The following is a 72,089-nucleotide window of genomic DNA, read 5'->3' as shown; positions in this document are numbered from 1 at the left end:
TCCAATATTTTCAAAATTTGCTACAATCTGCTATAATATTAGAGTAATAATTAAAGCTTAATTAGTCCTCAGAATTACATCAATAATACAGAGATTCTCCAGAAGTCAAGAGAAGTCTAGTTTTTCTATAAGAACATTTTTTTAAATGAAGAACTGTCAAAAAATACTCCAAAACTGTAATTTATCTTAAAAAGTTATATAGCAAAAACTAAAACTTTAGCACAAAAGAATATAATGCAATATTGCTTATATAGTCAAAAGATAACTACAGGTTTTATTACTAAAATAGGGATTTATAATACCTTACCCGTACCCTAAGATTCAGTGGCAAATTCAATCTTTAAAGATAGAAAATTTCTATCATAGTGAATTACATTTGGAGACAACACTAAAATAATAAGCGTGAGGCCCTTTATAAATATAAGTCTTGGACCAAGAGGTCTCTCTGATGGCCCTTCTAATCAGGATCTTAAAAGTCAGTGGTCCTCAACACAATCCAATACAATATCCAATATAATACCTGCCGGGAGTCATTATGGGAGATCCCACCCATGACAAGGTCATGAGGAGAAGACCTGAAACGCAAGGCTGTTCAGGCTACAAGGGACCCTCCAGGTTGACCCCGGCCTCTACCCAACCCTGTAGCCTCCTCCTCTTGCTGTTGTCCCTGTTCGTCCTGTTGAGGATCTTTGCATTGCCTGCTGAGAGCTCTCCTGCTACTCTTTCACTAAATAAAGGCCAACATAGAACCCTAATTAATAAATCTCCTGGACGCTGGTTCCCTATGAAGGGGCCAGAGATGAAGGAAATGTTTCAAGTAAAACCCTTTTGCTGGCACTCTGGCTTGTTTGGCAAATGCGTACTAATGCACATGACTGCTCACAACACCTTAATCATAAACAGAATAAAGAGCCTGATCACAAAAGTCCCTGATAGGCACAGAGCCCTTCAGGGGGTGAGAAAGCCCTATTGGAGAACACAAAAAATATTATTCTTAAAGTGGTTATTGGATCAATGTTTGATTGCTGTTATTGTGCTGAGGTTTTTACAACAGTAAAAACTATTGTTAATATAGTTAAGGATTTAGAAAAATAAGAGTTTAGCCCTAGTGTGGAAACAATAAGATAATTGTTAATTTTAACCAAGAGTGCTAAAACAGAGGCTGCCTCACCAGAGCCACAGAGTCTTTGTGTGGCAAACTTTTTTAGATAAATTTAGCTGAAAACTTCTGCAAAAAGGCTGACCTTTGTGTTAACAGGATTGTATTTCTACTATGTTGCAATCTGCTGTACCATGAGACTGCAACTTTTCTGTTTTCTGCTAAACTCAAGACAAAATAGAACAATAAAGAATAGACTATGGAAAACAGTTTTGTCTTCTCCTAGGTCATAGAATGTTAATAGGCCCCAAGGCCAGAAGATAATGTACAAAGATCCACTATGAAAGAAGACTCTCATGAACAAAGAAGTATGCAGAAAACACCCTGGTTTTGTGAAGGACAAAACTGACGTAATGTTAAACTAAACTTTGTATGCTTATCTTTCACCTCCCCTTAGAAATGTACTAATTTAGGGTATAAAAGCTATGGTGAAAAATAAAATGCTGCCAGACTCTGCTGCACACCCCGGTCTGGTCTCTCTTTTTCTCTCGCTCCCTCACTCACTGACACCATTCATCCTGAGGGTACCCCTGGATCCTGCTGGGGCTGGACCCTGGCAAATACCCACTTAATAGTAAGTGTTTTTCAATGCTCTATCTACAGTCCTGAAATGACACTTAATAGAAAATATAACCTATCTACACACATTAAAAAAATATGTCAATTACTGTAGCCTCAGTTGTAGTGTATAGGATCTCTTTGGTTTTTTCACCTACAAATACATACACTGGGTTTCAAAAGTTGTTTGAAATATTGGAAAAATCATTGAACAGGATTTTAAATGGTTTCTAATATCTGAAAAGAAGTGAGAAAAAGGGCCTCCCTGGTGGACCAGATGGTAGAGAAACTGGTAGAGAACCTGCTCGCAATGCAGGAGACCTGGGTTCAGTCTCTGGGTTCGCAGATCCCCTAGAAAAGGGAATGGCTACCCACTCAAATATTCTTGTCTCATCCTAAATGAAGCAAAATCACCCCTAATAAGAATCAGTATATAATTATTGAAAAAAAAATCTGAGCCAAAGATTACAATCCAGGATTATACACTCATCCAGAAAGAGCACAGTTCAAATCCAAAGTCACATCATATGACATCTAACCCAGTACATTGTTTAAGCATGTCACAATTGCCTCCTTATTTGGAATGGTTTTTCAGGATGACATCTGACCTTTTTGTGTCTTGTTCAAGATCTATTTATCTTTGCAGACACAGAAATCATACAGCACATATTTCTCAATACAAATAATATACAAATCATAGTCCAACTTTTTGACATGGATAAATGATATTAGCTATGTATAACCAGCTCTTTGTATTGACATTCAGAGGCTACAGGGAGTGGCTGGACTCTCTGTTATTTGAAGTACTTATATAAACATTTATAAACTGTGTGTGTTTATACATAACATTGCCTATGTGATGTATTATCTGGCACATAGATAGACATCTCAAACGTAAAACTACTAAATTCCACTCTTCATTTTCCTCATCACTAACACACATATATACCCCAAACTTGTTCCTCCCTCAGCCTTATTCACCCTGGTAATAAGATGTCTAAATATTCAGTTTCTCAAGTCAAAATCTAAAGCATGATCCTTGATTCTTTTCTTTGCCTCCTGTATTAGTTTGCTAAAACTGCCATAACAAAATACATGAGACTGGCTGCCTTAAACAACAGGAAGGTATTTTCTCACCATTCTGGAAGCTAGAAGTCTGAGAAAAAGTTGTCAGCAGGGTTGGTTTCTTCTGAAGCCTTTCTCCTATGCTTGTAGACAACCATCCCTCCTCCCTCTGTTATCACATGGTCTCTCCACTTTGTGTGCTTGTATTCAAATCTCCTTTCCTTATAGACACACAGATCATCCTGGACTTGGCCCATACCCAAACCTCATTTTAAATTAGTTACCTCTTTAAAGACCCTGTCTCCAAATACAGTCACAATCTGAGGTACTGGGGCTTAGAACCTCAATACAGAAATTTGAGAGGGGACACAATTCAGCCCTTAGCACCTCACTACCTTCCTACCTACCACCTATATCATCAGGAGATGTTTGCTCTTCTCTCTACCTCCACAGCCTCTGCCTTGGTCCAAACCACTATTAACCCTTAACCATCACTCTAAGAGCCTCCCAAGTAGTCTCTTTGCTTCCAGTCTTGCATACTAACATTCCAATTTCTATGCAGCAGCAAAGGTGATCTTTCTCAAACACATATAGGATCTTATCACCCCCAAGATTAAATCCCCACAATAGTGAGCCATTGTATTTAGAATACAACACAAAATCCACTAAAGCCTTTGACTGTGTGGATCACAACAAACTGTGGAAAATTCTTAAGGGGATGGGAATACCAGACCATCTTACCTACCTCCTGTGAAACCTGCATGCAGGTCAAGAAGCAACAGTTAGAACCATACATGGAACAATGAACTGGTTCAAAATTGGGAAAGGAGTACGTCAAGGCTGTATATTATCATCCTGCTTATTTAACTGATATGCAGACTACATCATAAGAAATGTTGGGCTGCAGGACATGGAAGCAACCCAGATGCCCATCAGCAGACGAATGGATGAGGAAGCTGTGGTACATATACACCATGGAATATTACTCAGCCATTAAAAAGAATTCATTTGAATCAGTTCTAATGAGATGGATGAAACTGGAGCCCATTATACAGAGCGAAGTAAGCCAGAAAGATAAAGACCATTACAGTATACTAACACATATATATGGACTTTAGAAAGATGGTAATGATAACCCTATATGCAAAACAGAAAAGGAGACTCAGATGTACAGAACAGACTTGTGGACTCTGAGAGAAGGCAAGGGTGGGATGTTTCAAGAGAACAGCATTGAAACATGTATATTATCTAGGGTGAAACAGATCACCAGCCCAGGTTGGGTGCATGAGACAAGTGCTCGGGCCTGGTGCACTGGGAAGACCCAGAGGGATTGGGTGGAGAGGGAGGTGGGAGGGGGGACTGAGATGGGGAATACATGTAAATCCATGGCTAATTCATTTCAGTGTATGACAAAAACTACTGTAATGATGTAAAGTAATTAGCCTCCAACTAATAAAAATAAATGGGAAAAAAAAAAAAGAAAAAGAAAAAAAAAAAGAAAGAAATACTGGGCTGGATGAATCACAAACTGGATTCAAGATTGCCAGGAGAAATATCAACAATCTCAGATATGCAGATGATACCACTTTAATGGCAGAAAGTGAAGAGGAACTAAAGAGCCTCTTGATGAGGGTGAAAGAGGAGAGTGAAAAAGCTGGCTTAAAACTCAACATTCAGAAAACTAAGATCATGGCATCTGGTCCCATCACTTCATGGTAAATAGATCAGGGGGGGGGGAAGGAAAACAGTGACAGACTTTTTTCTTGGTCTCCAAAATCACAATAGATGGTGATTGCAGCCATAAAACTAAAAGATGGTTGCTCCTTGGAAGAAAAGCTATGACAAACCTAGGCAGCATATTAAAAAGCATAGACATCATTTGGCTGACAAAGGTCCCTATAGTCAAAGCTATGGCTTTTCCAGTAGTCATATACAGATGTGAAAACTGGGCCATAAAGCTGAATGCTGAAAAATTGATGTTTTCAAACTGTGGTATTGTAGAGGACTCTTGAGAGCCCTTTGGACAGCAAGAAGATGAAATCAGTCAATCCTAAGGAAAATCAACCCTGAATACTCATTGGAAGGACTGATGCTGAAGCTGAAGCTCCAATGCTTTTGCCACCTGATGCAAAGAGCTGAGTCATTGGAAAAGATCCTGATTCTGGAAAAGATTACAGGCATGAGAAGAAGTGGACGACTGAGGATGGGATGGTTCGATGGCATCATGTCAATGGACATGAGTTTGAGCAAACTTCAGGAGATGGTGAAGGACAGGGAAACCTAGCATGCTATAGTCCATGGAGTTGCAAAGAGTCAGATATGACAGTGGCTGAACAATAAACAACAAAAAATGGAAAGAAACCTATGTTACTAATTTATGAGGCTAATCAACTTGTTATATAAACTACAGAAGTACATGGTTGCCCTTGTTCTTTATTATTACCATTCTCATCCAGATAGCATTCCCTGTATTTTTAGGACATCACACTGTTCTCCAAGGGCTTTCAAATTTACTTTATCATCCTCTTTTCATGAACACACAAGCAGTATGTAAGCTTACCAGGATAGTCTCCACATCTATATTGCAGATGAGGAAATAAATATGCAAAGAGCTAGTGGCTGAGCCAAGAATCTTTCAATCCCCTGGCAAGGTAAAGGTTAATTCTTTGACAAAAATAGAAGGAAAGCAACTATATTCTACAAGCCCAGTTCTCTGTTGACCATTTTTCTAGGGTTAAGATAACACTATTAAACAAAGGAAATTCTGACTACTCTTTCCAATCTTAAGATGTTTCCTACAACACTCAAACCTTTTCTTATAGACTTTGTATCTACTGTATTCACAACTGCTGTTCACAAACTCAGTTATTAGATTTAGTTATGAAGGAAGCCCTGAAAATAAACAGCTTACTGAATTGGAAACATAAGTTGGTCAGAATAATTGCCCATTTCTTCTTGCCAAAAGGATTAAGTTGTAATAGTATACCCCACATGAAAATGTATAGCACCTTGCTTGTTGTGTAACTATGTGGGAATCTGGTAAATAAAGGTTTCAACTTTGTGTTGAGTCCATGCCACAGATATGTAGAAAGTCCAAGGCACTCCCTGACACTGGGAGAAACTATGGAGGCAATGGGGTTTGCTTTGGAGTTACAAGATTTCTCTTTATGCTTTTTTGCTCCTTGGCATATTTGCCATGTTATCCCAATACCCACTGCTTTCATACTTCTCCTGCTTTCACACTAACCTCAACAAAGAATCTGTAATTCACTCTCATTAAGGATTTCTGAAAACAGCTGACAATGTCATCTCTCCTGAGGTGTATATTTCAACATCTTATTTACACAATTAGTACTTTAATTCTTTTCTGTACATTTTTATTGGAGTATAGTTGATTTCCATATAGTCAAGGATATATATGGTCTTCCCAGTGATCATGTACAGTTGTAAGAGATGGACTGGAAAAAGGGCAGAATGCAAAACAATTGATGTCTTTGAACTGTGGTGCTGGAAAAGACTTCTGAAAGCCCTTGGACAGCAAGGAGATCAAACCAGTCAATCTTAGTGGAAATCAACCCTGAATACTCATTGGAAGGACTGATGCTGAAGCTGAAACTCCAATATTTTGATCATCTGATATGAAGAGTTGACTCAGTGAAAAAGTCCCTGATGCTGGGAAAGATTGAGGGCAGAAGGAGAAGAGGGTGTCAGAGGATGTGATGACTGGAAGACATCACTGATGCAATGGAAGTGAACTTGGGCAAACCCCAGGAGATGGTGAGGGACAGGGAGACCTGGCATGCTGCAGTCCATGGGGTCACAAAAAGCTAGACATGACTGGGCAACTGAACTACAACAACTGATTTACATTATTGTGCTAGTTTCAAGTGTACAACAAAGTGAATCAGTTGATATTCAAGAGGAGGGCAAGGTGGTGATTTCATTCTCGTAGCAATAATGAAGACAAGACAGTGAGTTTCCAGGTGGTAGCAATAGTCAAAGTCTTACTAATGATTCCAAAAAACACTGTGATTCAATATGGTCTACCCATTTAAGTAAGACTCCAGCCATAAGTAGATGGTATGAAAAAAATCCGGCTCCTGAATGGAAAGAAGGGATTATAGATAAGAAACAGACAGGATCTCAGAGTCCCACCCAAGTGGCCTGGAGACCAGATTAGGGCTTCCGTTCTGATTTTAAAAACAAAGAGGGTAAAAGTCCAGTCATAAGAGAAAGAATTAGTCCAGGGTACTCCAAGAAGCATATACCAAGACAGGACTAAAGGAACAACTTTGTTCTAAACTAACTAGAAAATTTACAGTTCGCTCTCTGAATGAACCCATCTTCATGCCTATGTGTGTTCTAAGTCACTTCAGTCATGTCTGACTCTTTACAACCCTATGGACTATAGCTCACCAGATTCCTCTGTTCATGGGGATTCTCCAGGCAAGAACACTGGAGTGTGTTGCCATGCCTTCCTCCAGGGGATCTTCCCAACCCAGGGATCAAACTCACATTGCTTATGTCTCCTGCATTCATAGGCAAGTTCTTTAACACTAATGCCACCTGGGAAGCCCCGTTCATGCCTACAGATACAGTTATCTTCCTTCTTGTAGTCTAAGCATCTTTCAAACCAATCTTAAATCTAAACTCTTTCCTCCTGAGTCAGACTTTTTACCTGTTCCCCTGGAACATGCTGAGGTCTAACTCTGATTATGAATCTAAAGGCAACAAAGGATAGATAGGGGTAGATCTTGAGGATACTAGCCATCCTTTCACAGTTGTTACAGGACCTTTAAGCATCTTCAAGCATCTTCAGATACGGAAGGTAGGCTGCTTCCAGGATTAGAGTGACTCACAAGTTCAAGATTCTCAACTTCATTGAAAGACTTGATGAGGCTGGGGGTTCAGCTTATGTTAGATTCTGAAACCTATAAAAGTAAAATTTGCTCTGATTTCCAGCAAGATTACCACTGAAGCTAGAAAAAATAAGATGTTCTTTTAGGTCCACCACAGAAGCTCTGCCTCTCTGACCATTCATTGAGTCCGGAGTCTAAAGACCTAAGCCTGTCCTTTTCCTCCTTAAGCACTTCAGTTTGCTCAGAAGTAGCCATCCCTCCACTTGACCTTTTGGGTATCTTTGTTGCCACACGGGTAAGCATAAGAGCCACTTGTTCCTACAAGGCACTTGCTTTAGCACACAATTTCCCACAATCAAACATAGGTGATAATATGGTCAGTTGTGATATCACCATTTTCCATGGATTACTGCATCCTAATTCATAGTTGTCAAAGGACTCAGCACTACATTCAGATCTAAGGACATGACCAAGCCAGCTCCCAAATATCATTTTTAAATGTTTGTTTTATTGGACCATTCCTGACAGCAACTTTTGTATTAGTCAGTACCCAGTCACCATTTATTTTAACATAGAGAATATAATATTAAAAATTGTTGGTGAGATACTGGAAACCCTAAAGAACAAAAGGAGGATACAGAATATCATAGAGTTAGTAACTGCAGAAAGGGCTACCACTTCCAGGCCTAAGAGACAAAAGGAAGAGACTGGGATGATTAGAACTTAGAAGCTTAAAGGAAACTTGCAGAGCGAGATTGCACCTCTGAGGAGGGTGCCAGTTGGCTAGTGCTGGCTCTTTGAAGCAGCATGTGGGAACTGGCTCTATGAGTATTGGAACAACTGTAACCTGAAACTAGCTATGGAACCAGGGTATTGCTGCAGTAGTGCTAATAGGAACAGGAAGCAAATACAGAGGAGTAAGTCCCTTCTTTTCTAGGTTCTAAACTCCCCCAGACAAGGAGCCAGCTGGCAAAGAAGAATGAGGTTTGCAGAGTCCCAGGCCCAGAAAGTAGAGGAGAAAACAACAGGTTTGATGAAAAGACAACCTACTGAATGGGAGAAAATATTTACCAATGATATGAACAATAGGGGATTAATATCCAAAGTATATAAACAGTTGATACAATTCAGTATTAAATACAACCTGATTAAAAAATGGGCAGAAGAGCTGAATAGGCATTTTCTCAATGGGGAAATACAGATGGCCAGTAGGCACATTAAAATATACTCAACTGATTCACACTGTTGTGTAACAGAAACCAACAGAGCATTGTAAAGCAATGAAAAAATTTTTTTAAGATACTCAGTATCAGGGGAGGAGCCAAGATGGCGGAGGAATAGGACGGGGAGACCACTTTCTCCCCTACAAATTCATCGAAAGAACATTTGAACGCTGAGCAAATTTCACAAAACAACTTCTGATCGCTAGGAGAGGACATCAGGCACCCAGAAAAGCAGCTCATTGTCTTCGAAGGGAGGTAGGACAAAATATAAAAGATAAAAAGGGAGACAAAAGAGCTACGGACGGAGACCCATCCCGGGAAGGGAGTCTTAATAGAGGAAGTTTGCAATCACCAGGAAACCCTCGCACTGGCGGGACTGGGGGAAGTTTTCAGCAATCTAACTGGGAGGAAAAATTAAATAAGGCCCACAGGTGACGTGCCTAAAAGCAACTCCCAGCAGAAAAGTACCACAGACGCCCGCACCCACCAGCAACAAACGGGGGCGGAACAGAGAGGAGGGGCGGCATTGCTTAGGGTAAGGACCGACCCGAAGACCCTGAGAGCAATCGGAGGGAACTTTTTTAAACTGTGGGAGAGCAAGGGACAAAATTAACCGGCCGGAACACACTGCCGGTGGTTCGCAAAAAAAAGGGACTGAGAAACTCCAGAGAAGAGCCAGCCCATCCCCGCTGGAGGTAGGAGGCAGGGGGGAGGGGAAAAGGGCAAACTCAGCCCCTGAGAAGCCACCCCCCTCCCACACTGCAAACAGGCCCCCGGTTCCTATCTAAAGACTTCCTGAGACCCGACTGGCGGCGCGCGCTGGGGCCATGGAGAGAAAAAGCGCGCCATACCCCGGGAGAGTGCACCCAAGCCTCTGGCTGCCTCTAATACTCCTCTATTATTCCTTAATTTTCATTTTCATTTCACTATAACCTTGCCAAAAAAAAGAGAGAGAGAGAGAGAAAAACCCTATTTTTAAACCAAACTTCATATACATTTCTAAATTTTTTTTGTGTTTTTGTTTTTGTTTTCAAGTATTGCATTTCAAAGAGTCTAACCTCTACACTAGATTTGTTGTTGTTGTTGTTGTTGTTGTTGTTGTTTACACTAGATTTTTAATCTTTCTTTTTCAGTATGTGATATAAATTTTGGACATTTAAAAATCCAATATTCAGGTCCCATTTCTATTCAGGAGTGTGGTGATTACTCTCCCACTTTTGACTCTCTGTTTTCTACCTCAGAACATCTCTATTTCCTCCTTTCCCCTTCTCTTCCCAATCCAATTCTGTGAATCTTTGTGGGTGTCTGGGCTACGCAGAACACTTTGGGAATGGATAACGCAGTAGATCTGTCTCTCTCCTCTTGACTCCCCTTTTTCTCCTCCTGCTCACCTTTATATCCTTCCTCAATCTCCTATTCTTCATGTAACTCTGTGAACCTCTCTGGTTGTCTCTCACGGGGGAGAATCTTTTCACCATTAACCTAGAAGTTTTATTATCAGTGCTGTATAGTTGGAGAAGTCTTGAGACTATTGGAAGAATGAAATCCAGAGGCAGGAGACTTGAGCCCAAATCCTGAGAAAACCAGAAAACTCCTGACTACACAGAACATTAAGGAATAAGAGACCATCCAAAAGCTTCCATACCTACACCAAAACCAACCACCACCCAAGAGCCAATAAGCTCCAGTACAAGACATACCATGCAAATTCTTTAGCAACGCAGGAACATAGACCTGAGTGTCAACATACAGGCTCTCCAAAGTCACACCTAACACATAGACCCATCATAAAACTCATTAATGGACACTCCATTGCACTCCAGAGAGAAGAAATTCAATTCCACGCACCAGAACGCTGACACAAGCTTCCCTAACCAGAAGACCTTGACATACCAACCGTCCAACCCCACCCACTGGGTGAAACCTCCACAATAAAAAGGAACCACAGACCACAAGAATACAGAAAGCCCACTCCAGACACAGCAATCTAAACAAGATGAAAAGGCAGAGAAATACCCAACAGCTAAAGGAACATGAAAAAAGCCCACCAAGTCAAACAAAAGAGGAGGAAATAGGGAATCTAACTGAAAAAGAATTTAGAATAATGATAATAAAAATGATCCAAAATCTTGAAAACAAAATGGAGTTACAAATAAATAGCCTGGAGACAAAGATTGAGAAGATGCAAGAAATGTTTAACAAGGACCTAGAAGAAATTAAAAAAAAGTTAATTAAAAATTAATAATGAAATAAATGAGATCAAAAACACTCTGGAGGGAACCATGAGTAGAATAACAGAGACAGAAAATAGGATAAGTGAGTTAGAATATAAAATGGTGGAAATAAATGAAGCAGAGAGGAAAAAAGAAAAAAGAATCAAAAGAAATGAGGACAACCTCAGGGACATCTGGGACAATGTCAAACGCCCCAACATTCGAATCATAGGAGTCCCAGAAGAAGAAGACAAAAAGAAAGGCCATGAGAAGTTACTCGAGGAGATAATAGCTGAAAACTTCCCTAAAATGGGGAAGGAAATAGCCACCCAAGTCCAAGAAACCCAGAGAGTTCCAAACAGGATACACCCAAGGCGAAACACCCCAAGACACATATTAATCAAATTAACAAAGATCAAACACAAAGAACAAATATTAAAAGCAGCAAGGGAGAAACAACAAATAACACACAAAGGGATTCCCATAAGGATAACAGCTGATCTATCAATAGAAACCCTTCAGGCCAGAAGGGAATGGCAGGACATACTTAGAGTAATGAAAGAGAATAACCTACAACCTAGATTACTCTACCCAGCAAGGATCTCATTCAGATATGAAGGAGAACTCAAAAGCTTTACAGACAAGCAAAAGCTGAGAGAATTCAGCACCACCAAACCAGCTCTTCAACAAATACTAAAGGATCTTCTCTAGACAGGAAACACAGAAAGGTGGTATAAACGCGAACCACAAACAACAAAATAAATGGCAATGGGACCATACCTATCAATAATTACCTTAAATGTAAATGGGTTGAATGCCCCAACCAAAAGACAAAGGCTGGCTGAATGGATACAAAAGCAAGACCCCTATATATGCTGTCTACAAGAGACCCACCTCAAAACAAGGGACACATACAGACTAAAAGTGAAGGGCTGGAAAAAAATATTCCACTTAAATGGAGACCAAAAGAAAGCAGGAGTCGCAATACTCATATCAGATAAAATAGACTTTCAAATAAAGGCTGTGAAAAGAGACAAAGATAGACACTACATAATGATCAAAGGATCAATCAAAGAACAAGATATAACAATTATAAATATATATGCACCCAACATAGGAGCACCGCAATATGTAAGGCAAACACTAACGAGTATGTAAAGATGAAATTAATAGTAACACAATAATAGTAGGAGACTTTAATACCCCACTAACAACTATGGATAGATTAATTAAACAGAAAATTAACAAGGAAATACAAACTTTAAAGGACACAATGGACCAGCTAGACCTAATTGACGTCTATAGGACGATTCACCCCAAACAGTCAACTTCACCTTTTTCTCAAGTGCACACGGAACCTTCTCCAGAATAGATCACATCCTGGGCCATAAATCTAGTCTTGGTAAATTCAAAAAAATTGAAATCATTCCAGTCATCTTTTCTGACCAGAGTGCAGTAAAATTAGATCTCAATTACAGGAAAAAAATTATTAAAAATTCAAACATATGAAGGCTAAACAACACACTTCTGAATAACCAACAAATCATAGAAGAAATCAAAAAAGAAATCAAAATATGCATAGAAATGAATGAAAATGAAGACAACAACAACCCAAAACCTATGGGACACTGTAAAAACAGTGCTAAGGGGAAGATTCATAGCATTACAGGCCTACCTCAAGAAACAAGAAAAAAGTCAAATAAATAACCTAACTCTACACCTAAAGCAACTAGAGAAGGAATAAATGAAGAACCCCAGGGTTAGTAGAAGGAAAGAAATCTTAAAAATTAGGGCAGAAATAAATGCAAAAGAAACTAAAGAGACCATAGCAAAAATCAACAAAGCTAAAAGCTGTTTTTTTGAAAAAATAAACAAAATTGACAAACCATTAGCAAGACTCATTAAGAAACAAAGGGAGAAGAACCAAATTAACAAAATTAGAAACGAAAATGGAGAGATCACAACAGACAACACTGAAATACAAAGGATCATAAGAGACTACTACCAGCAGCTCTATGCCAATAAAATGGACAACTTGGAAGAAATGGACAAGTTCTTAGAGAAGTATAACTTTCCAAAACTGAATCAGGAAGAAATAGAAGATCTTAACAGACCCATCACAAGCAAGGAAATCGAAACTGTAATCAGAAATCTTCCAGCAAACAAAAGCCCAGGACCAGATGGCTTCACAGCTGAATTCTACCAAAAATTTAGAGAAGAGCTAACACCTATCTTACTCAAGTTATTCCAGAAAATTGCAGAAGAAGGTAAACTTCCAAACTCATTCTATGAGGCCACCATCACCCTAATTCCAAAACCAGACAAAGATGCCACAAAAAAAGAAAACTACAGGCCAATATCACTGATGAACATAGATGCAAAAATCCTTAACAAAATTCTAGCAAACAGAATCCAACAACATATTAAAAAAATCATACACCATGACCAAGTGGGCTTTATCCCAGGAATGCAAGGATTCTTTAATATCCACAAGTCAATCAATGTAATACACCACATTAACAAATTGAAAGATAAAAACCATATGATTATCTCAATAGATGCAGAGAAAGCCTTTGACAAATTCAACATCCATTTATGATTAAAACTCTCCAGTAAGCAGGAATAGAGGGAACATACCTAAACATAATAAAAGCTATATATGACAAACCCACAGCAAGCATCACCCTCAATGGTGAAAGATTGAAAGCATTTCCCCTGAAATCAGGAACAAGACAAGGGTGCCCACTCTCACCACTACTATTCAACATAGTTTTAGAAATGTTGGCCGCAGCAATCAGGGCAGAAAAAGAAGTAAAAGGAATCCAGATAGGAAAAGAAGAAGTGAAACTCTCTCTGTTTGCAGATGACATGATCCTCTACATAGAAAACCATAAAGACTCTACCAGAAAATTACTAGAGCTAATCAACAAATACAGTAAAGTTGCAGGATATAAAATTAGCACACAGAAATCTCTTGCATTCCTATACACTAACAATGAGAAAACAGAAAGAGAAATTAAGGAAACAACATCATTCACCATTGCAACAAAAAGAATAAAATACTTAGGAGTATATCTACCTAAAGAAACAAAAGACCTATACATAGAAAACTATAAAACACTGATGAAAGAAATCAAAGAGGACACAAACAGATGGAGAAATATACCGTGTTCATGGATTGGAAGAATCAATATTGTCAAAATGGCTATACTACCCAAAGCAATCCATAGATTCAATGCAATCCCTATCAAGCTACCAATGGTATTTTTCACAGAACTAGAGCAAATAATTTCACAATTTGTATGGAAATACAAAAAATCTCGAATAGCCAAAGTAATCTTGAGAAAGAAGAATGGAACTGGTGGAATCAACCTGCCTGACTTCAGACTCTACTACAAAGCCACAGTCATCAAGACAGTATGGTAGTGGCACAAAGACAGAAATATAGATCAATGGAACAGAATAGAAAGCCCAGCAATAAATCCACGAACCTATGGTCACCTTATCTTCGACAAAGGAGGCAAGGATATACAATGGAAAAAAGACAACCTCTTTAACAAGTGGTGCTGGGAAAACTGGTCAACCACCTGTAAAAGAATGAAACTAGAACACTTTCTAACACCATACACAAAAATAAACTCAAAATGGATTAAAGATCTAAATATAAGACCAGAAACTATAAAACTCCTAGAGGAGAACATAGGCAAAACACTCTCCGACATAAATCACAGCAGGATCCTCTATGACCCACATCCCAGAATTTCAGAAATAAAAGCAAAAATAAACAAATGGGACCTAATGAAACTTAAAAGCTTTTGCACAACAAAGGAAACTATAAGCAAGGTGAAAAGACAGCCCTCAGATTGGGAGAAAATAATAGCAAACGAAGCAACAGACAAAGGATTAATCTCAAAAATATACAAGCAACTCCTCCAGCTCAACTCCAGAAAAATAAATGACCCAATCAAAAAATGGGCCAAAGAACTCAACAGACATTTCTCCAAGGAAGACATACAGATGGCTAACAAACACATGAAAAGATGATCAACATCACTCATTATCAGAGAAATGCAAATCAAAACCACAATGAGGTACCATTACACGTCAGTCAGGATGGCTGCTATCCAAAAGTCTACAAGCAATAAATGCTGAAGAGGGTGTGGAGAAAGGGGAACCCTCTTACACTGTTGGTGGGAATGCAAACTAGTACAGCCGCTATGGAAAACAGTGTGGAGATTTCTTAAAAAGCTGGAAATAGAACTGCCATATGACCCAGCAATCCCACTCCTGGGCATACACACCGAGGAAACCAGATCTGAAAGAGACATGTGCATCCCAATGTTCATCACAGCACAGTTTATAATAGCCAGGACATGGAAGCAACCTAGATGCCCATCAGCAGACGAATGGATGAGGAAGCTGTGGTACATATACACCATGGAATATTACTCAGCCATTGAAAAGAATTCATTTGAATCAGTTCTAATGAGATGGATGAAACTGGAGCCCATTATACAGAGCGAAGTAAGCCAGAAAGATAAAGACCATTACAGTATACTAACACATATATATGGAATTTAGAAAGATGGTAAGGATAACCCTATATGCAAAACAGAAAAAGAGACTCAGATGTATAGAACAGACTTGTGAACTCTGTGGGAGAAGGCGAGGGTGGGATGTTTCAAGAGAACAGCATCAAAACATGTATATTATCTAGGGTGAAACAGATCACCAGCCCAGGTTGGATGCATGAGACAAGTGCTCGCGCCTGGTGCACTGGGAAGACCCAGAGGGATTGGGTGGAGAGGGAGGTGGGAGGGGGGACCGGGATGGGGAATACATGTAAATCCATGGCTAATCCATTTCAATGTATGACAAAAATCACTGCAATGTTGTAAAGTAATTGGCGTCCAACTAATAAAAATAAATGAAAAAAAATTTAAAAAAACAAAATAAAATGTGGATCCATTGCAAAAAAAATTAATTAATTAATTAATTTTAAAAGATAGTATCACTAATCTTCAGGGAAATGCAAATCAAAACCACAGTGAGATATTACCTCACACCTGTCAGAGTGGCTATCACCAAAACTCTACAAATAACAAATGTTGGCAAGAATGTGGATAAAAGGGAACCCTTATACACTAGTGGTGGGAGAGTAAATTAGTGTAGCTACTGTATAAAACAGCATGGATATTTCTCAAAAAACTAAAAACAGAACTACTATATGACCCAGCAGTTTCATGCCTGGGTATATACAAGAAAAAAACAAAAACACTAAGTCAAAAAGATACATTCGCCTTAATGCTCATAGCAGCATTATTTATAATTACCAAAAGATAAAAGCAACCTAAGTGTCCACCAACAGATAAATGAATAAAGAAGATGTGATATATATACAATAGAATACTACTCAGTCACTGAATGAAATTCTGCTATTGCAGCAACATGGGTGGACATGGAGGGCATTATGCTAAGTGAAATAAGTCAGACAGAGAAAGACAAATACTGTATGATATCATTTATATGTGGAATCTAAAAAATTATAACAAACCAGTCAATATAATGTAAAAGAAGTAGACTCACACATATAGAGAACAAACTAGTGGTTATTGGGTAGAGGGCAATATAGGAGTAGGGGAATGGCAGGTACAAATTAGTGAGTGTAAGATAAGCTCAAGGATGTATTGTACAACATGAGGAATACAGCCAATATTTTTTAATAATGATGAATGAAAATTAACTTTTAAATCATATAAAAATTAAAAACAATAACAAAAAATTTTAATGACTTTGAGGTCAAAGGAAAATAATAATCAATCAGCCAGCATTCTTTAAACCCATCTCAAATACCACACTTCCACCATAAAGCCTCTCAAGTTACTCCCATATAAATGTTTGTTCTCTCTCATTTGACTCAATATAGTAACTTGGTTTCCTTTTGGTGTCACTTGTATTTTTCCCTGCAGTAGATTTATGCTTGTACTTATCTTAATCTCTCCCCTCCGCACTGTCCTCCTCCTCCATACATGGAAACATCCATGCTGGTTAGTGAACACTGAAACAGTAATTCACCTCTCTCCACATCCCCTGTGACTTCTTAATAACTAGCTGTATTGATTCACTGCCACATAGTAGGTATACATATTTTAATGAGTGACTAAGTTAGTAAACAAATTTAACTGATTGAATACCAGTCTAGGGAAATCAGACTTGGATAACACTAGGGGGTTTTGAACTTAGGAATTCCTTGGTTAAACAATATATCATTTGAGGAAGTAGAAGAAACTGGCCTCTTTGTGGAGTGATTGATCTAATTTCAAACTCAGAAAAATTCTCAGTATCTAATTTACTGCATCACCACCCCTTATTCTCCTGACCATGTCAGAAGGGAGATATATGCCAAAACTTCACAGACTTAAGTGGATCCAAAAACTGAAGCCAATTTCATAACAACACAACAAATAGAATGTATTTTGCAACGAGTAAGAAAAACAAACTAAAAAAAAAAGCATCTGGTGTAGACTTGTCTGAAAAGTTAAACGGAATATTTTACTCAGAACAAAGGAAGGATGGCTCCAAGCGTTCTTGTGGAAAAAGATGAAGTCTGTTTCAAATCCCAAGATACCAAAAAATATTTCTGGCAGATGAACTGAATCACTGTTCTGTTACCAATAAGAAAATATTTAGAATAGGGTCACCAAGTTAAATCAACATTTACTTATAGAGCTCCTATGGAATACCCAGCTCTACTGGGTGTTGAGGAAGATACAATTTAGGTACACAATATGGTCCATGATAGGAAATATCAAATCAGTCAAACAGAGGTAAGAATTAAAATTCATGAGACAATGAGCACACCACCCCAGAAGTCTCCATGGTAAGGCAGTGTGCGACATCATATTTGATCTATGGGAACTCAAAAGTGTTTAGGTACTAGGAAGCCTTCTTGAGGAGACTGAAGTTTATTCAGGGTCTGAAAGATGCACAGGACTTGTACAGACCAAATGGAGGTGGAAGAGTTCCCCCACCCATGAATTCAGAGGCCTGCACCAGGAGGGAACTTGATCACAAGCAGAGACATGAGAAGGAGTGGGGTATTTGTGATGGGCAGACAGGGTGTGTGCAGAGAAATGGTGGGATGGGTAGAGCAGGGCAGAGTGTGACTGCCATCAGGAAGTGATCTTCAACTCCTAAGAAGGGGCATGACATAATAGGTGCCTTGGGAAGATTAATTTCCCAAAGTCACTTTAAGTCCCAGCTTCAGAAGAATGGCCCTTAGTTAAGAGCAAAAGAAAGAAACTGCTAGCCACAAAAGAGCTCCTCAAAGAGAATGGAGTTGAGTCTAAGTTCATTCATTGGGTCAAGCTGGGGCCAAGAAAATAAAGTTGTCACTGAAAAAAGGAAAAGGCATACTGCCATTCTGACCCTTCAGACTTTCCTCTAACTGAACAGCTTTCCTCTCTGTGGCCAAAGGCCTCCTCTTGGATAAACCTGAGGGATCACCTTCAAGGCAATTACCATAAAATCTTGTGCTTGAAGGAAACTTCCAGGAAAGAGAAACCTAAATCTCTTTTCCTGTATCCCCTTCTATATTTAGCATAAACCAGGTAGAGCTAGGCATCAGCTCAGGGAAAGGAGTAAGGGGGTAAATCTGTGGTCTGAGCAGTTCTGGAGTTGCAGTGACATGAACCCCAGGTATCTAGAATCACAGTAAAGCAAGGCCTCTGGCTAGAGTTGTGAGTCTCCCAAGACTCCATTAGGTTCAGCAAAATACAATAATGAGAATTACAAGATATGAAGTGATCTGGAAAATCTTCCCAAACCCTCACCTATTCTGCAATAATCAGCTTGTCTGTCAAGCATCAGCTCTTCTCACACCTTATACAAGGCTCACAGTAAATTCTCTTATTCTCCCCCAACCTCCAAGAATTCTAGTCTGCTTCCCAGGGAAGCCAGACAACAGGCAGCCTGTCCAAACTACTTCTGCTCTGTCCAGCATTCAAACTACAAACTACCTATGAAATTTGGAAAATGAAGAATTGAAGAAAGAGGAGTGAAAAAAGCTGGCTTAAAGTTCAACATTCAAGTAACTAAGATCATGCCATCTAGTCCCATCACTTCATGGCAAATATACTGGAAAACAATGGAAACAGTGACAGATTTTATTTTCTTGGGCTCCAAAATCACTGTAGATGGTGACTACGGCCATGCAATTAAAAGCTGCTTGCTCCTTGGAAGAAAAGCTATGGCAAACTTAGACAGCATATTAAAAAGCAAATACATCACTTTGCTGGTGAAGTTTCATCTAGTCAGAGCTATGGTTTTTCTAGTAGTCATGTACGATGTGAGTGTTGGACCATAAAGAAGGCTGAACGTCAAAGAATTAATGCTTTCAAACTGTGGTACTAGAGAAGACTCTTGAGAATCCTTGGATAGCAAGAATATCAAACCAGTCAATCCTAAAGAAAATCAACACTGAATATTCTTTGGAAAGACTTGATGCTGAAGCTGAAGTTCCAATACTTTGACTACCTGAAGCAGAGCCAACTCAGTGTTAAAGACCCTGGTGCTGGGGGAAATTGAGGGCTGGAGGAGAAGGGGGCAACAGAAAATGAGATGGTTGGATGGCATCATCAACTCAAAAGACATGAGTTTGAGCAAACTCCAGGAGAAGGACAGGAAGCCTGGGGTGCTGCAGTCCATGGGGTGGCAAAGAGTCGGAAACAACTTAGTGACTGAACAACAATAACAATTCTTATATAGCTGTTTTGGCTTATACTTCAGAGGCCCCAAACAGTAGTAGTCTCTCCACAATAGTCCCCTTGACCCAGAAGGGGAGGCACTTCCTCAGCAACCTCTCCTCACTCTGGGGTCCCATGCTGCTTCTAGGCAGCCTTACTGGACAGGATTTAATATAACCCCATTTTAGCTCAACTTGGGAGGCTCACAAGAAACCTCTGGCCCTCAAGAAACCATTACACATGCTTTGTTGCAACACCCTCTGGGAGTGCAGGCCAAAGCAAACATAGAAAGTCCTTCCTAGCTAGCCAGTCAGAATCTGATCCTCTAGATTTCCCAGGTAGGAGGCAGGTAGACAAAGTTCCTCTCTCTAAGTGGTCGAATGGAGCTCCTCCTTTATTTGTGTGGCAAGAAGCAGGTCTTCTGATCCTGTCTCTTTGATGGAAAGGAGACACACAGCATACCTACAGCTCTTTCCAGAGAGATTCATTTCAAGATTCTCTCTCAAGCTCCATTTTCTTGACACTCATACTTTCAGTTGCATCAGTTGAAACTTCCAATTTAACTTGGCTCTTAGCAGCCAAATTAAATCAACTTTTGGACATTAGGGTCATATAGAACAATCTCTTAAGCAGTTTAAATATATTTGTGTCTTTAGCTTACATTTTTCTATCTTTGAAAGGTTTAGTTTGATTTATTCAGTAGATTGGGCTTCCCTGGTGGCTGAGCAGTAAAGAATCTGCCTGCAATGCAGGAGCCACTGGAGACGGGTTCCATCCCTGGGTTGGCAAGGTCCCCTGGAGGAGGGCATAGCAACCAGCTCCAGTATTCTTGCCTGGAGAATTTCATGGACAGAAGAGCCTGGTGGGCTACAGTCCGTGGGGTCACAAAGAGTTAGACACAACTGAAGAGATTTAGCATGCATTCAGTAAATTAAGCGATTCAGAGGATGTTTGAAGGATGCTATTAATAGCAACAGTTCAATTTTCTCATTTCAGAGTAGAGATCTGAAGTCTTGTGAGAATTAACACAAAATATACAACCAAAGGGGTAAATCGCTGAGTATTTATTATAGAGCCATTAGAGAAGAGTATGAATGTGTTTAGGGGTTCTAGGAATAAAAAACTGGTTTCCAATTCTTTTTTTTTTTAAATTTTTGACCGTGCTGGGTCTTTTTGGGGGGCACGTGGGTTTCTGCTAGTTGTGGTGCCAGGGCTTCTCCTGCTGGGGAGCACAGATTGTAGGTGTCTGGGCTCAGTAGTTGCAGCATGCGGGCTTCTCTAGTTGTAGCACACAGGCTTAATTGCCCTGTACCATGGGGGATCTTAGTCCCCCAACCAGGGATTGAACCCTTGTCCCCTGCATTGGAAGGTGGATTCTTAACCACTGGACCACCAGGGAAATCCCTGGCTTCCACGTCATACCACATAACCCACTGTGCTAGACACTGTTCAGTGACATTGACCTACTCCTGTAGGGTCCCTCCTGCATCCCAAGGCTTGTAAAATTCAAAACTACATTTCTAAGACTTGTTTGCAGTTAAAGCTTGGATACAATTTAGGTTTTCCTATTGAGATAAACATCTGGGCTTGGAAAGCAAAGGGAAGCAAAGGCTACATTTCTGTGACAGGTTGGTGGGCAAACATGTTCCAACAGATGTGTTTACATCAGTCAAATCCATACCTCACTTTTTGAAGGCATCTGTGGTAACAACAGAAGTTTCCTGTCCTTTGGGTGGTTGCTCTAGTGGTATGATCTTACAAGGCCTGTGGAAGCCCTCTGCTTTCTGTTCCTCCTGCCCTTTTATCTACTCCTTTTTTTGTGAAATAGAATAATTTCTGCTTCCTGTTCTAAATCATGAGTGATATGCATATAGGCCATGAATATAAAATCTTAAAGATGGAAGGACCTCCTCTGCGGCATCAACTCTATAATCACTCAGCAAGTCCCCAAACATCTACCTCCTAAATATCTCATTTGTCCAGTCTCTATTCTCCTTTGTGCTGACATTGCTCTAATTTAGGTCCCCCCACATCTCTGCCTAGACTACTGAAATAACCTCTTGGGTTTTGATACCCTTGATTGTAGTTATTGTCCATTCTAGTTTCCATGTGAATCTGGTCTTTTCTGATCTTATCACTCCCTTGTGCAAAATTCCTGAATGGATCACCACAACCCAGAGGATGGTATCCAAACCCTTCAATACCCTTCATAATCTGGGCCCTGCCTGATTAATTCATTTACTATTCCCATCACCTTACAGTTCAGCAACACTGAACTAATTGCAGCTCATTCTATCTTGTTCTTTTTGTGCATTTGCACATGTTTTTCTTTCTGACTATTTTATGTTCCTTGCCCACTATCTACCTAAGAAACCTCTATTCTTTCTTCAAAATTCAGCTTTCTTCTCACTTCCCCTTGAAACTTCTCTCACTTCTCTTCCAGGTGGACCTAGATGTTCCTTCCTGAGTGCCAGCACTCCACTGAATCACACTTCCATTGTGACTTTGATCACCTCTCTCCATTGGACTAAATGTTTCTAGATGGTAAAACTGTTCTTTCCATCTTTAAGCCCCCAACAGACTACTATAATGCTTGACATGGTAAGCACTCAAGGAAGTGGATGGAAGGGAAGGAGGGAGGAGTAGGAAGAAGGTATATAGAAACAGGAAAATTGAGACGGAGACAGAGCCAAGATTCAGTGACTTTGAAATTCTGCCTGTTTCAAACTTTGAAACTCATCTTCTCCAGGAGTTAACTCACCTCATCAAGCCTTCCTAAATTTCTAGAAGATTGAGACTTTTCTTCCCCACTGGTGGCCAGGCAAAACCTTTCATTATAGCCCAGGTGCATAGCATTTGTTTACACATTCTATAATTCCAGAGCAAAAAGAAATTTTAAAAACCATTGTTCCTCTAATCTCCCAGGTGGTTCATTTTACAGCTTTAATAACCATATCACAGTTACTGCTTTATTTTTTGGAACTAGAACCACAGACTTCATTCTTGCTCTTACCCTTTTTCCTTTCTTCCTCTGCCCCCCACCACCTCCCCGCCCCTGTTCTCCTATGCCTACCACACTCAACCCTTCTCTTCCAAGTTTTCTCTTCCCAGGGCTCTATGTCATGAAAAATACAAGTAAACAGGAATTTTTACTTTAAGAAAAATAACTCCTCCCCTTTCCCAATTTTTACATCAAAAGACATTGTTAAAAGCCATTCTTTTCTATGTTTAGAGAACTGTAACTTCTCTGGGGAAAGAAGGTAGTTGATTAAGAGTAAGGTCCCTTAGCGCCAAACATTCCAAGTAAGTATAAGTGATTTGTTATGGTGGGTTTTTATGTAGAAGACTTGAATTCTTGTTCCAGTTCTTATACTTGTAAACTCTGAGACCCTGAAGAAGTAATTTCTAGACTTCTTGGAATGACAACCATTTCATTTGCAATTGAGAGCATTAGATAGATGATTTATAAGGTCCTTACTGCTCTGGGGTTCACTGGCTCTGCTATTTTCGGCATCTTGAATAACCAGATTCTTCTGGCTATTATCTGGTTATTATCTAGATTTATTATCTTACTATAGCAAAAGTGGTAAAAAAAAAAAAAGAGAGAGAAAGAATAAACTTTTATTTTTTAGCATAAACTCTTAATGTGTATCTATGTCTTCTTGAGTGTTAAGATGAGGCTCGTGACATACATACCTCAGCTGATTATTTCTAGTGAAAAAAAATTAAGCATTTAGGGATATCTTCTGAAGAAGTTCTCTCCAGATCTTCCTACAGGCAACAATGGTGAAGAGAGTGGCCATCATTGGAGCTGGCGTCAGTGGCTTGGCCTCCATATGGTGTTGTCTGGAAGAGGGGCTGGAGCCCACCTGCTTTGAAAGGAGCAATGGAGTTGGAGGTCTATGGGAATTCTCAGTGAGTAAGACAATAGAAGGTGATGGGTTTACACTGCAAATCAAATGTGAACAGTTCTTTCAGACTTGATCACAAATGCTTCAGATGCTCTGGAAAATCAAATCTCTCTCCCATCCTACTCAAGTCCTATCACTTAAATGACCTATCATTTAAACTACCTCATAAGAGGACTTCTCCAGCTCATTAAATGTTGCCACCTACATGGCAGAGCCCAAATCTCTAGGCCTTTAAGTGGTAAAATGGTCAGTAGTTGACAGAAAAACTATACTACTGCCTCCCTATGTAACTGAAAGATCCTATGCCTACTGCTATTAAATCCTGAAAACATGGGCATGGGGGTAGGGGACGTGTGAAAAAGAAAAACGAGACTGGGGTCAGAAGTCCTGAGTTCCAGTATCAACTCTGATTTTTTAAGCAGACAGACTTCAGGAAAGTCACTTTTTTTCTTTCCACCCTTCAAATGCTCCTTAGTCAAATGCAGAAGTTGAAAATTAAGTTCCTTCTAACCTACCTCCCAATTATAGCAGGATATGATTTTTTAATTAATTCATGTCTATTAGGCACAGAAGTTATTATAAATGTTGATTGTGTATGGTGTATACATGGGTATTAAATACTCTTGTCAGGCCATGTCCAGAGAGAAAAATAATTATCTCTGCCATTCGGTTCATTGCTAGAAAAAAAATATAATCAGGAAATAGTCATTATAAACCCAATTCTTAAATTTCAAAAACCAGCTTTGGGAAACTTCCAGATTTTCTGTCCTGAACTTCCCAGCCATTAGGATTAGATATAGATGATACTTATTTGGCTTGAAAATATTCTAGCCACATCATTTATCTTGTAACCTCAGTCTGTCCTGGTCTCTGTATTGCCCAACCTGCAACAATAGGTTGCTCTGGGGTCCTATAACTCTGAAAATATTGCATGAAATACAGAGCATCAATTTGTATTTTCCACTAGGAAATAATCAAAGATTTTTTTTAATGAATTCAAAAATTTTAATTTACATTTTATCAGGGAGACATGACCAGCTTAATCTAAACCATGAAATGGTTGTTTATTGACTTATTAGAAGTAATTAAATGCTGCTTGAGCATCTATTTTGACAGAGTGTTGTACTAAGTCCTGGGATGACAAATATGTGTCATAACCACTTTACATAAATGGTTTCTACTTCATTTGGTGTAGTAAGCCTTAAAATAGGTCCACAATCCTGTAACAGAAAAACTCATTTAATAGCAAAACCTGTCCTGAAGTCATATAGTCAGGAAACAGGATTGAACTGATATGAGGCTATGTATATAGTCTTTCTCCAACTCCATGTTTTTCTGTAGTAATTTTATTACATTTGACAATAAGGTGTTGCACCAGATCTCACTAGGGATACTAAGGAAAAACTTCAAAAATCTACAAATTCCAAAATGTTAATATATCTGGTCCTAAGAGTTCAAACAAAAGATTATATAACTTTACAACAAGATAGCCCTTGGTGAGTGTTAGTTAAATAAACAAGTGCCTTGAGATTTATATGAGGCTGGACTCCTAAAATACTAACAAGTCAAGAGAAATTTCCTACAGGGATAACACTTACTGAGACTTGAAAGATGTTCTCAGATGAGAAAAGTAAAGAACCATCATGTGACACAGCTCCAGAGAGCGGGACAAAAGTACAGACACCAAGAGTGTGCCAGCATCAGGTGGGAAAGGCTTCTAGGTAGCAGTGACCAGCAATCCATGAAAGGTGCAGAGAAGGCAATGAACATGGTGTATACATGGATCTGTAAGTTAACCAGTGCAGCCAGATGAGAAAATTTATATTAGGAAACATTAGATGATAGATCAATATGATTCAAAGTCAGTCCCTGGGTTATCCACAAGAGGGAAAGATATCTTTTTCATAAAGTCGTTGTGTATAAGCAGAATTATTCTCAAAAGCCCTGTGGGAGTATAAACATATACAAATATTCTAAACTTTAGCCCTCTCCACACACCCCACTTCTTCCTTCTTTTCTAAGAAAAGTTGCTCGGTATGCAGTATTATCAGAGAGGAATTTTTGAAAAGTGTGCTACATTAAGCTTTTATCTTGCAAGTTCTGCCATGTAGAAGGTATTCTGGAAGAGAGAAACCTGAGAATTCTGAACTTTTCTCTGTGTGCTTTTGCTGTAAAATAAAAACTAAATGGGATTTAAAAACTAGCAGGCTGAATGTAAGCATGTCTTAAATTTTATAGACTCTAATATAGGACCTCATGACCTCAAAAGATTTTGTTGTGGCTGTAATAAAAGGTTGCTCAACAAGCCACATACAATAGGTCATTTGGATTGCAAAGGGAAAAGTATTGAATCAGAACTATCTGAAATTTTGTTTCACTCATTCATTCCTTTATTCATTCAGCAAATACATATTTGCAGGCATAGCTGCAGACCATTATACAGAGCGAAGTAAGCCAGAAAGATAAAGACCATTACAGTATACTAACACATATATATGGACTTTAGAAAGATGGTAATGATAATCCTATATGCAAAACAGAAAAAGAGACTCAGATGTATAGAACAGACTTGTGGACTCTGGGAGAAGGCGAGGGTGGGATGTTTCAAGAGAACAGCATTGAAACATGTATATTATCTAGGGTGAAACAGATCACCAGCCCAGGTTGGATGCATAAGACAAGTGCTCGGGCCTGGTGCACTGGGGAGACCCAGAGGGATCGGGTGGAGAGGGAGGTGGGAGGGGGGACTGGGATGGGGAATACATGTAAATCCATGGCTAATCCATTTCAATGTATGACAAAAACTACTGTAATGATGTAAAGTAATTAGCCTCCAACTAATAAAAATAAATGGAAAAAATAATAAAAAATTTTAAAAAAAATTAAAAAAAAAAGAGGTACAGCAGGCATGCAATAGTCTAAAAATGGAGAGAAAAGAAGTCTTAGAGTAATCATAATACAAATGAATAAACAGAATATGATTAGGGTAGTAAAGACAATTAGAACTTGGTGAAAGCAGAGATGACTTCCAATGGGTGGAAAGAAGATAAGGAAAGGCATGAGAAGGGGACAACTTTTGAGCTGGACCTTGAAGGTATATCTAAGCAAGCAAAAATGGGACTGATAAAATGGGAATGTGAAAGAAGGTCAAGGCAGACTGCTAAAATGCATGCACAATAGTTTTGAATTCGCCTCTGACCTTGCCCTCAAGTTACTTATGTTCTAGTAGGAATAATAAGAGATTATACAATTACAACCCAAGACAGACAATTCTAACATGCTCCATAGCATGACATCTTGTCCTAGACATCCAGTTCTAGGACAAGATCTCCCAGCCAGTGGGGAGCATCTGAGCTTAATTTCTTCCCTACTGGCTCAAACTACCCCACATATTTAAATAGTGAAAATGTGAACTCTCTGGAGCTACTCTCTGTTGTTACATAATATTTTTGTTTTCCACTGTTTGCAGAACAGTCTTTTAGGGAAAATTCCAAAGAGCTGTAGGGCATGTACTCTTCTCTTCTTTGTTATGATTGGCTGGAGTCCAGTGGTGAAAGAGTCCAGCAATTCATTAATGATGGAAATAATTCATGGTCTTACCACCTCTGTTTCTCAGAGCAAAATCATACATTTTTTAAACCAGTCTCCAACCCACAGCTCAGCCCTCCCTTTAGTGGGCAGCTTAGAAAACTCCTTCTCACAAACATTAACACAAGTTACTGGCTATGGGTGAATAGTAATAGACCCAAACATGAGAACCCACCAAGCCAAAGCCTTAACTCTTTCTCTGACCTTAGCAGAAATTTCCAAGTGAGGTTTAAAAAGTTAAAATCTCTGGGCTTAGTTATCATGAGAAATGCAGTAACCACGAGTAGAGGAAGTTTATTTTTGTCACTTGAGGGGAAACAGTGAAGACCCAGCAGCCCCTCAGAGACACAGTTCTCTCATACGGGGTTGTTGGACTGGAGGGAGTTAGCTGTCTTGAATCCAGGAGCAATATAATATTCCATCCTTTTCCTTCCTTTCATGAGAATTCCTTCAAGATTTGGGGAAAGATGGGTTGCCAACTTCTAGATGTACTTTCAAGGCAGCACATTGTGTGAACTTTTATCCTGTTCTTCAGGGAGGAAATGTTTGTTTTGAACTTAGCCTTCCACTGCTCCTCAAAAGAGGCCACTTTTCAATTACATGTTGGTTTTACTGTAAGAGGCCAAGATTTAACACAAGTTCTAAGGCTTCTTGTTTCTTTTGTTTCTTTGGTGAGGAGTGAATGGCACTAGTTGGTGAGTTCAGGAACTCCTCAAGCACAGAATTCATTTACACTACAGAAGTGGTCCTCAGACGTGGTCCCTGGACCAACAGCATCAGCAGCACAGGGATCTTGTCAGAAACACACATTCTCGGGCCTCACCCCAGACACACTGAGCCAGAAATTCAGAGGTGGGACCCAGGAAGTGACAGTCTAAGGAGCCCTTCAGGAAATGACTTATTTAGAGGGTTCTATGGCTAGTGAAGAGAAGAGTTCACCGAATTCCATACAGCCAATCAAACAGGCTAAAAGCCACAGCTTCCATTGGACTATTTAGTTATGTTCTTGAAAATGAGTATGAGATCAGACCCAGTGCTGTGACTGCGGGGAAAAAAGAGCTAAAGTGGAGCTAATCAGAGCAAAAGGACCAAGACCAAAGATTCACCAGCTCTGGGCCAGGTGTTGTTGAAGGCTCTCCTTTCCATGTCTTACAGACAACGGTCAATTTTTTTCATTTTTTTTTTTTAACATATAGAAAAGATTTCAATCAACTGAGCATTGAATAGTCACTGAGGGGAATGCCATTCTTGGTTTCCTTTTTAAGCCTTATTATTATTCTTCAGTTTGGTCACTCAGTCGTGTCCAACTCTTTGCAACCCCATGAACTGCAGCACGCCAGGCTTCCCTGCCTGTCACCAACTCCCGGAGCTTACTCAAACTCATGTCCATCGAGCCAGTGATGCCATCCAACCATCTATTCTTCTGTCATCTTATTCTCCTTAGGACCATTCAGAAGAAGGCAGAGCCAGCATCTACAAGTCTGTGTTCACTAACTCTTCCAAAGAGATGATGTGCTTTCCAGACTTCCCATATCCTGACGATTACCCCAACTACATGCACCAAAGCAAGGTCCAGGAATACATAAAGACATTTGCTCAAAAGAAGAAACTTTTAAGATATATACAGTTTGAGGTAAGGACCTTGTAACTTGTGCTGTTGACATCAATATGTTTAAGGATTAGAGGAGAAGTAGAGATACAGGACATTATCTTAGAAAACAGAGTCAAAGGTTTGGACACCTCACCAATCAAACGTTGGTTCAGATTATAAAGTACTCATAAATTGTTTTTATTTCCCCTTAAAACGTGTTCTCCAAAGAATCTAAGAGCTTTTAAAACATCATAGAAAGTGGTGTAGGCAGCTGTACCAGTCTAATGAGTTTTCCACCCTCACACATTTATGTTTCAGAAACAACCCCAAAGTCTCTTCACACTTAGACTTCTGTAGGTCCAATGCCCAAGGAGTTGTGATTCTAATAGATGTGGCATTTGTTAGAGACTCTGCCTTTAAGAAGAAAGTAACAATGTAAAAGAATAATTTAATTGCCCTCATTCTTCACACACTTAGTTCCTTAGATTAGAAGCCTTAGGAGTTATGGCATAGCAGCATTGTCTCCGTAATTATAAGTAATACTTCACATTTGTTTAGAACTCAACTTCAATCCATTAGATATGTGCAGAGCACATATATATAGTGGGGAAAATAAGAAGCAAATCATAAATTGAAACTTTACTTAATATTTTATTTATTTATCTTATTATATTTTAAATAATTTTACTTATACCAAGCTCCGGGAGTTGGTGATGGACAGGGATGCCTGGTGTGCTGCAGTCCGTGGGGTCGCAAAGAGTCAGACACGACTGAGTGACTGAACTGAACTGATATCAACACAATAGTCATACAATGGAAGTGACTAATATTTCCAAAGGATAGTGTCCTTATATTGCAAAACAGAGATCAAGGATTGAAGCCTGAGATAATCCCATATTATTGGAGTAGATAGAAGAGGAAGCCAGAGAGGAAGAAGCCATGAATGTCAATGTAGAGTGACAGCAAGCAAATGACATGGCACCTTTCATAAGAATGCTCTGTGTAATGTATCCCAAATCTACTAACGAGATGTCAAAAAATAAATATATCCCAGTGAGTAATTATTCTTGTGAAATTTGAAGATTCACTGTGACTTCCTATTTTAATGCCTTTTCATATTATTCTCAATGACCATGAAAACACACAACAATTATTTTCTCCACAGAAATACTGCAAGGAACAAAAAACAAACTAAAAAACTTCATAAAACTGTAAATAGAAGCAATTTATTTCTGGTTTTCTTTAAGACCCTGGTTACTAGTATAAAGAAATGTCCCAACTTCTTGGTCACTGGCCAATGGGAAATTGTTTCAGAAAAGGATGAGAAACAGGAATCTACTATTTTCGATGCTGTAATGATCTGTTCAGGACACCATGTATACCCCAATCTACCAACGGATTCTTTTCCTGGTAAGTTTGGAAAATATATAAGAATCTTATACACAAACTTCAAGGAATAGGATAGAGTTTTCCACAGATTGTACATAATGCTCATTCTTAGGGTTCCAAATATTTTTTTAAAAAATTAAGTCTGATGATATGTCAAATATACTTATCATTGGCCTCATCCTAAAAGAATCAAGGACTTGCAGATCAGAGATTAGATGAATACACAGATCCATTGAGAAGAAACTTGGGTCTTAAAATGTCATCAATATCCACATTTTGCAAATTAACTTTAAAAATCACAGTGAGTGTGTGAGTGTGTATGTGTGTGAGTGTGTAGTGATACATTTCATTACTCTGCAGAAATGGCAAATAGCAAATAAATACATAAGCAACCTCCCTTCCTTTTTCCTTTCTTCTTCCTTCCTCCCTCTTCCCTCCTCCTTTCTTCCCCCCTCCTTCCCTCCTATCTTCCTCCCCTCCTTCCTTCTTTCTTTGAAACAGGAATGCATCCCCTCAAAAATATTAGAGCTCATATGTCAGAGGCTGATGTTCATGAAAGAGAAAGTCAAAGTCGCTCAGTCGTGTCCGACTCTTTGCAACCCCATGGATTATAAAATCCATGGAATTCTCCAAGCTAGAATACTGGAGTGGATAGCCTTTCCCTTCTCCAGGGGATCTTCCTAACCCAGGGATCAAACCCAGGTCTCCCGCACTGCAGGTGGATTCTTTACCAGCTGAGCCACAATGAAAGCCCATGTTGTTCATAAACCAAGGTAATTAAAAGTGTAGAGATTAAGGGAGAATAGAAGATTGACATCAGTAATGCTAAGAGGCAGCATATTTGGGGGTTCTGAATGTATAATACCTGGGCTCAACGCCTTATTCTACTAGAAACTTACCATGTAACCCTAGACAACTCACTAAACTTATTTGTCTCAATTTCCTTTTCTTTTAAAGTAGAGATAATACTAATACCTACCATTCAGAGATGTTATCAGGATTAAATGAACTAAGACAAGTAAACCCTCAATAAATACTATGATTATTAGCAAATATAAATTCAAATTCCTTAAGTTTTTTGTGATGTCTTCAAAAGTAATTAGTTAGGTATTTAGTGTCAAAAATCTCCAAAAGGATAAGTACATTTCAATTAGGGAAATTTTTAAGATTAAAATTGCTAATAGGAGAATCAAACATTTAAAAAATAGTTGGGGGGAGAGAAAATCATTTCTTCTGGAAGTAAACTCAAACCACTCCCCATGTTCCATTTAGGCCTCGACCGATTTCAAGGCCACTTCCTCCACAGCCGGGACTATAAGGGCCCAGAAGTGTACAAGGGGAAGAGGGTCCTCGTGATTGGCCTCGGAAACTCAGGATGTGACATTGCTGTTGAGCTCAGTCGTCTGGTTACACAGGTATGAGATCTAAAAGGTCTGGGGAAACAAACTTAGGATGGCTATGCTAAAACAGCAGTATCCCAAGCACTGAGGATGGCACTGACCATGTCATACCACAACAGATCCACCTGCTGTACATGCCAATCAAATCAAGGACTTGAGACACTCTCGCTGTGAAGCAATGCTATGTGTCCCATGTTAATAAGGAAGTATAGTCTGATGAAACCAGAGTTAAGTGTATGAATTTTTGGTTTTAATTTTATGTTCTAATCACGTCCAAGCAAACTGGTTGCTGGTCAAGCTCTGCCTTTATTTATTTAACAGTACTTCTTATCACCTACCATGCAACAGTACTATGCTTACCACTCTGGAAGAAACAAAATTTAGGTCTTACTATTGTTTACCTATTCAACAGCCAACACATAACAGGCTGCTTTTATGTGTCAGCACTAGCATGAAGCTAGAAATAAACACAGAAGTAAGTCAAACTACTTCTTTACTTCAAGGAGGAATAGATAGGTAGAGGTAGGATGACAGGTACATGATCATCATGAAAGGAAGCAATGAGACTTTAGCTGTGGCTGTGGCAGCACCATGACTAGATAACCGAACTTTGCGTGGATGAATTGTCAAAGAAGTTTTCCCAGAGGACTCCATGCTGAGTCATGAAAGTGAAAGTGAAGTCGCTCAGTCGTGTCCGACTCTTAGCGACCCCATGGACTGCAGCCTAGCAGGCTCCTCTGTCCATGGGATTTTCCAGGCAAGAGTACTGGAGTGGGTATACATAACCAATAAACCCAAAAGAACTTAACATATTTCTAATACAAGATTAAACTTGTCACAGCTGAATAGAGAGCTCTCTTACTCCCAGGTGTCAGGTAGTCATTCTTGTAACACCTATGCACTTGATCTCTGGGGTGGAGAGAGGGTAGTTCTCCCTCTAAATACCTAGTTTCAATTATGGACTATTCATCTTTACCTACCTCTTTAAAAGTGTTCCTATGGTAAAGCGTTCTACCTACAGTGCGGGAGACCTGGGTTCGATCCCCGGCTCAGGAAGATCTCCTGGAGAAGGGAATGGCAACCCACTCCGGTGTTATTGCCCACCCCCACCCCCCAAGAAAAGGGGCTCAACGGGACATTTTCTGGAGAAGGAAATGGCAATCCACTCCAGTACTCTTGCCTGGAAAATCCCACGGATGGAGGAGCCTGGGAGGCTCCAGTCCATGGGGTCGCAGAGTCGTACACAACTGAGCAACCTCACTTTCACTTTCACCTGGATATTAAGGGAAATGTATGGAGATATCCATAGATATGTACTAACATAATTCAAAGGAAATAGGTGCTCAATAAATAAATTTTAAATGGATATTTAAAAATACCTAAGGATTATTCAGTCAGATTCCCTTGGGTTATCACAAAAGTGATAAAATAGATAAGCAGTCGGGCTTGTCTTGGGCTAACGCAGCTGCCCAAGGTCCTGGAGTGTGTGTGTAGCAAGGACTGGAAAAGGAGACCAGGCACAGAGAATAGAATTAAATCCTTGGCATTTCCTCAGGCTAATTTCAGCCAACAACTTAGCTGCATTTCCCCTACTTAGCCAAGCAACTACCACCAACCACTACCATTGACTGATCTTTACTAAACCAACCATTTTAGTCTTAAGAGTCTGCAAAGAGGATCCTGCTGTGATTTATGTCGGAGAGTGTTTTGCCTATGTTCTCCTCTAGGAGTTTTATAGTTTCTGGTCTTACATTTAGATCTTTAATCCATTTTGAGTTTATTTTTGTTATGGTGTTAGAAAGTGTTCTAGTTTCATCCTTTTACAAGTGGTTGACCAGTTTTCCCAGCACCATTTGTTAAAGAGGTTGTCTTTTTCCATTGTATATCCTTGCCTCCTTTGTTGAAGATAAGGTGACCATAGGTTCGTGGATTTATCTCTGGGCTTTCTATTCTGTTCCATTGATCTATATTTCTGTCTTTGTGCCAGTACCATACTGTCTTGATGACTGTGGCTTTGTAGTAGAGTCTGAAGTCAGGCAGGTTGATTCCACCAGTTCCATTCTTCTTTCTCAAGATTACTTTGGCTATTCGAGGTTTTTTGTATTTCCACACAAATTGTGAAATTATTTGTTCTAGTTCTGTGAAAAATACCATTGGTAGCTTGATAGGGATTGCATTGAATCTAAAGATTGCTTTGGGTAGTATAGCCATTTTGACAATATTGATTCTTCCAATCCATGAACACGGTATGTTTCTCCATCTGTTTGTGTCCTCTTTGATTTCTTTCATCAGTGTTTTATAGTTTTCTATGTATAGGTCTTTTGTTTCTTTAGGTAGATATACTCCTAAGTATGTTATTCTTTTTGTTGCAATGGTGAATGGTATTGTTTCCTTAATTTCTCTTTCTGTTTTCTCATTGTTAGTGTATAGGAATGCAAGGGATTTCTGTGTGTTAATTTTATATCCTGCAACTTTACTGTATTTGTTGATTAGCTCTAGTAATTTTCTGGTAGAGTCTTTAGGGTTTTCTATGTAGAGGATCATGTCATCTGCAAACAGAGAGAGTTTCACTTCTTCTTTTCCTATCTGGATTCCTTTTACTTCTTTTTCTTCCCTGATTGCTGTGGCCAACACTCCCAAAACTATGTTGAATAGTATTGGTGAGAGTGGGCACCCTTGTCTTGTTCCTGATTTCAGGGGAAATGCTTTCAATTTTTCACCATTGAGGGTGATGCTTGCTGTGGGTTTGTCATATATAGCTTTTATTATGTTTAGGTATGTTCCTTCTATTCCTGCTTAAGAATACTGGAGTGGGCTGCCATTTCCTTCTTTAGTGGATCTTCCCAACTCAGGGATTGAATGTATGTCTCTTGAGTCTCCTGAGTTGGTAGGTGGATTCTTTACCACTGTGCCATCTAGAAAGTCCCTGCATAATGAAGTCTTCATAAAAATTTCCTCACTGAAGGGGTTTGGAAAACTTCTAGGTTAGTGAACATGTCCAAGTGCAAGGAAGGTGGTATAAGTGGGGAGGGTGTGACTGTTCCGAGCCCCTCTGCCATCCCTGCCCTATGCCTTTCTTTCATCTGTGTTACTGAATTGTATCCTTTTATCACAAACCAATAATCTAGTAAATGGATTGTTTTCCTGAATTCTCTGAGCTCTTCTAGCAAATGATTGAACTTGAGGATGCTGATTTACGGCTGGTTGATCAGAAGTACAGGTGATAACCTGGTGGGATCATGATTGGTGCCTGAAGTGGGTGGAGGTGGTGAGGCAGTCTTGTGGAAATGAGCCCTTAACCTGTGGGGTATGAACTAACTCTGAGTAGTTATTGTCAGAACTGATTAACTCATAGGACAGTCAGTGCATGACCATCAAGAACTGGATAATTTGCTTGTTGTGGAAAACCCACACATTTGATGTCAGAAGTGTTCTATGGGTAGATTAGTAGAAAATATTAGTTTTCTCTCACAGAGTGGTTTTTTTCTCTTTAATATGTAAATAATTTTTTTCCATTTGTTTAAAAAAAAAAAAAAGAGTCTGCAAAGATGACTGTGGCTTTGTAGTATAGTCTGAAGTCAGGCAGGTTGATTCCACCAGTTCCATTCTTCTTTCTCAAGATTACTTTGGCTATTCGAGGTTTTTTGTATTTCCACACAAATTGTGAAATTATTCGTTCTAGTTCTGTGAAAAATACCGTTGGTAGCTTGATAGGGATTGCATTGAATCTATAGATTGCTTTGGGTAGTATAGCCATTTTGACAATATTGATTCTTCCAATCCATGAACACAGTATGTTTCTCCATCTGTTTGTGTCCTCTTTGATTTCTTTCATCAGTGTTTTATAGTTTTCTATGTATAGGTCTTTTTTTTCTTTAGGTAGACATACTCCTAAGTATTTTATTCTTTTTGTTGCAATGGTGAATGGTATTGTTTCCTTAATTTCTCTTTCTGTTTTCTCATTGTTAGTGTATAGGAATGGAAGGGATTTCTGTGTGTTAATTTTATATCCTGCAACTTCACTATATTCGTTGACTAGCGCTAGTAATTTTCTGGTAGAGTCTTATTAGGATTTTCTATGTAGAGGATCATGTCATCTGCAAACAGCGAGAGTTTCACTTCTTCTTTTCCTATCTGGGTTCCTTTTACTTCTTTTTCTGCTCTGATTGCTGTGGCCAAAACTTCCAAAACTATGTTGAATAGTAGTTGTGAGAATGGGCACCATATGACCCAGCAATCCCACTTCTGGGCATACCCACCAAGGAAACCAGATCTGAAAGAGACACATGCACCCCAATGTTCATCGCAGCACTGTTTATAATAGCCAGGACATGGAAGCAACCTAGATGTCCATCAGCAGACAAATGGATAAGGAAGCTGTGGTATATATACACCATGGAATATTACTCGGCCATTAAAAAGAATTCATTTGAATCAGTTCTAATGAGATGGATGAAACTGGAGCCCATTATACAGAGTGAAGTAAGCCAGAAAGATAAAGAACATTACAGCATACTAACACATATATATGGAATTTAGAAAGATGGTAATGATAACCCTATATGCAAACTAGAAAAAGAGACACAGATGTACAGAACAGACTTTTGGACTCTGTGGGAGAAGGCGAGGGTGGGATGTTTCGAGAGAACAGCATCAAAACATGTGTATTATCTATAGTGAAACAGATCAGCAGCCCAGGTTGGATGCATGAGACAAGTGCTCGGGCCTGGTGCACTGGGAAGACCCAGAGGGATCGGGTGGAGAGGGAGGTGGGAGGGGGGATCAGGATGGGGAATACTTGTAAATCCATGGCTGGTTCATGTCAATGTATGACAAAACCCACCACAATATTGTAAAGTAATTTAGCCTCCAACAAATAAAAATTAATGAAAAAAAAAAAAAAAAAAGAGTCTGCAAAGACTATACTTGTCACAGTTTAATAATGCATGCGTGCTAGGTCACTTCAGTCATGCATGACTCTGTGACCATACAGACTGTAGCCCACCAAGCTCCTCTATTCATGGGATTCTCCAGGCAGGAATACTAGAGTGGTTTGTCATGCCCTCCTCCAGGGGATCCTCCCCACCGGGTGATCTAACCCACTTCTCCTGTGGCTACTGCACTGCTGGCAGATTTTTTTTTACCACTGAGCCACCAGAGAACAGAGAACTCTCATATTCCAAGGCATCAGATAGTCATTCTTTCAACACCTATGCACTTGCCCTCTGGGGTGGAGCGAGAGAGGGTAGTTCTGCCTCTAACTAGCTTCTATCATGGACTACTCATCTTGACCTACCTCTTTAAAAGTTTTCCTACCTGGATAACTTACAGAGATGTCCATAGAATTGTGTTGTATCTGCTTAATTCTTACAGAGCAATATTGAAATCTGTTACCTTCCCTACCAGGTCATTATCAGCACCAGAAGTGGTTCCTGGGTCATGAGTCGGGTTTGGGATGACGGCTATCCTTGGGACATGCTGTATGTGACCCGCTTTGCATCCTTTCTCCGGAATGCCCTTCCTTCATTTGTCTCTGACTGGTTATATGTCAAGAAGATGAACACGTGGTTTAAACATGAAAACTATGGCCTGATGCCTTTAAACAGGTACTACAAGTAATACATATCTTATTATTCAAAAAAGTGAACACTGGATTAAGTTGAATTCTTTGCAAGTCTTTCTTTAGTTATCTCATTAAGCCTGGTGAAATTAAATTAAGGACGGCATAGGTGACATAGTATAATCAGAGACCATGAATTGGGATGAAAATCTTATTGAAATTAGTCTAGTGGTAAAAGTAGTAAGAAAGAATACAAAGTGGGGATGGATCTTGTAGCTAGATCACCCTAACATGCAAGATTCATTTATGGTTGCCACAAGCCATAGCACAGAATTTTGAGGGCTGAGACATCTCATAAATGATTTTCTTGAGGAATATTTTGTCCATGCTTATAGATGAATACAGATAACAATAGCAAGATGTACTCCTCAAGACTATTGTGGTACTCAGTGAAATTTAAAATATAAGAATTACTTTGTGAACTATAAAGCTTTACAAATATCAGTTCATATTAGTGTCTTCTAATGGGCATATAAGGAGCAATTAACAAAGTAAGTGTTAATCAACATGTCTCAGCAAGTAGATAGTCTCAAAATGAATGTGCATGCCTCCATGGAAGGGTTGGGCAGGACGGTGAGGAGGTGTGGAGCATGTAAGGCAGGGAGAGACACAGAACTGATGTAACCTGGCAAATTAATGATTCATTTATTTATTTCTCCATAAAGACAGACTACAACACCTACTAATTAAAAAGGTATCTAGGTAGATGTAGATGAATCAGCATATCCGAAAAAAAGAACATTTAAGTGGGTAAGAAAAAAAAAAAAGAATTCCTTAGAAATTTCATCTTTGGCCCATGAAAAGCAGAAGCTTTTCATTGTGATTAGAAAGACAGGCTTAAAGTGAGAGCAAATTGTTAACTGTAGTAATAAATACAAGGCTTAGTAGCAAATTCTCACTCTGTAGCACTTATTTACTTTGTCTGGCAGAATGCTATATCCCTCTTGAGAAAAATGTTGATTTCATGCATTTAAAATTATTTTTTTAATGTAATAGAAGTTTCGGGGTTTGTACTGGTAAAGATTTTTGTCTTGTAATAGTAACTGCAAACCATATTTTGGCTTTATCCTTCAGACAATAAAAACATAGATTTTGAAATCCATTCATCCAGGAAGGGCTCCAATTACCAAAAGGTGTTGATGATACCTTCTTACTCCTTCTTTGGTAGGAAGGGTAACAGGGGAGAAAAACAGGTTTGGCTGTGACGTACTTATTGCCACCCATAGGCTTAAAGAAGAGATTGCAGAATTAAAGAGGTAGAGAACAGTGTGGAATATTAAAAAAAAAAAAAATGCTAAGATTTATAAAGTTTCTTAGTCTTTGAGATAGTTAGAGGAAATTCCAGAATCCTTGAAGGAAACTTAAGTCAAAATGAAGAATGTCATCAAAAAAAGCTCATTCCTAGAATTTTGGTAACTGAAGTGCAGTATCAACGTTGTACTTTTTTTCACAACTACAGTTAATGAAAGGAAACCAAACAGAATTAAAACATCTCACCACAGTAGATCTGATTTCCTCATGCAAGATGAGAGCTTATTTATAATAATAGTTCACTTAGAATAATGATGCTTGCACGTGTCAGGCACTGTTTTAAGTGCTTTACAGTTAACTGTTCATTTGACTCTCACAACAATTTGACAAGGTAGCTTCTGTACTATTTTCCATATAACACAAAATACAAATACAGATAAATAGCAGCTAGTAAAAGGAAGAGTTAGGTTATGAAGTTGGGCCACCTGGCTCCACAATCAGCACTCTTAACAACTTTATTATGACTAGGAATTAGTTTTATCATCATCTATTTGGTGAGTCTTCAAATAGTTTAAGTTACCCACAAGAGAATATTCAAGTTTCAAGATGCCAAAAGAAGTAGCTCAGACAGATATTCTTTATTTTTTAAGTATAGTTGATTTACAGTGTTTCAGGTGTAGTGAAGTGATTGTTCAAGCTGGTTTTAGAAAAGGCAGAGGAACAAGAGATCAAATTGCCAACATCCGCTGGATCATCCAAAAAGCAAGAGAGTTCCAGAAAAACATCTACTTCTGCTTTATTGACTATGCCAAAGCCTTTGACTGTGTGGATCACAATAAACTGTGGAAAATTCTGAAAGAGATGGGAATACCAGACCACCTGACCTGCCTCTTGAGAAACCTGTATACAGGTCAGGAAGCAACAGTTAGAACTGGACATGGAACAACAGACTGGTTCCAAATAGGAAAAGGAGTACGTCCAGGCTGTATATTGTCACCCTGTTTATTTAACTTATATGCAGAGTACATCACGAGAAACGCTGAGCTGGAGGAAGCATAAGCTGGAATCAAGAATGCCGGGAGAAATATCAATAACCTCAGATATGCAGATGACACCATCCTTATGGCAGAAAGTGAAGAAGAAGTAAAGAGCCTCTTGATGAAAGTGAAAGAGTACAGTGAAAAAGTTGGCTTAAAGCTCAACATTCAGAAAACTAAGATCATGGCATCTGGTCCCATCACTTCATGGCAGATAGATGGGGAAACAGTGGAAACAGTGGCTGACTTTATTTTGGGGGGCTCCAAAATCACTGCAGATGGTGATTGCAGCCATGAAATTAAAAGACACTTACTCCTTGGAAGGAAAGTTATGACCAACCTAGACAGCATATTAAAAAGCAGAGACATCACTTTGTCAACAAAGGTCCATCTAGTCAAGGCTATGCTTTTTCCAGTGGTCATGTATGGATGTGCGAGTTGGACCATAAAGAAAGCTGAGCACCAAATAATTGATGCTTTTCAACTGTGGTGTTGGAGAAGACTCTTGAGAGTCCCTTGGACTGCAAGGAGATCCAACCAGTCCATCCTGAAGATCAGTCCTGGGTGTTCATTGGAAGGAATGATTTTGAAGCTGAAACTCCAATACTTTGGCCACCTGACGCAAAGAGCTGACTCATTTGAAAAGACCCTGATGCTGAGAAAGATTGAAGGCAGGAGGAGAAGGGGATGACAGAGGATGAGATGGTTGGATGGCATCATCGATTCAATGGACGTGGGTTTGGGTGGATTCCGGGAATTGGTGATGGACAGGGCGGCCTGGCGTGCTGTGGTTCATGAAGTCTCAGAGTCGGACACGACTGAGCAACTGAACTGAACTGAACTGAACTGAACCGAAGTGATTGCTATACATATGTATTCTTTTTTCAGATTCTCTTCTGCTATAGATTATTATAAGGTGTTGAATATAGTTCTCTGTACTTCGCAGGTCTTTGCTGTTTACCTATTTTGTACATAAAAAAAGGTAAAGTGGAAGTTTCTCAGTCATGTTCAACTTTCTGCGACCCCGCAGTCTGTAGCATGCCAGGCTCCTCTGTTCATGGAATTCTCCAAACAAGAATACTGGAGTGGGTTGCCAGGCCCTCCTCCAAAGGATCTTTCCGACTCAGGGATCAAACCTGGGTCTCCTGCTTTGCAGGCAGATACTACAGATCTGAAGCACTAAGGAAGGCTATTTGATACATAGTGATTGTGTATCTGTTAAACAGTTTCCCAATTTATCCATTCCTCGTGTCCCCTTCAGTAACCATAAGTATGCTTTCTCTGTCTGTGAGTTTATATCAGCTTTGTAAAATGTTCATTTGTACCATTTTTAAAGATTCCACATGTAAGTGATGTCATATGATATTTATCTTATTTCACTTAATATGATAATCTCTAGGTCCATCCATGTTATTGCAAATAGCATTATTTCATTCTTTTTTATGGCCAAGTAATATTCGTGTGTGTGTGTGTGTGTGTGTGTGTGTGTGTGTGTGTGTACGTACCACATCTATTTTATCCATTCATCTGTCAGTGGACGTTGAGATTGCGTCCATCTCTTGGCTATTGTAAACAGTGCTACAGTGAATATTGAGGTGCATGTAACTTTTAGAATTAGTGTTTTTATCTTGTCCAGATATATGCCCAGGAGTGGAACTGCTGAATCATATGGCAATGCTACTTTTAGTTTTTGAAGGAAAATCCATACTGTTCTCCACAGTGGCTGCACCAATTTACATTCACACGAACAGCACAGGAGGGTTCTCTTTTCTCCAGACCCTCTCCAGCATTTAATATTTGCAGACACTTTAATTGAAGTATAGCTTATCTACAATGCTTTGGGTATACAAAATGATTCAGTTAAATGTATATATTCACTCAGTTCAGTCGCTCAGTCATGTCCAACTCTTTGCGACCCCATGGACTGTAGCATGCCAGGCTTCCCTGTCCATCACCAACTGCCAGAGCTTTCTCAAACTCATGTCCGTTGAATCGGTGATGCCATCCAACCATCTCACCTTCTGTTGTCCCCTTCTCCTGCCTTCAATCTGCCCAGCATCAGGGTCCTTTCCAATGAGTCACTTCTTTGCATCTGGTGGCCAAAGTATTGGAGTTTCAGCTTCAGCATCAGGCCTTCCAATGAATATTCAGGACTGATTTCCTTTAGGATTGACTTGTTTGATCTCCTTGCAGTCCAAGGGACTAGCAAGTCTTCTCTAGCACCACGGTTCAAAAGCATCAATTCTTCAGTGCTCAACCTTCTTTAGAGTCCAACTCTCACATCCATACATGACTACTGGAAAAACCATAGTTTTGACTAGACCCACCTTTGTCAGTAAAATAATGTCTCTGCTTTTCAATATGCTGTCTAGATTGGTCATAACTTTCTTCCAAGGAGCAAGGGTCATTTAATTTCAAGGCTGAAGTCACCATCTGCAGGGATTTTGGAGCCCAAGAAAATAAAGTCTGTCACCGTTTCCACTGTTTCCCCATCTATTTGCCATGAAGTGATGGGAACAGATGTCATGATCTTAGTTTTCTGAATGTTGAGCTTTAAGCTAACTTTTCACTCTCCTCTTTCACTTTCATCAAGAGGCTCTTTAGTTTCTCTTCACTTTCTGCTATAAGAGTGGTGTCATTTTTATATCTGAGGTTATTGATATTTCTCCCGGCAATCTTGATTCCAGCTTGTGCTTCAATCAGCCTGGCATCTCACATGATGTACTCTGCATATAAGTTAAATAAGCAGGGTGACAATATACAGCCTTGACGTACTCCTTTCCCAATTTGGAAACAGTCTGTTGTTCCATGTTCGGTTCTAACTGTTGCTTATTGACCTGCATACAGATTTCTCAGGAGGCAGGTAAGGTGGTCTGGTATTCCCATCTCTTGAAAATTTTTCCAGTTTGTTGTGATCTACATGGTCAAAGGCTTTGGTGTAATCAGTAAAGCAGAAGTAGATGTTTTCCTGAAATTCTCTTGCCTTTTCTATAATACAGTGGATCTTGGCAATTTGATCTCTAGTTCCTCTGTCTTATCTAAATCCCACTTGAATATCTGGGCGTTCTCAGTTCGCATACTGTTGAAGCATGGATTGGAGAATTTTCAGGATTGCTTTGCTAGCATGTGAGATGAGTGTGATTGTACAGTAGTTTTAACATTTTTTGGCATTGCCCTTCTTTGGAATTGGAATGAAAACTGACCTATTCCAGTCCTGTGGCCACTGCTGAGTTTTCCAATTTGCTGACATATTGAGTGCAGCACTTTCACAGCATCATCTTCTAGGATTTGAAATAGCTTGACTGGAATTCCATCACCTCCACTAGCTTTTTTTGTAGTGATGCTTCCTAAGGCCCATCTGACTTCACATTCCAAGATGTCTGACTCTAGGTGAGTGATCACACCATCATGGTTATCTGGGTCATGAGGATATTTTTTTGTATAGTTCTGTGTATTTTTTCCACCTCTTCTTAATATCTTATGCTTCTGTTAGGTCCATACCATTTCTGTCCTTTAGACAGAAGCTGAAGTTGAATGGTTTAATGAAGACCTACAAGACCTTCTAGAACTAACACCCAAAAAAAGATGTCCTTTTTTGCCTTGAAATGAGTATATCATGAGAGACACTGCACTGGAGGAAGCACAAGCTGGAATCAAGATTGCTGGGAGAAATATCAATAACCTCAGATATGCAGATGACACTACCCTTATGGCAGAAAGTGAAGGAGAACTAAAGAACCTCTTGATGAAAGTGAAAGAGAGTGAAAAGGCTGGCTTAAAACTTAACATTCTGAAAACTAAAATCATGGAATCTGGTCCCATCACTTCATGGCAAATAGATGGGGAAACAATGGAAATAGTGACAGACTTTATGTTGGGGGGCTCCAAAATCACTGCAGATGGTGGCTGCAGCCTTGAAATTAAAATACCCTTACTCCTTGGGAGAAAAGTTATGACCAACCTAGACAGCATATTAAAAAGCAGAGACATTACTTTGCCAACAAAGGTCCATCCAGTCAAATCTATGGTTTTTACAGTGGTCATGTATGGATGTGAGAGTTGGACTGTAAAGAAAGCTGCAATGTTGTAAAGTAATTAGCCTCCAACTAATAAAAATAAATGGAAAAAAAATTCAAAAAAAAAAAAAAAAAGAAAGAAAGCTGACCACTGAAGAATAGATGCTTTTGAATTGTGGCGTTGGAGAAGACTCTTGAGAGTCCCTTAGACTGCAAGGAGATCCAACCAATCCATCCTAAAGGAAATCAGTCCTGAATGTTCATTGGAAGGACTGATTCTGAAGCTGAAACTCCAATACTTTGGCCACCTGATGTGAAGAACAGACTCATCTGAAAAGACCCGGATGCTGGGAAAGATTGAAGGCAGGAGGAGAAGGGGACAACAGAGGATGAGATGGTTGAATGGCATCATCAACTCAATGGACATGAGTTTGAGTAAACTCTGGGAGTTGGTGATGGACAGGGAGGCCTGGCATGCTACAGTCCATGGGGTTGCAAAGAGTTGGGCACAACTGAGCAACTGAACTGAACAGAGATCATTCTGTCATTTTTGAGATTGCACCCAAGTACTGCATTTCAGTCTTTTTTTTACTATGAGGACTACTCCGTTTCTTCTAAGGGCTGGAGGACATACAGATATATTCAGCAAAAATATATTCTTTTTCAGATTCTTTTCTATTACAGGTTATTAAAAGATACTGAGTACATTCCCTTGTGCTTATTTTATATAGTAGTATGTATCTGAAATCCACAATTATTATTTGTAGACTTTTTGATGATTCTCATTCTAACTCGTGTGAGTTGGTACATCATTGTAATTTATTATTTCTCTAATAATTAGCAATGTTAAACATCTTTTCATGTGCCTGTTGGCCATCTGTATGTCCAACACATGTTCTTAAGGATTATTAATATCAACAGGAAAGAACTTTCCCAAAAGAAGATAGTTTAGTTGCCCTCTATGTCTTCATGCTGATGTTCAACTGCTTAAATTTTGTTTCAGTGCTATGGACTATTGCAGGTATTTCTTGGAAATGAGGTACTTTATAGCATGGGCCTCTTTCTCTTGTTTCTCCACAGCACCTTAAGGAAAGAGCCTGTGTTCAATGATGAGCTCCCCTCCCGCATCCTATGTGGCACTGTATCCATCAAGCCCACTGTGAAGGAGTTTACAGAGACTTCAGCCGTGTTTGAGGATGGGACAGTGTTTGAGGCCATTGACTATGTCATATTTGCAACAGGCTATGGTTATGCCTACCCCTTCCTTGATGACTCCATCATCAAAAGCAGAAATAATGATGTCACCTTGTTCAAAGGCATCTTTCCCCCATTCTTGGAGAAGCCAACCTTGGCTGTGATTGGCCTTGTCCAGTCCCTTGGGGCTACCATCCCCACGGCTGACCTACAGGCCCGCTGGGTTGTTAAAGTATTTGCAAGTAAGTGGGCCCTTCTGTCTTTCATTCATTTAGTCAACAAATATTTACTAAGCATATACTGCATGCCAAGCTCTGTGATAGGTACTAGGGATATAGAGGGAATAAGACATACATGAGCCTTGACCTCACAGAGCTTAAAACAGGGTAAGTGGAATGCTACAACAGGAAAAGGTTTAGGGTGTTGTGGTGAGGATAACTGGGTTGTGAGTTAGTCTCTAAACATAACATGAGAGAAATAAAAATAACATGTTTTCTCTAAAAACAGCATGGGAAAAGGTATAAAGGTAAGAGACAACATGGAGTATGTGAGGAATGAGAAGCATTTTGGTGTAACGAAATATAAAGCTGAGGTAGAGAGTAGCAAGAAAGAAAGGAAGGAAGGAACCAGAGCATGGAGAGCCTTACAAGCTATGTCAGAGAGCTTAAACTTCTCATAGCGGGATTGATAGGACTTTGAAAGCCTATAAAAGCAAGAGAAGGACAGCAGTTGGTCACCGCAATGTCAAGTTACACTGCAAAGATTGAAAGGGCCCTGGTGGATGTCAGGGCATGCTGGAGACATTATTGGTGTGAACTCTGTCAAAATAGCAGTGTCAGGCCACTCCTATACTCTGTTGATAATCTCCCCCTTCCTCCATCTGGATCCCGTGGGCTTCAGGGGCAACAAGTATGTTTGTGTGGGCAAATTAAGAATATGAGGGTTACATGGAGAAAAGCAATGTCTCAAATATTGATTTAATTTACTCCAGAAAACTAAAATCATGGCATCTGGTCCCATCACTTCATGGCAAATAGATGGGAAAGGTCCATCTTGTTAAGGCTATGGTTTTTCCAGTAGTCATGTATGGATGTAAGAATAGAACTATAAAGAAAGCTGAGTGCCAAAGAATTGATGCTTTTGAATTGTGGTGTTGGAGAGTCCCTTGGACTGCAAGGAGATCCAACCAGTCCATCTTAAAGGAGATCAGTCCTGAGTGTTCATTGGAAGGACTGATATTAAAGGTGAAACTCCCATACCTTGGCCACCTGATGCAAAGAGGTGACTCATTTGAAAAGACCCTGATGCTGGAAAGATTGAAGACAGGGGGAAAAGGGGGCAACAGAGAATGAGATGGTTGGATGGCACCACTGACCCCATGGAGATGAGTTTGAGTAAACTCTGGGAGTTGGTGATGGACAGGGAGGCCTGGCGTGCTGTGGTTCATGGAATCGCAAAGAGTCAGACACGACTGAGCTACTGAACTGAACTGAATCATATTGATCACCACTGTTATTGAGAGTGTGCTTTTATTCAAGGATTCAAGAACCTTGGCAGTATAGTTGTACCTTACCTAACATACTGTTCATAGAAATTTACACTATAGGTAATAAAGAAAAAGTTACAATCATAGAGCATATGTGTATGTTTTCTTAACATGTTGTGGATAAGTAAATTTCTATTTCAAAGGGACCATGAAGGATCACTACTTTCAAAAACCCACCATGAAATCTTTTGTAAATGATTCTATTGTCTTTTTCTCTTGAAAGGCACAACAGTCTTATGGTAAGATCAGACACAGTTTATATATCCAAAAAATTTAAATAAAACTAAGGGCATCATTTATTCATTCAACAAATATTCACTGAACACCTGTTATGTGCCAAGCTCTGTCTTGGCACTTAAGATACATCGAGCAAAATGACCAGAATTCTGGTCCCTTACTTTCTAATAAGGGGCACAGGAAATATCTGACCACAGGGTACCAACAGGCTGAGGTGAGATACTAACAGTGATTGGGGAGTATTCATGAGAATGTCATAATATCCCCTGCCATTATTACAGAGGCAAATGAGCTACAGTTAGCAATTGGAAGAGGCCTCCATTAATGTGAAATGTGTAAAAAAACTAAAAATTTTCTGTCATCACTTAAAATATCCTCCTTGGCTACAGGCTGATGTTGGAAAATCCAGATTTCCTTCCATTGTCCCAATTGAACTGCCATGGACCTTAGACTGAATTATTTTACCAGACTATCTCTTGAGATAATTCTTAGTAAGAGGATGCAGAAAGAAATATGAAGACACTGATAAGCTATTATATGCATGAGGCATGTTGAGGATTAGGCCCTCCATAATGTCATCAGAAGTATAAGACTGAGTCACTTGAAGCTACAAACTTCTCCACTGTCACTATCTTATGGAAGGCCAGCTTTGCAATTCCCAGAGCAAATTCATTGGCTTCTCAAATCTTTGTTTTTGTGAACTGTTATTCTGCTAAACACACTAAAAATAGTTCCTCTTGATACAAAATCTTTTAGGGATATAGTTCATAAACACTGAATGAAATTCATCATATATAATTGTGTATTTCTGATTTCTTTTTCTTTTTCAATGTCTCTGACTTCATTTATTTTTTAGATTCATGTACCTTGCCAACTACAAATGAAATGATGGATGACATTGAGGAGAAAATGGGGAAGAAACTCAAATGGTAAGAGATAGTACTTGCTAATGAACAAATCTTAAAATTTGCCTTTATAAGTTGGAAAACATTAATATATTCTATAAACTTGTCATTAGTCAGTTCACATTTTTTAAACACTTGCTATAATCAAGCAGTATTATATGGGCAAATAATAATCATTATATTTCTTCTCTATAACTCTAGCACACAAGTTCTCAAACAGGGGTGATTTTGCCCCCCAGGGGACATTTGGCAAAATCTGGAGACATTTCTGGTCATTGCAAGTGAAGAGGGCATGCTACTTGTATCTAATGGGTAGAAACTGGGGATGCAGAGGACAGCCCACTTAAACAAAGAATTATCCATCTCAAAGTGTCAATAGTGCTGAGGTTGAAAAATGACTAACTGTTTTCCCAAGAGTTTCTTTCCCACCAGCCACATGTCTATCAGCAAATTAGCTAACTGGAAAGTGAGCAGTGGCAATGCTGTAGAAACCAAATAACCAAGTAGAAACCAAGAAAACCAAATCAGTATTAAGCAGAGTTCACCTGCCATAATATTTTCTACTAAGAGAATAGTCACTTCTGATTCATCCAATCATGAGTTTTCAAGTAACCATAAATGGGATTTGTAGGAAGTTAAGTGACTCAATATCAGATGTATAAATGTGCTCTTTTTTGTGTTAATCACTCCTATAAAAGTCAGTCCTTTTAAAATTAAACATTAAAATCTATTAAAAATAATTAGATAATGGATCACATGTAGATGAATAAGTGACCATATAGGAAGTATTTCTACTTTAAAGTCTCTAACATATCATTCATTAAAGGCCCAAGAAAATCATTGACTAAGGGTCTAAAGAAGAGAAGATATGGGTATACTCAGACTCAACAAAACCTTCCCTGTTTCATACAGAAAGCCATCACAATATTGTAATTATCCTCCAATTAAAATTAATAAAATAAATAAATAAAACTAATAAATAATTTTTTAAAAATTAAAAGATCAGCAAAGAAAAAAACCTCCCCTGTACCTCCTCCAGTTCACAGGAAAGCTCTGTGAAATGAGCACTCCTATGTGCTAACAGTTCATGCAGCTTACTCTGTTTACTACCCTTTATGACTGAAGCCAATAAGAATAAAGAAGAGGGGAAAGAGAGGCCTCAATGTCAATCCTATTCTTAAGAATTTCTAAAAGCAAATGAGATCACATTCCAACTAAATGTATGAAACAATTTATAAATTGCAGCAAATATTAAAACTATTCATAAACCCAATTTAAAACACATCAATATAAACATCTAACTCTGGAGAAGATCTTAAGCAAGTGTCATAGAAAGAATAATCATGTATCAAAGACTAAGTTAATCAGTCACCTTGAGACCCTAGGGTCAGTTCACTCTCAGCTTCATGGCTAGAGGGAAAAACCCAAAATGACATCATACTTGAATAGAGGTTAGAAAGGAGAGGAAAAAACAAAACCAGGTCATTTAAGTCAAAGAACATATGATGCATTCTATGTTGTGAGAAAAGAGAGGAGTCAGGGGTATTACTGGAGGTGTTGACTAAAATGCTACTTTTCTGAAAGTAAAAAAATGAAATTTGTGCCTCTGTTTACAACTGTGGCACTCACTCCAATGTATTCTTTTGTTTCCTCAGGTTTGGCCAGAGCCAGACTCTGCAGACAGATTACATCACATACATGGATGAACTGGGCTCCTTCATAGGGGCCAAACCTAACATACCATGGCTCTTCCTGACTGATCCCCAGCTGGCCCTGGAGGTGTACTTTGGTCCTTGTAGTCCATACCAGTTCCGACTGATGGGACCAGGGAAGTGGGATGGGGCCAGAAATGCCATTCTGACCCAATGGGACAGGACATTAAAGCCAACCAGGACAAGAGCTGTCAGTGAAGCTAAAAGACCCCAACCCTTTCACAATTTGCTTAAAATTCTTTTATTCCCAGTGCTTCTTCTGGCTGTTTTACTTGCATTTTATTGATAAGAAATTTATTTGGGTCTCAGAATTCAGCCTAGAAGTTCAATTACAGATATGTACATACATATATTAAATTTTATAGCTGCTGTTTCCCTTCCTGCAGAAGTAAGAATAAATCCTAGCCCATCTGACTAAAGTCTAAATAAAATGGAAAATAGTATCTCTCTTTATGATGAGAATCTATACTTTAAATAGATTTTCACATACTGAATTGGCAAGTTTGGAGATGCTGAAGATAAAGAAAAAGATGGGCGGGTATACAGAAGTGAGCCCAGATTTGTTGGCTGAATAAAGTTTAATAAGCTTTTTAAAGTGTGTTTGGTAATGGGGAGAATTTACATCACAAAAAATGTTGAGTCTTATAACCCATGACACTGTATATCTCTCCATTTTAGATCTTTAATTTCTCCCTCTTGTAGTTTTTAGCATTGTGCCCATTTTATGTCATGTTTATCCTGAGTATTAAGCATTTTTAATATTATAGTTTAATTTTTTAAATTTTTTATTGTTTATTGCTAATATATAGAAATGCACTCATTTGTTCTAGGAACTTTACGTAGATCCTATATACTCTACATAAACAATCATGTTGTCTAAAAATAAAGATATTTTACTTCTCTCATTTAAAATTAAATGTATTTTATTTCTTTTTCTGCATTATTGCACTGACTAGAAACTCCAGTATTTTGGATAAAAGTGGGGAGATCAGACATCCTTGCCTTATTCTTGATCTTAGGAATAAAACATTCAGTCTTTTACCATTAAACATGATCTAGCTATAGATTTTTCATAAATGTCCTTCATTAAATTGAAGAACATTCCTTTTGTTCCTAGTTTTCTGAAAATTTTCATCAAGAATGAATTTTGTCTTTTTCAACTGCTTTTTTCTGCATCTATTGAGATGGTCTCTTTTTTGTTTGTTTTAGTTTATAAACATGGTGTTTATAAATATGGTGAATTCCACTGTCTGTTAAACCAATCTTGCATTCCTGAAATAAAACCCAACTTGTTCATGATAATATTATCCATTTTATATGCAGTAGGATTATATTTGTCAATATCTGATAAGAATTTTTATACTTTTGTCTGTTAGGGATATTAATCTGTCTTTAATTTTCTATAATATTTCTGCCTGGTTTTGGTATCCATGTAATGATGGACTCATAGAACAAGTTGAAGAATATTCTGTCCTCTTTGTCTGGCAGAGTTGTATATAATTGGCATTACTGTTTTCTTAAATGTTTAATGGAATTTACCAATGAAGCCATCTTTAATCTGAAGTTTTTTGTGCGAAAAAGTTTAAACTAAAAATTCAAGTTCTTTCATAGATGTAGGGCTATTCAGGTCATATGTTTCTTCTTAAGAGAGTTTTGGCAATATGTGTATTTCAAGCAATCTGTACCTTTTGCCTAAGGTAATTCAATACTGACATGATAGTCTTATCAACAAATGGTACTGGAACAATTGGATATTTATGTGATATAAAAATTGTAATTTGAAACATAAAAACACTTGAGAACAAGAAAAGTGAAAATTTGAACTTCCCTGGTGGTACAGTGATTAAGAAACTGCCTGCCAGTGTAGGGTACATAGATTCAAAAAGATTCCATATGCCACAGGGCAACAAATGCTATATGCCACAAATACTGAGCCCATGTTCTAGAGTCCATGAGCTGCAACTCCTGAGACCATGTGCCACAACTTTAAAGACCTCATTGTCTAGAGCCTGTGCTCTGTAACAGGAGAAACTACAACAAGCATAAGCCCACACACAGTGACTAGAGACTAACCCCCACACACCACAACTAGAGAAAGCCCATGCACAGAAACAAAGACCCAATGCATCCAAAAATAAAAATAAAATAGAAGAGAATGGAATGAAATTTAAAAAAAAAAAAAAAAAAGAAGAAACGTGATATTCTGAGTGAAGATGTCTACGCTTTAAGAACATGTTTCAAGGTGTGAAGACTCCCCTCCCAATCCAGACCCAATGCTAGAGGGATGTTTGCTCCAACCAAGATTCTTGTGGAAGTGTGGATAAGTACAGTGTTGGCTTTTTCAATCAAAAAAAATCTAAGCCAATGGGAAATTTCGTTGGCAAATTGGAGTAGTTGGTATCTTATTCAATCAAAAGGACTATACTGATTTTTATCAAACTAAATTTGATGGGATGCTATTTACAACATCTATGTACTTAGTCCTGTGTAGTAAACAGACTTAAGTATGTCTGTTTCCCATCATTTTTACCAGTTGTGCAAAATAAGATGAGAACAAAGGAACACTGAGGAGCAACAGAGGTCTACAGAGCCAGGTAACTCAAGGGCACTTCATACTCCTGACTGAGTACTTAGCTGGATCTTTGGTGAAATTCATGTTGTGTAAGAATGTGTGTATGTAGGTGTGTGAATATGTTTGTGACTGAATCCAGTGTGAGGATTATAGCAGGCAAACTCATTAACAAGGTAAACAAACAAAACCTTTTTTATCTGTTCATTATCAATGATAACCACTGATTTTTTTTTTTTACATCAGATTGGGAGAAAGTCTAACAGTTAAGCAACTGCTGGTTTCCCATCAAACACAAACTTCTTTTCCCCCAAACTTTAAACTTTTTATTTTGTATTGGGATACAGCCAATTAACAATATTGTGGTAGTTTCAGGTGAATAGCAAAGGGACTCAGCCATACACAAACTATTTTTAATGTTCTCTTTTACTCCTGAAATCCTAGCATATAGTAATAAATTAAATTGAGATAATATACTTAGTGTTACCATCACAGAACTCATTAACATTGACTCTCTTTCATGTTTGAGAGTACGTCATTAATCTTTGTGGCATTCCCTCTAACAGTCCATGGGGTCACAAAGAGTCGGACACAACTGAGTGACTGAACTGACCTCTATTATCATTACCTTGCCCCATTTTACAATGAAGTGGAAACTTTGAGGTAACATGAGGATTAAGGGTAGCACTAAGGAGTCCTTTCCAAGAGCTAATTGACTAGTTCCTTTCATTTTCTCTAAACAACACATGAGGGCATTGAGAATAAAAAGGACATATTTATGTCACCACACACATATGTGTGTATGTATATAATACACATATACATGTTTTTATATATAAATACACATATACATATATACTGTTTGCATGTGTATGTATAAATATGGCACAATGCACTTAATTATATTTCTGAAGAGTACTATATTTTATATGTGAATATACTGTATATGTCTTTGTGTGTGTGTGTACATATATAAAACATAGCAAAAATGTAACCAAGATTACAAAGACAATATGAGGGGAGTAGTGTAGGAAACAGAGAAATATTTCCTGGACTTCTCTAGAAAAGGGTCCCAGAGGAGGTGTCATTTGTTTGGACATATGAAGAATATGCAGGAGAAGATGGAAAACAGTACTCTAATAAGAAGGAATGAATTAATCAAAGCCATGAATAAAACAAATTCAAGTTCAGCGATAGAAGTAAAGGAAATAAAAAGGCAAGTGATAGAAAATAAGGATGAACAGGAAGGTAGGTTTATCTTCAGGAAGTGTTTATCTTCACCCTTGGAAGCAAAAATCTGCTTTATTTTGTCCTGTCATTTCTCCACAAGTTTATTATCTTTTTGTTGAAAATGCTATATGAATCGGAATTCTAAACCATCTTAGGGAGTTACTCATTTTCCTCTGGGCATTTCCCATGTATACATGAGGCATACATGTTAATAAACTTCTGTTTTTTTCTCTCATGAACCTATCTTTAATTATAGGGGTCTCAGGTAAGAACTCAGAAGGCTGGGGGGGAATTATTTTTCCTTCCCTAGAATGTCTACTGCCAGGAGCCAATAGAGGAAAAAATAGATCATACAATCTGAATTTTTTGAAACTTTAGTTCAAAATTAACCTCAATTTATTTTTTCAAGCATACAACATTATATCTATACTTCTACATACCCTACAGTGTGCTCAACACCAAAAATTTAGGTTCCATTGATCACCATACATTAGATCCCCTTTACCCATTTGATCCTCTCCCTCTGGTAAACACTACTCTGTTCCCTACAAGGTCGGGGGTTTTTGTTGAATTTGTTCTTTTACTTTGTTATATTTCACATATGATAAAATCATATGGCTTTGCCTTTCTCTGTCTGACTTATTTCACCTGGCAAAATACCGAGGTCCATTCATGTTGTCACAGTTGGCAAAATGTTATCTTTATGTCTAAGTAGTATTCCATCACACACACACACACACACACACACACACACACACACACACACATCTTTATATACACCACTTCTTCTTTATCCATGTATCCATTGATGGGCACTTAGCTTGTTTCCATATATTGGCTATTGTATATAATGCCACAGTAAATATACAGGTGGATATAGCTTTTCAAATTAGTGCTTTTATATAGTTCTTTGGATAAAGATGCAGAAGTGGGATAGCTGGATCATATAGTAGTTCTATTCATAAAAATTTAATATTTACAGGAATCTATATATTGTGTTCCAGGATGGCTGCACAAATTCCATTCCTACCTTTTCCTGTATCCTTGCCAACTTTTGTTATTTCTTAGCTTTTTGATAATGTCAACCTAACAAACATGAAGTAATATATCATTGTGATTTTAATTTGCATTTCCCTAGTAATTAGTAATATTGAATATCTTTTTATGTGCCTGTTGCCCATCTGCATGTCTTTTTTGGAAAAATGCTGGTTAAATTCCTCTGCCCATTTTTTAATTGGGTTCTTTGGGTTTTTGTTTCTGAATTGTATGACTTCTTTATGTATTTTGGATATAACTACTTATCAGGTATATTATTTGCAAATATCTTTTCCCATTCAGTAGGTTGTCTTTTTATTTTGTTAATGGTTTCCTTTGCTGTGCAAAAGTTTTTAGTTTGATATAATCCCATTTGTTTGCTATCACTTTTGTTTCCCTTGCCTGGAGAGACATATCTAGAGAGATATTGCTAAGACTGATGACAAAGAGTATACTTCCCATGTTTCTTTCTACGAGTTATATAATTTCAGTGACCTGAATCTTTTAGGAAAAGACTGGCAGTAGTATGGAGGATGGCCTCACAAAAGAAAAGTTTGGTAGGAAAGGTCACAGTTAGGAGACTGTTCTGGAAACCAAAGATGGTAATCTCCTAACTTAAACTGATGTGGTGGTGATAATATTGGAGATGAGAGGCTAAATTCAAAGTGGAACTGATGGAATTAGTGTCTATCTGAACATGTAGAATACATAAAGATGACATTACAATTTCCATTACAATTTCCATGGGGAACCTAAGTGGAGGTGGTAACTCTTCCACCTGAACTAAATAATCTCAAAGGACCAGGTTCATATTAGAAACAGTGATGACAAGTTAGGGTTAGTGAAATTTGAAATTCTTTTGAAAATATCCCAAAGGCATTTGGAAGTATAGTTCTAGAAGGCAAAAGTGAGAGTTTCAAAATTAACATGGGCAAAAATAGTTGTTGAAGCTAAAACCATGAGTGAAATCAGCCAGGGAGAAGATGTAGTGTCAAAAGAAAATAGCCCTAGTAGGAAAAGTAAAAGAAGGAAACTAAAAAGAAATAATTAGAGAGATAGGAGTAGAAACTAGGAATAACTAACATGCTGAAATATGAAGAAAGGAGGTTTGAGGTGTTTATAAACCCAACAAATTGCCCATTAAATGATAATTCCAAAATCAATTTGAAATAATTAAAAAAAAAAAAAGAGGAACTTAGAAAATTTTGATGAATACAAATCTGGGAGAAAATATCTCTCTGTCCGGTGTTTAAATACAGTGTAAAGATACAATATGATAAATATACTATTATTTCAAATAAATACACAGATTCATGGATCAGAAAAAATGGTCCAGGAAAACATGAAGTTCTCAGGAGAAAATTTGTGTTGGTTGCAAGAAGCCTAACCAAAATGCCAAGTCCAGACTTGTTTTTATACTTATTCCCCTGAATCTAAAAGGGAACAAGATTTATTTCCCAAGGTTTATTAAAACTTAGCTTGTCACCTCTCCTCCTAAATCTAATTGGGTCTAATAGCTTCAAAATGGTGGACAACGGGACTGAGATATTAATTGCAAAACTCTAATTCACAACTTGGAATTCAGGGATATTTCCAACCCCTTTGTGTCCATTCCACAAACTGAAGCAGAACTATGCCCCATTTCAGCAGGAAATAGCCAGAGCAGTTAGCACCCCATTCCCTCAAAGATTGAGAGAAGGTTGAATCAGGAGTGGGCATTGAAACCAACTCCCCCTAAAACCTAGTTCCTCTGCCAAGTTAACCTCTCTATCCACAATTTTATACCCTTTCTTGTCCTGTTACCCAAAAAACAAGTTCTCCTCTTGGTGGCTGTCAAGCCAAAAGATACAGCCACACCAAAGGTCAGGGAAAGGAAGGATTTATTATTACTTGCAGCAAGTAAGAACACTAGAGATCTTTCCCAAAGCAGTGTTTCCTCAGACAGCAAAAATCAGAGTTTTAAGCTTCTCTTTCTCTGAGGACCCCTCAACCTGTCTGCTTACAGTCCCAAGGCTGAGGAGTATCAAAGAAAAGGGGGCACTGAAACAGTAGAACCCTATGGGTCCCTCCTGTTTAAAAAATCCTTTCTGTTCTCTCCATTTCATATTTGAAGGGAAAATGTTTAAGCCTCCCAGATCTTCCCTGAGTTCCAAAGGGAAAATTCTAACAGTTACTATTGGGTTTTTGAAAAAGTTTATTTGGATTTTTCCATAAGATGTGATGGGAAATCCAAACAAACTTTTTGGCCAACCCAATAATTAGGGAGGTGAGACAGAGGATGGTAACTTCTGAGCACAAGATTTCTGGAACACCACTCTGCTACCTCACCACCAATTAATAAAAGTAAACTCACACATCATGTAGCATTTAAAAATGCTTACCCAAAAATCACCTGGGAATTCAAGCCTTTTTGAGTATCCATCCAAAATAGCAAAATGCACATTCTTTTCAAGCACACATGGAATAATCTCTGGGATAGATCACTTGCTGGGCCACAAAACAAGTCTCAATAAATTTAAGAACTTTGAAATCATATCAAGTATATTTTCCAACTATACCAGGATGTGATTAGGAATCAACTACAGGAGAAAAACTGCAAAACCCAAAAACACATAAAGGTTAAACAATACATTACTACACAATCAATGGGTCACTGAAGAAATCAAAGAGAAAATCCAAAAATACCTTAAGACACATGAAAAAGAAAACACAATGATCCAAAATCTATGGGATGATATAAAATGAAAGTTTATAAAATTCTACCTCAGGAAACAAGGAAAATCTCAAATAAATAATTTAATATTATACCTAAAGGAAATAGAAAAAGAAAAACAAACAAAATCCAAAGTTAGTAGAAGGAATAAGTTATAAAGAACAGAGAAAAAATAAACAAAATGGAAACTTTAGAAAACAATTTAAAAGATCAATAAAACTAAGAGCTGGCTGGTTCTTTGGAAAAGATAAACAAAATTGATAAAAAACCTTAGCCAAATTCAACAAGAACAAAAGAGAGAGGGCCCAAATAAATAAAATGAAAGAGTTATAACTGACATCACAGAAATACAAATGATACTTAAGAGAATATATAAACAATTATATGCCAATTAAATGGACAACTTAAAAGAAATGAATAAATTCCTAGAAATGTTAAATCTCATAAAACTAAATCAGGAAGAAATAGAAGGTATAAACAGACAAATTATCAGTAATGAAATTAATAATTTTAAAATTCCTAAAGCAAAAGTCCAGGAACACATGGCTTCAGTTGCATTCTACCAAAGATTTAAATAAGCATTAACACTGATCCATCTCAAATAGAAAAGGAAAGAACGCAGGTCTATTACAATCAGATTTTCTAAAATTTTTGAAAACTTAGTGTTGATATCTATATCTGTTATTTTATTTTCTGTATTTTTAGTGTATGGCAACTTTTTTGAAAATTTTAAGCCTTGGACAGGCCAGTAAGTACAGTTTTCAGGGGCTTCCAGTTTAAGATCTCTTTCTTGCCTTCCTTGAAACATTAAATACTGCCTTCATATAGTCACCATTTCAAAGTTCAAAGGAATTATAAAGACTGCCTAGTTCAATCCTTGATAGAGGTTTGGGTTTTCTGCACAGTATCCAGCCTCCTCTTTGATACCTGTTTAGGCATATGATTCATTCATGACACTCTGGAGCAGCCTTCAGATCACTGACTGTCTCTAGCACATATCCGGTATGATCACTATTCACTCACAATGGTAACTAGCCCTGCGATAAGTTTGTAATTTTCAGAGTCAAATGTAGGAGCCATGTTCTACTTGCTCCACAACCAAAAGTAAAGCACTGAATTCATTCCAAACTATGGTTTTAATTACTTAAATGAATATTGAAAAAGGCAGGATTACCTCCCAGAATCTATCCTATGCAAATATTTGCATAAATGCACAAAGATGGATGGACAAGGAGATCCAATGCAGCTTTGTTTGTAATCATGAAACCTAGAAACAATTCAAATATCCACCATAAGGTAAAACAATATACTGTAAAATATATGAAATCAACTTGACATGGAACTCTACAAAACATATTGCTTAATTTAAAAAACTAGTAATTAATTAATATGTGCAGGGTTTTCTCATTTATGTAAATTCACATGTATATATATGTACATATGTTTTCAATATGATTATGCTCATATATATCTTTCTTAAGATTTTTTAAGAGATATCATTCAGCCTACAAAGCACCTACAAGATGTTTGATTGGTTAACTTCATGAAGACAAGAGGAAATGAAAGATTTTGTGTATAAGAATTCCAGTCTCAACTGCAAATTAATTTTCCTGCTTTCTCAGTGACACTCCTTTGTGATGTGTATCATATTACCACTCCCTGTGCTCAGATGACTAAGCTTTATCCATTACATAACAATGTTTACTGTAATTCTACCTTGCTGCTAAGTCACTTCAGTCATGTCCGACTCTGAGCGACACCATAGACAGCAGCCCACCACGCTCCCCCGTCCCTGGGATTCTCCAGGCAAGGACACTGGAGTGGGTTGCCATTCCCTTCTCCAATGCATGAAAGGGAAAAGTGAAAGTGAAGTCGCTCAGTCGTGTCCAACTCTTAGCAATCCCATGGACTGCAGCCCACCAGGCTGCCCCATCCATGGGATTCTCTAGGCAAGAGTACTGGAGTGGGGTGCCATTGCCTTCTCCCTACAAAACTTGCTTAGGTGAATGTAAACCAAATGTTAAATACAGTTGGCTTATTAATGCACTATAAGCCTATGGACTATGTAATGCAAAGGTTATTCAACAAGCATTTAAAAAAATGTTTCTGAGCATTCAACATGCAGGAAAAAATACATCCAATTTCACACACGCCCATCTTACAACTTCTGCTTTTTAGAATTTTCAAATATCTTTACTAACTTTAACTTGAAATAAAATTAACTGCAGTGAACAGTCACCTAGATTTTTTTCAATAGCCTCTCTTCCAAAGAATAATGCTGGCTGGTTAACTCAGAGGAGAGGAAATCTGAAATATAGACTCTTCCTAAACTACCCTCCTAAATGTACCTATGAGAAAAGTTAATCTCAAACCATTATCTTGACAATTGGTCCTGGACCAGAAGCCTCAGCAGCACCAGGAAGCTGGTTAGGAATGTACATTCTTGGGCACCACACCATACCCACTGCATCAGAAACTATGAAGGTGAGGCCCAGCAATCTGTCATTTTAATAAGCCCTCCATGGGATTCTAATGTATAGTAAAGCTTAAGAACCACTGAATTTATATTACATACATGAGTTTACTGAGGTGTTTCTTACAATCAGAGGAAAAAATAATTTAAGTAAGGTTTCTTTAATGCAGGACTTTTTAATGCTTTTGCAAATTTGTAAAATGGATGTGTTTCTGAACATCTCATTATATTATTGTTCCAAGAACCATCCTTAACCAAGTATCATTTAGTTAAAGCAATATTAGAAGGAGCAAGAAGACATACTATGTTCTTGGATAGAGGAACTCAAACTAATTTCAAAAAATGGTATTAAGGTTGTTTCTTGTTGGGGAGGGGGCCAGGAGGATGGGTAGTTAGGTCAGACAATTAGATGCTAAAATTCAAACAGAGAATATACAGGCAAGCATGACCAGGAAATTTTTGAAAAACAAGACTAATGAGATTACAAAGAACCACACAATAAAATACTTAAAAGCTGAAATAATTTCTGAAAAATAAAGAGGAGAGACTAGTATCACCCAATGTTACCCACCATTGTGGTTCTTTGATGTACAAATGCATTATGACAGCAAAGTCACCGAAACACACACATACCTATACTGAAAGATGATACACATGCATACATATTACTCTCAAAACTGCACTATTTTCCTACCAGAAGATTTACATTCTGTTTCAAGCTACAGAACCCACCCTGATCTCAAGACCTCACAATTCCTACAAGCGTTGAGAGTTTTTAAACAAAAAGCCCCAAGCAAAATACAAGCTTGATTATGAACTAGTTCAAACTAGTCAATTTTTCTTAAGAGGGTTAAGAATATTCTCTGGTATAAATTAAACAAGATGCCTAAATCTACCTTAGAAGACTGTAATCAGAGAGTTTTGTACTCACTATTAGAATGCACTTCATTAGAATAAACAGTCATAGATGAGTTAACAAAGCTCAGGCAAAATTGTGGACAAACTCACAATGCCCAGCCTGTGGGATAAATACTCTGGTGTCAGAGTGTCACAAGCCAAAACAGTATACTTTGCCTTATAAGTAAGATAAAGGTAAGAGAAAATGAACTATGAAAGTCTCCAGGTAACTGATATAAATGATGTTTCATAATACATCATCCATACAAATGCACAGGACTGCAAAAGAGATAATAATAGGGTGTTGATAATGCCCTGCCACCCCCATCCAACCTCCTTCACACTGCTACAAGTCTGGCACAGCAAGCCCATCCTCAATATCCTTCAAAAGCTTCCCATAACCTTTTGGATAATGTTCAAGCTTGATAGCATTATCTGGCTGTAGCCTACCTTGTTCTTACCTCTCCCTGCTTCCCTCTTTATACTCTACTGACACTGGACAGGTTCCTAAACTCATACCATAATGACTCATTGCTTTGCCTCAACAGTTCATGCTGTTCCCCTTGCCAGATAGCCCCCATGACCTCATACTCATTTCTATGACCCCTTGGATAACTCCTAATATTTTGTTATTTATTTTTCTCCACAGTGGCTATTCCTGGAGGTAATTGTCCTGACTCTTCTTTTGCTCACAGTTGGCCCATACATTTACTTCTCCTCTTAAAAAAAAAAAGAAAAGAAAAACAAAAAAAAAAAAACTTATTTTAGGGAAAAAAAAAACTGACAAATTAATTTACACTCTGTTTTCAATGACTGACATCTGCTAACACTGGTGAGCCCTTCCAAAGAAGGCTGATAAAATTGGCAAATAAAAATACAGAACATCCAGGTAATTTTAAATTTCAGGTAAACAACAAATAATGCTTTAGTATAAATGCAGCCTATGGAATATTTGTATTTCACCTGGAAACTCCAACCCCAGGGTGTCTGAATTCTCAATGTAGCAACTACTTGGTAAGGTGTTGTGCTAATGCTATAGGAGGGAAAAAAGTATCAAAAACTTCACCTAAATGAAATGGATAAAGACCCAAGAGGGGGGTAACTCTTTCTACCCCCTTCTGATGTCTATGTCAGAAGCTTTCTCTATCTCCTTTATACTTTAATAAAACTTTATTGCACAAAAGCTCTGAGCGATCCATCCTTGTCTCTGGACCCAGATTGAATTCTTCTCCTCTGGAGGCCAAGAACCCTGGCGTCTTTGTGTGATTCAGAAACAACCTTTCATCTTGGGGGCTCATCCAGGATACTTCAGGACAAGGTAAGGATGCTTGGAGCTCTAGCTCTTTGTTCTCCCAGTGAACACATTTTCCGCTGTACTTTACTAACTCTACAGTGTGGTTGTGTGAGTGAATGAAACGCCCTGCGTGAAGCAAGTGAGGAGCCCTGCTCTGCGGTTCCACGGCGACCTCATATGGCTTATGGCAGAAACCTGTCAGGGGTTTATACCGACCTGCCAATGCCAAGAGGCACCCAACGTCTCCTTTGGGAACCAACTAGAAATGGGCAAAGCGTGTGGACCAAACTCTCCTTTCTTGGTCAAACTTTTCGGTCTCTTTGAGCATTTCATAACTCCTTGAAAATTAGAAGTACAACCTAATCTATCGAATCATAGACTTTCAAGGGACTTGTAATCTATGTTGCTAATGTGTACCATGGCTTAGGTTCCCAAACTTGGATTGGTAGTCAGGAAGCACCTAGCCTTGCTAGGCATGGAAAGTTTGGAAACTAGATGGAGTTCTAGCTCCAAAAGCATCTCTGAGGTTAAATGTTACTCAGATTGGACCTACAAGGGATATTTTTTTTCATTTGGTAACGCTCTTGGTGGATAAGAGGAGGCTCATACTGGTGTGGTGACGCTTGGAAGAAACATCTCAGTTTCATGTTCGTATCGGTCTTATTGTGGTCAGGAATATACTCAGGGCCGTGCACAGGCACTCATGTGAGGAATGTGTCCCCCAGCAGTTTAGCCTGGGAGGCATTCCAGAAGGTTACTCTGATTGCACCCCGGGTGGCATCAGAGGCAAGCAAGGTTTTAATGGTGAGGAGCTGGACGTCAGTCAAGGATGCCATCAGGTCTACCCCTGGTGCATCCTCACCCCATCTCGATGGTAGAACCAGGAGGGACGAGTAGGTCGCCTGCGTCAGTAAGGGACAGACTAAGTCTGACCAAGGAAGGAAAGCTTTGGTGTAAAGTCTGTCTACACCCCCATCTAGAGCAGGGAGGGATGTCTCCAGTAGAAAAACGGCGCTGGTCACTTTTTTCTCTCTCACAGATGGGAGCTAACAATTCCAGCCTCACTCCTTTGAATGGTATCCTGAAAAACTGGGATAGATTTGATCCTCAGGGCTTAAAGAAGACACACCTGGTCTTCCCATGTGATACTGCATGGCCGTGGTACCCACTGGAGGATGGCGAACGGTGGCCAGTTAGATGATCTCTTAAGTATAATATTGTTTTACAATTAGACCAGTTCTGTAGAAAACAAGGTAAATGGGTGGAAGTAGAATATGTGTTGCCCTTTTTCGCTCTGTTAAATATGCCAGACTTAGGTCCTAAGGGTATAGATTTGGATGTGAAACCTTCAGCTTCCCCCTGTCCTCCTACTTTGCCCCTGTACCTGGGGCTCCAAACTGAAGTTCCAACTGTCTCGGTCTCAGTGGAAACCCAAACTGAGATACAAACTATCTTGGTCTCAGTGGAAACCCAAACTAAGATTCAAACTGTCCATGTAGAGGCCCAAACAACTCCTGTCTCAGTACGACTTCAGACTACTGTGGTTTCAATAGAAACTCAGACCATCAAAGTAAGAGATGAGATGGAGGACAGGAGACAAAGAGATAAAGAAAAGCAGGTTTCTCCAATCTATCCCTGGGATATGTGCAGAGCAGCAAGAGAGACTGAGGAACAGCCACTCAAGCTGTTGTCTTTTCATGAGGTACCCACCAGGAGAAATTATTAGTCTATGAGAGTTAATACACCTTTTTCTTATCAAGAAATACAAAGAATCGAGGAGGATCTGGGAGACTATTTAGAGGACCCAGAAAAATATACTAGAGCTTTTAAAGGTGTTAATCTGCTTTATGACCTTACTTGGAATGATGTGATGTATATCTCGGGACAAACACTGACTCCTGACTCAGAGAGTTTTGGGAAAAGCATTTGCTTATGGAGATGAATGGCTTGGTAATGAGTCAATAGGAAAGAGGGAGGATGAGATGACTGCCCTCCCCACTGGGAATCAGGCGGTCCCAATTACAGAACCAGACTGGGACTACAACACAGCCAAAAGAAGATGGGATCAGAGTCATTTTGTCAGACGTATTCTTGAAGGACTCAGGCAGGCACGTTCTAAGCCTTTAAACTATGGCAAACTGGCAAACATATAACAGGAGGAGAAGGAAGCTCCTGGTAAATTCCTAGACAGACTGAGAGAAGCCCTTCGCAAATACACTGAGATTGATCCTGAAAGTGAGGAGGGAAAAGTGATCTTAAAAGATAGATTTCTCTCTCAGTCAGCTCCAGATATTCACAGTTCAAAAGTCATCAAAACGGGCATATGGACCAAATCAGTTTTTAGATAATCTGTTACAACTGGCTCAGACAGTCTATTATGGAAGGGAATATGAGAGGGAAAAAGAAAGGAAGAGAAAGACAAAGGAACAGGCGAAAGCCTTCGCAATGGCTATGAGAACCGTTCTTAAACAGCCTGAGAGAAATGCCCAGAGGGACCCAGGTGAAAACGGATGGGCTTGCTATTACTGTGGGAAAGGAGGGGCACCTCAAGCAGGATTGCCCTCAGGTATCTAAGTCACCCCGGCTCCATGTCCTGTCTGCAAAGGACAACACTGGAGGAGAGACTGCCCCCAGAGGTGTAGGTTTCAGGGGCCGGACTCTCAAGACAACCAGGACTGAAGGTGCGTGGGTGTCCCCACACAAGCTCCCGTCCTAATTACACCTGAAGAACCCTGGGTATTGATAACTGTGGGAGGCCAATCCGTCAATTTCCTTTTAGATACTGGGGCAACTTACTCCGTGCTTACTGAAGCCCCTGGCCCACTCTCTCCCCAATCCGCTTCCATAATGGGACTGTCTGGATGAGCCAAAAGATATTATTTCAGTTATTCTTTATCTGGCAACTGGGATTCTGTGCTATTTTCACACGAGTTCCTGATCGTACCAGAATCACCCTCATCCCTTTTGGGGAGGGATATACTGAGCAAGGTCCATGCCTCTGTTTTCTTGAACATGGAGCCCTCCCTTTCTCTCCCTTTAGTTGAGCAAAATATAAATCCTAAAGTATGTGCTGATGGAAAATCTGTGGGTCAAGCACAAAATGCTATTCCTGTAGTTGTCAAGTTCAAAGACCCACACTTATTCCCACATAAGAAGTAGTATCCACTGAAATCTGAGGTTAAGGAAGGGTCAAAACCCATCATTGAGAATTTAAAGGAGCAGGGACTATTAGTTCCCTGTAACAGTCCAGGCAATACTCCTATTTTGGGTATAAAGAAATCAAATGGTAAATAGAGACTAGTTCAAGATTTACATATAATAAATGAGGGCTCGAACTGCCCCCAAAAAGGAGGGACTGTCCCCCTTTGAATGTATTTATGGAAGGCCTTTCTTACGCACCAACATTGTTATAGACCCTGAAGCCTTGGAATTAACTAATTATGTAACACAGCTCTTAGCTTTTCAACAGGCATTAACAGAACTCTGGGAGACGACTCCTGACCCAGTCTCTGAGTCAAGCAAGCCTCTATTTGAGCCAGGAAGTGAGGTCCTCATAAAAACACTGGGGTCTGGGGGCCCATCCCTCAAGTCCCTCTGGGAAGGCCCTTACCAGGTTATTCTTTCTTCTCCCACAGCTGTCAAAGTGCCAGAAATTGATTCGTGGGTACATCACACTCAAGTTAAGAGGTGGCACCCTGACCAGAACTAAGTGATGTCATTTTATGTCTTTACTTTCTATGCTCTGACTTTGTACTTTTCAGATGGACCTGATAATCTATGTGAGCCTACTTATGCTGACTCCAAAAATCCTGAGTCTGCCATTTGATCCTCAAGACAATACCTTCCTGTCCTGGGCTCACTTCTATGCTGCATTCCACAATTGGTCTAACTGTTGGGTCTGTGGACCACTCCCTTCTTCATCCGTGGAAGGCTTCCCATGGTGGACATTTCCACTTCAAGGAAAGGACTTTCTCCAAGTCTGCAAATACCTTCAACAATTGCATGTGATGCCTCTTTTTAACTGATGACATCTAACAACCCTAAGATGGACTGATGTTAACTATGGACATCATGTGACTTTTCATTTTGATGACTATTTTGCCTTACATTTGTAACTGTATAATGGGGTTTTCCAACTGTCTAAAAGCTTTTAATTTACAAATGGTTGTCCGAGCTCCTATGAGTGCCACAGGCTCCTCCAACTATTACTTGGGGCCCTTGGATCAGAGACCCTCAATATGAGGGTTAGGAGAATATGTTGCCTCAATAATTAAGGGACTATGCCCCTAAACAGCAGGAAGTAGTTATGGAATGAAAACAATGCCCCTTTGCCAGAGCCTGCCGGCAAACGAACTGGTCGAGAACGCAATTACCAGAGTACCTAGGAAATAAGACTCAGAAAGATGGGATTGAGAGGGACGGAGTCAGCTTGCGTCTGATTCCGACAACTTTATTGAAGAATACCACACCTATATATATGCTAACAGGAGTTACTAAAAATAGATCAAAGGTTTGCATATGTGCAGAGCTACAGGCACATGTGTTTTAAATTCCTCCACTTAAGATCAGTAAAGCATTACCCTAGTGCCCAACATGATTAAGATCAATAGAACATTAACTAGATAGAAAACAGGCTTCAAGCATGACGAGTTTATCAGCACCAGGAAAACAGGCAAAAGGTCACCGGGGTATTTTTTCCCTGAAGGGGACAAATGCCAGTCTATACTTTAACAAGAAGGGGTGGCAGGACAAAGAGAGACCCTTTGTTCTCGCTTAGGGCTGTAAGGGGCCTGTACATTCAGGCCGACTCCCTGCAGCTCCCCCTTTTCTTTAAACTATTGGCAATTATATCTCCCTCAGGGGAACCCGTTGTGCCTGTAAATGAGAAAACATCAACAATTCCACAAACCCATCAGGTATTGTTAGGAGTTACTCATCTTACACCAGGATTATTGTTCCAGTCTGACCCAGGCCACACAAAGGACTTATTAGTATCAAACGTCACATCTATCACAATTTTACATTTGTAGGTAAGTAACAGTCCCATATGTTTCATCAGGTTTCCTGGGAGTGTTCAGCCTTCCAATGTTGGTATAAGAGTCTTTTGCTTCCAGCAAATGTTGGCAGGGGTCAGTAGCTGTCCTTTTTCAGGGGTCATCTAGAAATATTCATCCCAAACTTGATAATAATCACCTTCAAATCGATCAGGAGCACTGGGGGAAAGCTTGATTAATTACTGCACATGCTAATGTAAGAACAATATAGGCCAGAGCAGATCAGGGTTGAGCAGTGTCAGCGGCCATCCTTCTTGCTTGTAAGATGAACTCATGCATCTGCTGAGCTGTTGGGAATGCATTTCTCTGCTGTAGAGACAGCCGACTCATTTGCTGGTTCAGTGATCTTCTCTGTCTGGTGTACCAGCCTTTCCAGGAGCCAGCGAGGTGTTTCGGCATCCTATGGAAAAACACATACATGACCCCTCCCCCAAATTAATACCGGATCCGGACCATGCCATGAATTGTCTAATGGGTCTTTCCATAATACCATTGGTTTCTTACTAGAGACTTGAGGGTCCCAAAATCTCTGGGCAGCTGAGTGTCCTTCTTTATCTAAAATTTAAAATTTTAAAATATTTGAGGGTCCCAAAATCTCTGGGCAGCTGAGTGTCCTTCTTTATCTATAATTAAAAAATTTAAAATATATAAAGCATGATTAAGATAATTTCGAGGTAAAAGGGGGTAGAGTTCCCCCTTTTGTATTTTTTGTAGTTGCAATTTCAGGGTCTGATTGGCACGCTCGATGATGCCTCGGCCCTGGGGATTATATGGAATTCCTGTTTTTAAGGTAATGGAAAAGGAGGAACAAAAAGTCTTAAAGGCAGAGGAAATGTAACCAGGGCCATTGTCAGTTTTTATAATTTTTGGCATACCTAAAATAGAGAAGGCATACAGGCAATGTGAAATGGAATGTTTTGCAGCTTCGCCAGTTTGTAGGGAAGCCACGATATAACCTGAAAATGTGTCAATAGATACATGAACGTATTTTAAGCGACCAAAGGAAGGAACATGAGTGACATCCATCTGCCAAAGGTGATTAGGTAAGAATCCACGAGGGTTGACACCTAGATGAGAGACTGGAAAAAATTGAGGACAAACAGAACAAGATTTAACAATTTGTCGGGCAGTTTCTTGAGGGATTTGAAATTGCAGACGAAGGGTATTGCTATTTTGATGATGTAAGGCATGTGATTGTTGTGCTGCATCTACCTGTGAAAGAAGGACTCTTTCACAAAGAGAAATCGGCTCTTTGATTTACCATAGATAAAGGTCCAGGAAGCCCGGTATGGGTGCGTAAATGCCCAAAAAGCAAGGTGAGGCACATTGTTGAAGAAGAGATTGAATTGAGCGCAGTAAATACTGAATATTAGAATTAGTAGTGGAAATGAAAGGAACAGTTTCTATATATTGTAAGGCATGAACAATATATTTATTATCCATAAACAAATTAAAAGGCTGTAAGAGATATTGAGAACAGACTTTGTGAACTGCTGAGAGTTCGACTTCTTGAGCGGAGGTATATCCAATCTGCCAGGAAAAAGAAGTATTATTAACCACAAAAGCAGGAATTCCATTAGAAGATCCATCAGTAAAAACAGTCAGTGCATTTTGGATAGGGGAATTGGAAACATTTTTTGGGGATGATAAGTGAATGTTGACTAGGAAATGTAAAACTTTGTCAGGAGGTAAATGATTGATAATCTGTCCTGTAAAAGAATCGAAAGCCAAAGCCCATGAATCATTAAACTGAAAAAGCCATTCCTGTTGTTCTTTAGTATAAGGCACATAAATGTAAGTAGGATCGACCCCCAGCATTTCTCTGGAAAGACGTCTTCCTTTGGCTACAATGAGGCTAATAAAATCAAAGAAAGGAGTAAGAACTTTTGAAGGTGATACAGGTAAATGGATCCAATGTAAAGGGGCATCTTGATATAACACTGCTCTTGGAGTATGTCTAGAGGGAAACACATATAATCCCCATGATCGAGAAAAGTCACAGTAGGTAGCAAATGTTGAGAGAGGGCCTGTTCAACCAAGGCCAGAGAAGCTCGCCCCTCATTGTTTAGTATTCTAGGGGAGGAAGGGTCAGTAGATCCTTTTAAAATATCAAACAAAGGCTTCAATTCTCCAGTAGTCAATTTTAGATAGGGATGGATCCAATTTATGTCCCCTAATAATTTCTGAAAGTCATTTAAAGTCTTCAGATTATCTTTTCAAATCTGAAGTTTCTGTGCTCGAAAGGCTTCTCCCTCTAACCTAAACCTCAAATAAGAAAATGGCAGGGATCATTTTATTTTTTCAGAAGCAATTTGCAATCCAAATTTAGTTAATTGAAGCAATAGCAGGTCATACGCTTGCAAAAGAATACCCTCTGTACAATGATCAAGTAAAATGTCATCCATGTAATGAACCAAATAAACTTCAGGATAAGTCTTTCGAACGGGGTCAATTGCCTGATCAACAAATTTTTGACAAAGTGTAGGGCTGTTAGCCATGCCTTGTGGAAGGACTTTCCAATGATATCTTCGTGCAGGCTGTTTAAAATTTGTGGAGGGAATACTAAAAGCAAAGCGATGACAATCATTAGGATGTAGAAGTATCGTGTAAAAACAATCTTTTAAATCTATAATTATTTTATAGGTTGCATGTAGTATCCGAGCAGGTGAGGGCAAGCTGGGCTGGAGTGGTCCCATAACCACCATAGTTTCATTAACTTTGCGAAGGTCTTGTAACAACCTCCACCTGCCGGACTTCTTTTTAATAACAAATGTGGGGGAATTCCAAGGGGAGTTGGATGGCTCAACATGTCCTAATTGCAACTGCTCCTGTATCAATTGCCCAGCTGCAGAAATTTTCTCTTTAGTCAGGGGCCACTGGTCAACCCAGACAGGTTCATCAGTTTTCCAACTGAATGGGTCTGCATGGATTACAGGAGAATCAGTAGCCCCCATTAAAAACAATCTAATCCAGATCTAGAAGGTTTAGAAATAGGCATAATTGGTTGGGTAATACCTTGATTATTTCTTTATAACCCCTGTTGGGGAAGTAACACTTGATTCATCATCATCTTGGAAATAATCTGATTTGGAGCAAAAATATAAACCCCCATTTGTTGCATTACATCTCTTCCCCATAAGTTAACCGGGATATGAGGGAGAATGAAAGGTTGAAAATCTCCCTCATGTCCTTCAGAGTCTCTCCAATGTAGGATACTGCTGCTCTACTGTGGATTTTGAGATTGTCCTATTCCCTGTAACATGGAAAAGGCCTCCTGTTTGGGCCAATGCTGAGGCCAGTGCTCTTCAGCTATAACTGACACATCCGTACCAGTGTCTAAGATCCCTGTAAACTTTTTATTTTCAATAAAAAGATCTAGTTTGGGATGCTCAGCAGAAATGGACTGCACCCAATATACATCAGAAGAGCCAAAACCATCAGTCCTTCGTTCTCGTTTAGAAGCAGTTTTCCCCTCTAAATGAAGAGGTAGCAAAACCAGTTGTGCTATTCGTTGATTGGTGGGAATGCATAAGCATCAAGAGGAACCCTATCTGGCCCATGGAGAGTATAAGCAGATTGAATTTGTTCTCCAACCTTTGCCCAAGTCTCCAAGTTAACAATTCCTTCCTCTGGGAACCAAGGACAAGTTTCCTCTACGAAAGCAAGAAATCTTTCCAGTTTCTGTTTAGACACCGAAACTCCTCTAGCTTTTAACATAGTTTTTAACATAAAAACAAAGAACTGTCTACTATTATTTTGCCCCATGATTTTTACTCTCAACTATACCCTCTCCACCCACAGTTATCCACAATGCCTGAACTCGTAAATACCTCCTGCGGGGTAACTTTCAGTCTTCGGGTGGCCGTACGCTGGAATCCGTTCAAGTCCCTGTTTGGGCGCCACTTGCCGGAGTCTGCCGGCAAACGAACTGGTCGAGAACGCAATTACCAGAGTACCTTGGAGATAAGACTCAGAAAGATGGGGTTGAGAGGGACGGAGTCAGCTTGCGTCTGATTCCGACAACTTTATTGAAGAATACCACACCTATATATATGCTAACAGGAGTTACTAAAAATAGATCAAAGGTTTGCATATGTGCAGAGCTACAGGCACAGATGTTTTAAATTCCTCCACTTAAGATCAGTAAAGCAAAAATAAAAATAAAAGATCAGTAAAGCATTACCCTAGTGCCCAACATGATTAAGATCAATAGAACATTAACTAGATAGAAAACAGGCTTCAAGCATGACGAGTTTATCAGCACCAGGAAAACAGGCAAAAGGTCATCAGGGTGTTTTTTCCCTGAAGGGGACAAGTGCCAGTCTATACTTTAACAAGAAGGGGTGGCAGGACAAAGAGAGACCCTTTGTTCTCTCTTAGGGCCGTAAGGGGCCTGTACATTCAGGCCAGCTCCTTGCACCCCTTTCCCTTGGCAACATAATTCTCCTAAAAGAAAAGAGGGGAGTGAGAGAGTCATTTCCTAGGCAGGTTGATAGGAAGTCTAGGGGTCCCCAAGGAGAGAGAGGTCTGGAATATTCAAGGAGGAAGAAAGGGCAAACTTTTTACTTTTTTCCTCTACATTCCTTAGGATTATATAACAATAATGTATCCTGCCTGAGGACAGTCTTTGGATTGAACCTTCTGGCCAACTGTTATCTTAAAATGTAAATTATGGGAGTGCATCTGGTGAGGTCTTTTCAACCTCCAGACATTCTTTTTTTTTTTTTTTTTTTTAATTTTTATTAGTTGGAGGCTAATTACTTTACATCATTACAGTAGTTTTTGTTATACATTGATATGAATTAGCCCTGGATTTACATGTATTCCCCATCCCAGTCCCCCCTCCCACCTCCCTCTCCACCCGATCCCTCTGGGTCTTCCCAGTGCACCAGGCCTGAGCACTTGTCTCATGTACCCAACCTGAGCTGGTTATCCGTTTCACCCTAGATAATATACATGTTTCAATGCTGTTCTCTTGAAACATCCCACCCTCTCCTTCTCCCAGAGTCCACAAGTCTGTTCCATACATCTGAGTCTCTTTTTCTGTTTTGCATATAGGGTTATCGTTACCATCTTTCTAAAGTCCATATATATGTGTTAGTATATTGTAATGGTCTTTATCTTTCTGGCTTACTTCGCTCTGTATAATGGGCTTCAGTTTCATCCATCTCATTAGAACTGATTCAAATGAATTCTTTTTAATGGCTGAGTAATATTCCATGGTGTATATGTACCACAGCTTCCTCATCCATTCGTCTGCTGATGGGCATCTGGGTTGCTTCCATGTCCTGGCTATTATAAACAGTGCTGAAATGAACATTGGGGTGCACGTGTCTCTTTCAGATCTGGTTTCCTTGGTGTGTATGCCCAGAAGTGGGATTGCTGGGTCATATGGCAGTTCTATTTCCAGCTTTTTAAGAAATCTCCACACTGTTTTCCATAGCGGCTGTACTAATTTGCATTCCCACCAACAGTGTAAGAGGGTTCCCTTTTCTCCACACCCTCTCCAGCATTTATTGCTTGTAGACTTTTGGATAGCAGCCATCCTGACTGGCGTGTAATGGTACCTCATTGTGGTTTTGATTTGCATTTCTCTGATAATGAGT

General features: G+C 39.0%; 1 protein-coding gene across 3 annotated transcripts; it reads left to right on the top strand.

The window, feature by feature from the left end:
* Nucleotides 1-23,598: 23,598 nt before the first annotated feature.
* LOC110133074 (putative dimethylaniline monooxygenase [N-oxide-forming] 6) lies at nucleotides 23,599-49,951 on the top strand. 3 transcript variants are annotated; one of them, XM_070473766.1, is made up of 8 exons: nucleotides 23,599-23,736; nucleotides 28,765-28,953; nucleotides 30,159-30,321; nucleotides 31,573-31,715; nucleotides 37,107-37,306; nucleotides 44,705-45,060; nucleotides 47,458-47,530; nucleotides 49,162-49,951. In XM_070473766.1, the coding sequence occupies exons 1-8, from the start codon at nucleotides 23,605-23,607 to the stop codon at nucleotides 49,502-49,504; spliced, it is 1,599 nt and encodes a 532-aa protein (XP_070329867.1). In that variant the 5' UTR covers nucleotides 23,599-23,604; the 3' UTR covers nucleotides 49,505-49,951. The 3 variants fall into 3 exon arrangements, with proteins under 3 accessions (XP_070329867.1, XP_070329865.1, XP_070329866.1); XM_070473764.1 differs by having other exon boundaries at nucleotides 23,602-23,736; nucleotides 37,107-37,315; nucleotides 44,714-45,060; XM_070473765.1 differs by lacking the exon at nucleotides 28,765-28,953 and having other exon boundaries at nucleotides 23,602-23,736.
* The last annotated feature ends 22,138 nt before the right edge of the window (nucleotides 49,952-72,089 follow it).

The sequence above is a fragment of the Odocoileus virginianus genome, chromosome 11, assembly GCF_023699985.2.
Source record: "Odocoileus virginianus isolate 20LAN1187 ecotype Illinois chromosome 11, Ovbor_1.2, whole genome shotgun sequence".
Taxonomy (NCBI): domain Eukaryota; kingdom Metazoa; phylum Chordata; class Mammalia; order Artiodactyla; family Cervidae; genus Odocoileus; species Odocoileus virginianus.
This window is presented reverse-complemented; position numbering and strand designations above follow the sequence as displayed.

Excerpts from the sequence above, each read along its gene's own strand:
- LOC110133074 (XM_070473766.1), top strand. The coding sequence starts at position 23,605 with ATGGTGAAGAGAGTGGCCATCATTGGAGCTGGCGTCAGTGGCTTGGCC. Across the intron at positions 28,954-30,158 it reads TAAGATATATACAGTTTGAG|ACCCTGGTTACTAGTATAAA; the intron begins GTAAGGACCTTG and ends GTTTTCTTTAAG. Across the intron at positions 30,322-31,572 it reads ACCAACGGATTCTTTTCCTG|GCCTCGACCGATTTCAAGGC; the intron begins GTAAGTTTGGAA and ends TGTTCCATTTAG.